The 60,948-nt window shown below is 45.4% G+C and overlaps 1 protein-coding gene across 4 annotated transcripts; it reads left to right on the top strand.

Moving 5' to 3' along the window:
• The first annotated feature begins 1,853 nt into the window (after nucleotides 1-1,853).
• On the top strand, nucleotides 1,854-31,352 carry ZNF365 (zinc finger protein 365). Of its 4 annotated transcripts, none has more exons than XM_082222472.1 (6): nucleotides 1,854-1,872; nucleotides 14,515-14,564; nucleotides 17,494-18,237; nucleotides 26,643-26,823; nucleotides 29,136-29,173; nucleotides 29,296-31,352. In XM_082222472.1, the coding sequence occupies exons 3-6, from the start codon at nucleotides 17,507-17,509 to the stop codon at nucleotides 29,546-29,548; spliced, it is 1,203 nt and encodes a 400-aa protein (XP_082078598.1). In that variant the 5' UTR covers nucleotides 1,854-1,872; nucleotides 14,515-14,564; nucleotides 17,494-17,506; the 3' UTR covers nucleotides 29,549-31,352. The 4 variants fall into 4 exon arrangements, with proteins under 4 accessions (XP_082078598.1, XP_082078600.1, XP_082078599.1 ...); XM_082222474.1 differs by having other exon boundaries at nucleotides 1,855-1,872; nucleotides 29,136-29,177; nucleotides 29,296-29,439; XM_082222473.1 differs by lacking the exon at nucleotides 1,854-1,872 and having other exon boundaries at nucleotides 29,299-31,352.
• Nucleotides 31,353-60,948: the final 29,596 nt, after the last annotated feature.

Below are 60,948 nucleotides of genomic sequence, written 5' to 3'. Positions count from 1 at the left end.
GACCTACACCACTTTTAGTACAGTAGATGGCCACATTCTGCTTTTGATGAATCAGAGGAGCAGAACTGTGAAGCTGAGGGGCAATCACCAAAGATAATTGAAATATACTCGGAGTCGAGTGTGAATTTTATGCTCTTTATTCAGCTCATAGTAGCAATGAATAAAACTTTCCCCAAAACATCTAGCTATATATACATTATTTACACAATGGGCCCTGCATGATTGGCTAATTCTGGGCTGCTCCTGCAGGCCAATCAGGTTGCTGATTCACTTCCACCTGGAGCTGGATTGGGTGGCTCCTGCAGACCAATCAGACTGCTGCATTCTGGATCCTATTGTTCTAAGATTCAGCTCAGTACATAACAATACAGTGGTACCTCTGGTTGCGAATAGGATCCATTCCGGAGCCCCTTTCGCATCCAGAAGCGAACGCAACCCGCGTCCATGGGTCACAATTTCCCGCTTCTGCGCATGCGCGTGACGTCATTTTGACCGTCTTCGCATGCGCCAGCAGCAAAACCCGGAAGTAACTCCAACTGTGTTGCTTGGCTGTGTTGCTCACCCAATAAGGAGTCTAAGAACAACTAGGGGTGGAGCTTGCATGCCTTGTGCCAATCAAATCAGCCGTGTTGCCTGGGGAGTCACCTTTGCTCAGCGCTTCCCAGCGGAGAGGTGACGGTGGTTTGTACTGTTGTACTGTTTTATTGTTGTTAGTCGCCCTGAGCCTGGCTTCGACTGGGGAGGGCGGGATATAAATAAAATTTATTATTATCATTATTATTTCCTTGCTGCATCCCCTTTGCTGGGTTGCTGCGCTGTGGGAACCACCGCTTGAGGCTTTGTTTGGCTGCTAGCCGGGGTTTCTGCCTTTGGCTCGAAGGGGCTCAGAAGTTGAACATACCTGTGCCCCTTGGAAAATCCCTTATTTTGGCTACTGATTCCTTATTTTCGAGGCTGCTGGTCCCTTATTTTCAAATCTGTAAGTTGACAGCTATGGTTTGTGGCTGCGGCGGTTAATCATCCATTATGAAGACGCAGCTATGAGAGCAAAGCACATTTTGATGCAATCTTTCCATTTTGTTTTTCTCCCCCTTGGTTCTCAAGGGAGCCTAGATTACAGCAAAGGCAACAAGCTTTGAGTTGTAAGGAAATACAGGAGGAAATAGTGCCAAACCAGCAGACCATTGGGTATATGGAGTTCTTAATCTCCTAAGTCGCATGAGTAGCCAGATGTGGCTAATCAAACGTGTCTTCCTTTGAATTTCTGTGTCCCCCCTTTTTTTTACTCCCCCCCAGCACACTGCAAAATACACAAAAGCTAGCTGCCCAAACATCTCTGTTTATTGTGGAAATGAATCTGGCAACATACGGACTTGATTGCGGAGCAGAAAATTCTGTGCTCCAGTATCCTCACTAGAGAGCAAGGGACAGAGAAGAAGCAAAATGACCGTCCCTGATCAGAACAAAGATTTCTTCAGAAATTCCTGTTCAATTAACTGGCTGAAATGTGGAGTTCACTTGAATTCAAGTCAGATTTTTGTGTTGGGGGGGGGAATCGCCTCCTGCTTTTAGTGGGTGTTTTTTAATGGTATTTGAAGTCTTTAATATTTAATTGCATCACTACGCCTTTCTAAGCAGGAATGCATTTCCAGCTCTTTGAACCTTTTTTTGGAAAGGAATTTGCTCTGCGCAGTAAAAGGAGAGATGCCGGTTGACAGCATCTGCTGATGTTTTCCCAGGACATATTTTCACATGAAACTGTAAGAGTGAATCAGATCAAACGGCAGCAAAGCAGATGCCAGAAAAAGGAATGCTAACGAAAACCACCACTTCAGGATGCGTTTACGTTGCACTGTGAGGGCAAACGCTTGGGTACGTCTATAGTACTCGTATATTTTTTCCACTAAACTTGTACGGTGCTGCTTTCATATATCAATTGCTTTCAGTGCTTATGGATGATTATTTTATTGATCTTTCCATTGCAACTGCCTAAAGGGACCCAGTTGATTGCAATGCAAATACCTAAAAGTGTAGAAGCAAAAATATTTGGCATAATTGGTCAGAGGCGTTTTATCAGAAGACATTTGTCAATGGAAGTCAATAAATAAAGAGGAACGAGTCTGAAAAACTGGAGGTGGCTAACAGTGCAACATTAAACTCCTAAAATCCACATTGCTGGAGGGAATTAGGATGAGGCAGAAGTGTTATCCGGCTCTGTTGGTGGGGTGCTTCTGCCAGTAGTGGCCAGCGTATGAACCCAAAATGAGGCAAGGGGAAGCCATTTGCCTCAGGCAGCAGGTTTGACCCCCTCTCCACCTTGGTGCTACCACCACTGCCACAGCACCATTGCCCTCACTGTTATGTACTGAAGTTCTCACCCTGGGCCAGCTGGGGGATACTGTAGATAGTTTTCACTCAGGTCCACATATGCAAATAAGGAATTGAAAGTGACGTACAGTGATTGGATAGTTACAGAAAGTTGTTACTGTTGCTTTGTAGTTGAGCTCTATATAAGCAGGTTGGCTGAACCCTTCAGCCCAGTTCTGTTCAGGCCTGTGAATAAACAAGAGCTGTTTGAAGAATTGCTATGTCATCTGATATGTTCACCCACAACTTAACACTCACCACTGCGCCAGCTGCGCCCTTGTGGTGGAAGTGTAGCCACAGCTGCAGGTAAGCGTGCAGTTGTGGTGGCAGGGCTGGTGGCAGCAGAGGTGTGGCAGCAGGGGCAGGAAGGGGGACACATCTTGAGTACAGGGGTAGTATCAGAGTGTTTTGCCTACAGTGGCAAAGCATCTCAGGCTGGCTTTGAGGAGGAGGAACAAGGCTGACCATGAATGCACTGGATCCTCTTTTTAAAAAATTAAATTATATTAAAACTTTTTCATACTTGAATGAAATAAAAGAAACTCATCTAAATAAAAATAAAAGCAAAGGGATAAAGAGAAACAGTCACAGAAAAGAAACTATTCACTCTAAAACGACTCTCAACTCATCTACTTTCCATTAGGCAATATTTCCCCAATCTTCCAACTGAAATGGGTTAATTCAGTTTTCTTTTTACAGAAAAAGTCCAAAGGGAGGTTTCTTCTTCTTCTTCTTCTTCTTCTTCTTCTTCTTCTTCTTCTTCTTCTTCTTCTTAAATGTCAGCAATAGTTATCCTCTCATCGAACATATCAGCTTCGTCTCCAGTTTCTTCAGCAACCATTCCTCCATATTAAACCATAACAAGACTTTCCACTAGATCCTGAGTTGATCCTTTTCCTGGTAAGGGGTGAGACCTGGGCTCCTCTGCTGTGCCAGCCTCCCATGCCTCCCTGGGCCCTCTTTGCATTGCTTTGCCAGGCTGAAATCCTGCACTCACTTAGTCAGGAATAATTCCCACTGACCTGAAGGGGGTTGCTTTTGAGTGGACACATAGAATTTTGGTCTCCAGTTGGTGAGTCCAGACCCACTGGCAGGTAGTGCCTTAGATTTCTTTCACTCACCATACAAATACATGGTTAGAAAAAGAGAAAAGAAGCGAGTCCCTCAGCTCATGCTTGGGTTAAAGGTAGCTCCTGGTTCTGAATATGTTGAAGGCTCCTGGTGTAGAGATTGCACTGTAAGAGATCAATCCTGCATTGCATTTATCCGCAAGTAACTTCTCAGCAACACAGAATTTTGTTGTCATCTTGAGGTTTTGGGGTTGCAGTGCTATAAATCTTACACTAGCAATCCTGTTGGAATCAGAGAACTGCCTGAAGACTGCAAGTTTGCGTGCAGGGCGTGTATGGCAGGGGGAGATACAGGAACAGGCTGTCAAAAAGAAATATTGCTCAGTGGGTAATTGGGTGAAATGTATGCCAGGGCAGAGAATCAATGCAAGGCTCACACACCACTTTTTAGAACTGCTTTAAGCTTTTCGGAGGCTTAAGTTGGATATATATTGTATGTGTGGACCTCTAATTGACCCCTGCCTAGACAGAAGTAAATTCCACCCTCCTGCCCTTCAGTTGTTTTGATTCTGTCTGCCATGATCTTTATGCATCATAAATACGGTAATGGTCCTGATTTCACTGGAAATAATGGAAGTTTTTATTCGCTGCAGAGGAAGCTTTCTGTTCCCTTGGCCTAACTTTTTTCCTCGGTTGCATGTACTCTTAAATGTTGAGCACTAATGCCAGTCTCAGCCAGCTCCGCAGCATTAAAAAGTTAAGAGCTGTTTGACAGTGCAATGGACTCCCTTGGGAGGTGGCAGAGGTTGGATGGCCATCTGTCATGGATGCTTTAGTTGAGATTCCTTCATTGCAAGGGGTTGGACTAGATGACCCTCAGAGTCCTTTCCAATTCTATGATCCTATGATGTGTGTGTGTGTTTTAGGGTATCGCGTTGTATGTCCATCTCATTGCCTGTGATCTGAAAGCGGTCCCCTCCCCACTGACCTACAACCTAACATAATTAATATAAAACTTAAATCAAATCAAATTTAAATTGATATGCTTTGAGGCAAAATGAATAGCCTTTCATATCAAAAGGCAGGGTTTCTTCTTTTTTTATATTCTTTATGGAAATATAAAAAGTACAAAATTACAAGTGAACTGAGTAAGGTAAGACACAAAAAAGAAAAGAAAAGAAATGGTACCCATGTAGAAAACAAAACAGAACAGCAAAAAAAAAAGTATGCATTACAAAAAAAATATGTTATTGTAGTTCACCAGTCCTTAACCTAATATTGTATTTATAAAAACGCAAGCCTTCTGAGGAAAGAGATAGAGAAAATGGGAGAAAATTGTGTGTGGCACCTGTGACTTTTCTGAAGCTGATACATTGTAGTCCCTCTGTTCTTCTCACCTGAAAGTAGTTTCTGTAATTTCTGGGTGAACTGAATGGTGGAACTTGGTGAAGTTTTTAAAATTTGATTCCATTTTAGTTATAATTTATATATGCATTCAGGGGTTTCATCACACTCAACTCTGTGTTTGATTGTGGCCATTGCATTTATTGTTTTTAGCTATCTGGAACGTAAAGCTGCTGTTTAAGCTTAAATAATGGTATGGGTCTTAAATTAGACTTACTAGTCAAAGAAATAGGCAAAATCGTAACATGATCAAAGGAAAGAATAAGATTAATGGATCTGTCAGGTTGTGAGCTTTATCTCTTGGCTGGTACGAGGGAAATAGAACAAAGGAAAGGTTCTGTGGATGGCCAAAGTTTTACGCAAGCTACAGTGTGGTACAAAAAACAGTAATACTGTACTGGTAGGACTTCTCTGCTTTTTTATTGTTGTATGACATGCATAAATTAGTAGGTGAAGCATTTTGTGGTATGCAGATACAGCGGTGAAGAAAACTCCTGTGCTGAATTTCCTGCTGCTTTGCAGCCATTAAGTTAACAGTACAGGTGCCTTTCTAGGAAAAAAGTTGACAATCCCAACTGCTAGTACTAATGACAACATGCCACATTTATCACAGGATATTAGAACCTCATATCCAGAATGAGGGCTATGTAAAAATGAATTCCAAGCAGCCAAATTATTTCTGGACCTAAATTGTCAGAATATATGAAACTTCTGGAGTCAGACCATTGACCCATCCAGCTCTGTATTGTCTACACTGACTGGCAGCCACTCTCAAGGATTTCAGACCTGGGTTTCTCCCAGCCTGACCTGGAGATGATGAGCACTGAACCTGTAATCAAAAGCAGGATAAAGCTGCAACAGTGCAACCACATCCATGTCTACTCAGATGTAGTCCCTACTGAGTTCAATGGGACTTAATCTTAGGTAAGTGTGTATATGATCACAGGCTAAAGGGCCTGATTATACCAGGAAACATGGCGGGCTTAGAGGACACAACAGCCAGGAACCTTAACAAGAACTTTACCATCCCTCTTAGACAAGAGCAGAAGAGAAGAAACAGCTAACTCTACCCAAAGTCCATGGCCACCTCAGGTCCAGCCCATATAATGACAGTACAGTGGGACCTTGGATTAAGAACTTAATTTGTTCTGGAGGTCCGTTCTTAACCTGAAACTGTTCTTAACCTGAGATACCACTTTAGCTAATGGGCCCTCCCGCTGCCGCTGTGTGATTTCTGTTCTCATCCTGAAGCAAAGTTCTTAACCCAAGGTACTATTTCTGGGTTAGTGGAGTCTGTAACCTGAAGTGTCTGTAACCTGAAGCGTCTGTAACCTGAAGTACCACTGTATCCAAATAATATTCCAGAGGGGGCCTCATTGCAGTAAGATCTGCAAGAGAGGCCCTGCATTTAAATGTTATCTCACATGGAGGCCAGATTTGCCTCTGTGAGAAGCAGGGCCTTTTCCTCATGGCCCCAAGCTTTAGAATGTCAGCAGAAGAGGAGTTTGTTTTCATAGCCTGGTCAAGGCTTCTGCTTTCCAAATGACCTTTGGACTAAGAGGTCAACTATCCTCGAACATTTGAAGGGCAGCTGCATAGATGACAGACCAATTTTATTTTCTATTGCTCAAGAGGACAGGGTGCAAACCACCGAGGTCAAACGACAAGGGGCGGGGGGGGGGAAGGACTGGACATTGAGAAGAGTTTCTTGAAGGTTGATTGACAGTGGAACAGATTGTTTGACAGTAATGGGTAGGGGTTGTTCTGCGGAGAACAGCCTGGCGGGTTGTCTAGCCAACACCGCCATGGTGCAATTTGTCCCGATCTCCATTGACTTTGATGGGTCTGCTCCCAGTATGACTTCGCTAGATACAACTCTTTACAAACACCACACATTATATCGAGCTGGGTGATGCTAGTCAGACAGATCAGGATGTAGTACAGTGATACCTCGGGTTACATACGCTTCAGGTTACATAGGCTTCAGGTTACAGACTCCGCTAACCCAGAAATAGTACCTCAGGTTAAGAACTTTGCTTCAGGATGAGAACAGAAATCGTGCTCCGGCGACGCAGCGGCAGCAGTGGGAGACCCCATTAGCTAAAGTGGTGCTTCAGGTTAAGAACAGTTTCAGGTTAAGAACGGACCTCCGGAACGAATTAAGTACTTAGCCCAAGGTACCACTGTATGTGGAACCATCTAGTGGAGGAAAACTGTTTGTTTAAACTTGCAGCTCCGTTCTCAAGGTTAACCCGATCAGCTGAGATCTCTCCGGATTCAGCTGGGGGTAGGTGGGTTGAAAATTACCGTATTTTTTGCACCATAACACTCACTTTTTTCCTCCTAAAAAGTAAGGGGAAATGTCTGTGCGTGTTATGGAGGGAATGCCTACGGGTGGCATGCCTACGGATTTTCCTCCTCTAAAAACTACGTGCGTGTTATGGTCAGGTGCGTGTTATAGAGCGAAAAATACGGTACTTTTAAATGGTTGAGAATGCGAGCAAAAGGGGAGTGTTGAGGGGTGGGTAACTACTCTGCATTGCCAGTTCTGTTTTGAGGGTGTTCTGTGCTCTTTACTCAGCCACAGCCTCCATCAACCGTAGCAAGCTTTTCTATATCCCAACTCTAGTACAGCTTGGTAAATATGCCAAAGAAGTAACGAAACATTTAAACAAGGCCTTCATAAATGGTTTGTTCTTGGCACCCCCTCCCCCCTCCCCCGTTACTATTTTGTTGTTGTTGTTGTTGTTAAAAAGGATATTAAATGTCTGTAACAAAGCAGTTTTACTGTGGCAAACAGTTACGTATGAGAAGTCATTGTTATTCCTAGACGGCGAAGAAAGTCTGAATGCTGCTGATGTACTTGAACCGACATAACGCCACTAGATTAATAATGCTCTTTCCGTGTGCTACATTTTTGTTGTCTTGACAACAGAAATAATTCAGAAAAGAAGGCTGCTTCTTCCTCTGCTCCCCCCATCCCCATCCCCATTTAGTAAATTGGCTTGAAAATTGAGACGTACTATATGAGCTTTTATAGGTATATAAACAATTAATGCAAATCCACAACAGTTCCCTCTCCTTTGATATATATAAAAAACGGGCCACGTTTAGCCAAACAGCTCTGAATGACAGGAGGGATCCAAACACATACAAGTATATTCCCACCTGTAGTTATTCAAGTTGATTCTCACCTTCATTCGAACTATTTTGAGAGGGAAAGTATTGTGGAAAAAATGAAAGCATAAGAGCAGCAATTCTGAAACTTTGTTTCCTTCTAGTTGGTTTACCTGTTGTGGACCATCACATTTTCTCCTTGCGGCTATCACATGGGAAGGTGATTGAAGGCTTAAAAAAAATTAGACAGCTGCCTCTCCCCCACTTTCTGCTGTGGGAGAGAACTGTCCATTACAGTGGTACCTCGGGTTAAGGACTTAATTCGTTCCGGAGGTCCGTTCTTAACCTGAAACTGTTCTTAACCTGAAGCACCACTTTAGCTAATGGGGCCTCCCGCTGCTGCTGCGCCGCTGCTGCACGATTTCTGTCCTCATCCTGAAGCAAAGTTCTTAACCTGAGGTTCTATTTCTGGGTTAGCGGAGTGTGTAACCTGAAGCATATGCAACCTGAAGCGTATGTAACCCGAGGTACCACTGTATGGCAATTTGTGCTGCTGAAAAGTCAAGCTGGTATTCAGTTGAACTTCCAAATACAAAACTGTCAAGTGGATAGCCTCTTCAGCATGCAATGGAAACATCAAGTAAACATTTGACTCTCCAGCAATCCTCACTATTGTCTTCACCATGGTCTCTAGAATCACCTGGAGCCCCAGAAAACCACTCAGACCATGCTAAGAATGACTGCAAGAGATATTCCTTGCACAGGAAAGGGTGTATCAGCAAGCATCTAATCATACACAATCCAAATTTAACAGATAGAGCTCAGGAAGGTGTTTTAAACTTATACAACTGTTAACGGAAAAATCCGAGGGCTCTCTTGGACAAAACAAAGACACCAACCAGGATAACTTGGAGCAAAACAGCAGCCTGTAGGCTTGGCCTTTATTGAACTGTTGCAACAGGGTATTCCCTTCACTTGCAAGAGAGAGGAAAGACCCAGAACAATGGGCTGCAAGACCTTATAAAAACTTTTGAAATTCCCCTCCTCTAGCTCAGTGTTTCCCAACCGGTGTTCCGCGGCACACGAGTGTGCCGTGAGACGTTGCCTCGTGTGCCGCGAGATGCCTGGAGGGAGGCGGGCGAGTCGGGCGGCGAGAGGCGGGGCGGCGGCGGCGAGGAGAGGCCGCGCCTCCTGCTGCTGCCTGGCGCTCCTCCTCGCAGCCGGCAGCGCTGCCTGGGCGCCTCCGCGCGACTCTGCCTCGCTGGGTTTGGTCTCCCAGCAGAGACGGGTCACACGCGCACCTCCCTCCCTCCCTCAGCCTGCGCGGAGGGAGAGCCAGAGAGAGGCATCGCTCCTGCGCGGCGGGAGAGGGAGCAGCCGGAGCGATGCCCCAAACGAAGGCATGGGACCGGAGGGGAAATCCTCTCCGAGGAGGATTGAGCGCAGCTGAGAGAAGCCTTTCGAGGAGCTGCCGTGTCCCCTGGAAACCCCCTTCCCAGCTCTGCCTGCCTGCCTGCCCAAAGCTTGGAGGTTCCCCGGCAAGGGGGAGGGGAAAAACTTTCACTTTTGTGCGTCCCTCCCGGCGTGACGCTGCGCGCTGACGTCACGGGGCGGGGCTTTAATGGTGGTGTGCCGCGAGATTTTTTTTCAGTACACAGGTGTGCCGTTGCCCAAAAACGTTTGGGAAACACTGCTCTAGCTCAAGCCCACCCCCAGAAACATCATGCATACATTTCAGAAAGGAGGGGTTGACATCATGCATACGTTACAGAAAGGGTTGACATCATGCATACATTACAGAAAGGAGGGGTTGAGGGAGGAGTTGTGGTGGTAACCTGAGTGTCCTGTCACCCAGCTGGTTCCTCCTTTCCCCCTCCCCATTAGTACTTTCCAGGTGACAATGGGGAGTTTGCAGTTTCCTGCCCCCAGAGGGAAGATCTGATCATTGTCCTTTGTTTCAGCCTGTGGTGAATCCACTGTTCTTTGTGATTTTGATTGTCTTCTGTCTGGGATTATCAGGGTTGACATAGCAACTGGGCAGGGCTCCTGTGGATGTGCTGGGATGGTGAAGGGATTATGGCTGACCAGAAACCAAGCCACCCCCCTTTGATAGTCCTTGTCACATGGAGTAAAAAAATGGAACAGTGCAAATCCGATGTATGGTTGATTTTCTATGAATTTATAACAGAAATGTGGCGTATGTAGTGTGTGAGTGTGTGTGTGAAGTTTGTGCAAACAGAATGATTGGGGTGGGGGGGTTCCTGCTACAACAACCAATTGTATAGATGCATCAGAGTTTTTCTCTATGCTTTGTGACCTCCAACACTTCGTGATTCCCAGCGGGTTTTGCCTCCATCTTCGCACAGGCCTGGCCTAGGACATTTGCCCATTGGCAGCAGCTGAATTTAGCCACCACTAGCTTGCTTTCTGTAATTGATTCACATGAAAGCAGCTGGATAAAAGCTCCACCCCCACCCCGTGAGAGATTTGAACCCTGGTTTCTCCCAGGTGCTAATCTGACACTCAAACCACAATACAGCACACCGGCTATTTTGATCTTCTTCTTTTTATTTTATTTTACAGAGATGTGCATAAAGAGTTAATCAGTACCTTATTAGATGTCCAACCTATTATTTATTTCTTTGCCTTATCAGCAGTACACTGAGGTGATTCATCTGAAAGATGGCTCATAGCTCCCTACACTTGAGAGATTAGAGTAAATTCTAAGATGAAGTCCAAACCTCTTCCTTTGATGTGGCTTTCTGGTGAATCATTTATTGGAGGTAGCCTTAATCACATCAAAGGCCCCTTTATCAGCATCTTCCTGTTTTTCAGCCAAGGTATGCGGCCTATATATGTTACTCACCTGATATACTGCACCACTCTTTAAAAAACTTTTCAATAGTTCTCTCTCCCGTTGTCTGATGTAAAGTAGCGTGCAATTTTGGAGCAACTGCTCCTAGCTATTCACTTTGTTTGGTGCCACTCCACTACCACAATGTTACATTAAGTTGCAGTTCTGGAGTTATCCCGTGGACCCAGTTTATGGATTTGACTACTGAGGCCATCCCCAGAGAGATGAGGATTTGGCAAAGCTCTCCCCCGCTTTTCCAGGCTTGATTGCTGATGAGCTCCATGGGGGACCTTACCTATGGCAAGTAGAAAAAACACCCCCCCAAAAAAAACCCCATAATCTTGCAATTCACACGAGCTACCAGAGTCACACTGCACTGAGCTGCAAGTACAACACTGCCTGCTGGATTCCATTTAAGGTGTGCAAGTACAACACTGCCTGCTGGATTCCATTTAAGGTGATGGTTGGTTGGTTGGTTGGTTGGTTTTTAACTTTTTAAGCCATACACAGTCTGGGATCAGCCAACATTAGGAAGCATCTCCTTCCCCATAGCCCTGAATGACTGTTAAGATCAAGCATAGAAGGCCTGCTATGTATTCCCTTCCTATGATACATTTCATCTGCACAACAGGACTTTTTCTTCTGTTATGATGCCTGTTTAGTCTTGGAGAAGGCAGAGCCCTTTGATAGCCAGGAAGGTGGACACACCAGCAGTCTGGGGTGAATGGTGAGCACAAGAAAACATTTTTTTTTAACATACAGCCATAAATACATTGTGTGTGTGTGTGTGTTATATGTGCTTTTACAATATACAAAAAAATAAATTTAACTCACATAAAATCATTCTCTCATTCAGACACCCCTCCTCCTCTTTCTGTGGTTCCTTGTTTATATTTTAATTTACTGCATATCCAAACTACACCAATTTGTTATTTACCCTCTATGTTACTTCTATGTTGTTGGTGGTCGTGGTGGTTCTTCTTACTGCAGGTTGTTTACATTAACCCTGCTAACATCTTAATTTGTTTACAATAACTATGGAAATATACTATAAATGAGTTCCATTCCTTCTTAAAAACTTGATCTTCTTGATTTCTGTGATGGGATGATGAGCTGCTTGTGCGTAAAATCGTAGTCCCTTAGAGTTTGTGCAAATCCACAAACCTCTGTCTGTGACGGAGCTCCTCAGACATGTCTGCTCTAGTCACTTGCAGATTCCGACAGTGGTTGCTTTCGGAATCGTTTCCAGCATAAAAGCTCCTTAACGGAAACACGTCTTCTGGACTCGCGGCGTGACAGCTTCCGGCGAGGAATGGGTCTCCCTATGGGAGCTTCAGACACCTCCCCACTGTTCTCGCTGGACGTGTCCCTGAGCCCTCCCTCTTGCTCGCTTTCCCTCAGAGATCCACCTCTTTCCCTGCTGGTTCCTGCTTTAGCTGCTGAGTCTCTCTCAGCCTCCGTGAGACTTTCCACCAGAGACCCACCTCTCCCCCTGCTGGTCCCTGCTTCAGCTGCTGAGTCCCTCCCAGCCTCCGTGAGCCCTTTCCCCACCTGTTCCTCCGATGGCAGTTCCCTGACAATTTCTTATTCTTCTTTTGAGTTTCGCCATTTCTGCATAGTCCATTAATTTCTTTAACCATTCTTCTTTTGTCAGGACATTTTCTTCTTTCCATCTTTGGGCGTATAACATTCTAGCAGCAGGGGTCACATACATAAGTACATTTTTATATTGCTTAGGTAACTCTAATCCAATTATTCCTAAAACCATAAATACAAAATAGGTAAATAAACAATTACTACATAATAATACAATGGAGTGTAAAAGAGTTCACAACCAGATATACTTGAGCACTTTTCAGTTACCAGACCGAAATACAAATCAGCTTGTGAATATTGTAATATCACACAGTGGTTTTGAAGGAGAGAGGGAGAAAACTGGTCTTGCAGCCAGTTGACAATAACTACCAAAGTCAGTTACCACAAACACCTTAATGCCAGCTAATACTTTGATTACTTGTTATGGCTGGGTACTCCACTGAGTGGCACAACTAAAAACCCAAAGTGACTGCTTCAGAACATACCTGGGCACGTTTCTGTCAAAGCACATGTTCCTTAAATTAAAATGACAAAATTGATTATCATCTACTTTATTAAATAATAAAAAGCTCCGCTTTAAAAGAAATTTCCTTGAGGATATTTTGCTCAGGTAGAACTACCCCTGAGTCCAAGGATCTTGGGCTCTAAATCAGGCTTCCCCAACCTGGAGCCTTCTAGATATTTTAGACTACATCTCCCACCAGCAAAACATCTGGAGGAGGGCACCAGGTTGAGGAAGACTGCTCTAAAAGCTCCCAGCTCCCAGCTGTTTTGGGTCCCACACCTTGGCAGGTGACAGCAGCCACTCGGGTCTGGGACCAGCTTTCCTCTCCTCCGTGTCTGAATCCTGACTGCTGTTAATTTCCACAACAGCATCCACTCTGCTTTATTGGCAAGAATGCTTTTCCATTAAAAGACCAAGGTGACATCCTAGGAAGTTCAAGAAAGCGATGATCGAAAATGTTTAGAACAATAAAAAAATTCTCTTAAAAAAACAAAAAAATGAGCAGCTATAAAGCAACAATATAAATAATGGACCTGCATTAAAAGCAGCAAATGAGCTTTCAAGAACTAAAAATACTTTGTATTATTATTATTTTTAAAAATATCATAATCTAGTGGATTCATGCGCTGGTAGACTTTGCAGTGAGGCAAATTCTTACGCCAGGTGGTGCCACAGCAGAAAGGTTATTGTTCCTTAGGCTGACACAGAGAATAGCTGAGTCGTATGATCATGTTAAATATATTCTGTGGCAAGTTTTATAGACCCTTTCTCACATTTTTAAAGTTTTATAGACCCTTGCTCACATTTCAGAATTTCATCACACCAGCCATAAGACTGTCAAGAATTACTGTTTTAACCCTTAAGTGTACAAAGTGTTTTAAAATTCCTATCCGCATGATAACCCTGAGCGTGTACCCGAGCAGCCACTGAGTGAACTGCACTGGGAGAAGAGACAGAAATGTTCCAGCCCCAGGCCTTAATTTGGAAGAGGGCCCATCCCTGGGTTTTGGGTTTCAGTGCCAAGGCTCAAACCTTGGGAATTACAAAGCAAGAAGAGATGAAAGGGCCACTGAGCATGAGCAGAGTGCAGTAAGCCATTTAGGCTGCTAATTAATGTGTGCGTGTGCACGCACAGAGGGGGTCTTGTTTTCCATTTGGTGCTATGTTATGTAATGGCATAGAAATTTAGTAGGATAAAACAAACAAAAAACAACAAAAATAATCCTAAACTCATTACTGAGCACTAAGCCCCTCTGAGCACAGCAGGACTTATAAGTGACATGCATAAGCTTCTCCTGCGATCCTAGTCCCTTTTACTCCGCCTTTGGAGGGGAAAATAAGCAAGGCAGACAATCTGCTCTCATCGGCGTCTGTCCCCCCCCCCTTTGCTTTCCTCTCCCTTCCTCCTCCAGTGGGATATTTCAGGATCCCTCCCTTCCTCTCTCCCCGTGGATCTCTGCGCTGCTCTCCAGCCTCTACCCAGTCAGGCCTCTCTCCTCGCCATCCTCCTCCTCGGTGGGTGTGAATGAGTGGGCGAGGGGTGTGACCGCGCCGGCTTCGGCGTGATTTACGGCTTTGCTGAAAACGGCTTTTCCCCGCAGCATCAGCACCGCTGGCAGCCGCCGCCGCCGCCGCCACAGCAACAAGTCAGGTAAGCGCTGCGCTCTGCGCCATAGCCTGGAGCCCGGGGAGAGCCGGGGGCGCACGGGGGGGGGGGAGGGAAGGAGGGCGCAAGGGGGCCGGGAAGGATCCCGATGCAGGTGGCTCAAGATGCATTGGAGACCTGGGCCAGAGAGAGGCAGGCAGGCAGGCATCCCCGGCCAGGCGCCCTGCCAGGCTGCAAACCCCCCTAAATCGTGCAGGAACCTCTGGCTGTGGCTTTCAGCAAACCCGCTTCGCTGCAGACATCTTTCTGCATAGTGGCCAGCGCTTCTCCGTCCTCCACAGATGCGGGTCCCCTTCTTCCCACCCGCTCCTCTGTATCAGGCTGCATCTCTGCCGTCCTCTCTCCCCTGTTCCCAATGCCAGCATCCCTTTTGATCTTCACTGTAAAGCACACGCGCGCACATCCAGACTTCCCACATCCCTCTCTCTCTCTCCATCCCCCTATCTGCAGATTGCCGGAGCTCAGCTTCCTTTCACCTTGCTGTGTGCTCTGTGCTGTGGTGTGCGGTGTTGATTTGCCAAAGATAAGGAGGAGGTGGAATGGAATATTTCGCTGTCTGTTGCCCAACTTGACTAATATAAAAAGCCTCGTCGTTTGACCCAGATATATCAATATCACAATGCTTACGAAAGGACACATCCAGTAGAAAGCAAGCTTGCGTGGAAGATTTGTAAATCTAGGATTTTATCTTTTTCCAAAATTCTCCAGCATCCCTCGCAGGCCCTAGTTTTCTAGGTACTCGATAATTATGAGTATGTCATGAACAGGGTTTGTGGTTTTGATGTAGAGGAGGCCTCAAAATGACTTGCAAATCAGATATTCGATGACTTTGTGCTGCCGGGCTGAAATCTGAAGGCGACCAGTTTAATTTCCCAAACCTATTTTGACACCGAGCTTGATTTGCATGTCTCACACAAGGCTTGGTTTGTGTTTGCAGAAATGCACAAGTAAGTAAATGGCACCATCCAAAGTTAAGCACCTTTCAGTCCCATTTATTTCTATGGGTATGTCAGGATATCCAAATCTGCCTTATATTGAATCAGACAATCAGTCCATCTAACTTGCTGTTGTCTACTTTGACTGGGAGCAGTTCTTCATGGTTTCATAGAGGAGACACCAGGGATCGAACCTGCGACCTTCTGAATCCAAGACAGTTGTTCTGTCCCACTGAGCTAAGGCCCTTCCTCCTCACCTATGACAAATCAGCACAGTACACCAGTAAAGAGCACAGCAAAGTGGAAGCATTAAGCAGATGCTTAACTCTCCCACCAAAATCAATGAGGCTTGAAAAGTGCTTAACTTTAAGTGAGTCATGCCCACATCCCGGAAACGCACTGACAGCTGAAGGTCTATGAATGCACACTGCCATGTGACCAAGTTGCCTAGCATGAAATTGCTTCTGTTATGTTCATCCAAGGCTCAGGGTGGCTGACACTAAAAAAAACACCAAATCATTCAGGTCCCATAATAAAAACAAAACCCCATAAAACCATCCTGAAATGTGGTAACATATTATTCAGGATCTTGAAAGGTTGTCATCCTTATTGCACTCATTTCCTGCTAGTCTTTTGGGAAGCTCAGAGACCTTACCCTGGGCTCCTATTTCCCTTTAAAAAAAAATTAAGGGTACCATGTCTTTTAATGGAGAAAGGCTCCAAAATGCAGGAAGGTGCTGCAAGGAATTTCCAGGAGTCTCAGAAGTGTCCTTTCCTCCCTAACATTTCTTGAGCTCCTTCAGGGTGCTTATCTCTATAAAGAACCTACTCTCTCTTGAGAGAACATGCAACTCTCCTTCCAGTCCATTAGAGATCTTGAAAAGCGCCTTACGCTGAGTTATGCAATTGCAGCTCAAACCTATCCACGTTTACTCAGAAGTAAGTCCAAATGAGCTTGATGAAGCTTACTGTAAGTAAGTGTACATTGGACTGGGCCTGAGTCCATCTGGTTCAATCTTCTCTCCTTTGAGGAGCAGATGCCTCTTAGGTGTTGCTCCAGTGCTACTTCCTGAGATGCTTGTAACCAGCAGTTGAGCCTGGGACCTTCTGCATGCCCAGCAGATGTGCTCCCACTGTGCTGTGCTGATTCCACCACTACCATTGTCTCTTCCTGCACTCCTTTCTCTTTCTCAAGCCTCATTCTAGCCCCCAAATCCTGAAAATAAGCTCAAATCTTAGTGCTGACTTCAGCTAGGGAGAGAAAATAAATGTATGCAAATATCATGGATCTGCATAACTGATTCCCTCTAGCTCAGTTGCAGAGCATGTGCTTTGCATGCAGAAGGAGGCATGCTCAATCCCTGTTTGAATGGAGGGCTGGGAAAGAGTTCTGCCCAAAACTGCTGCTGGTTGGTGTAGTCTGTACTGAGCTGGAATGGTAGAAGGCAGCTTCTTCAGTTTCCTCCCCTGAAATGGGAGTTTTCCAGATGCAGAATTCAGAATTGTTCCATGCAGAGTTCCAAACCCTTTTAACTTACAGCTATATTGGGATGCAGACCTATATTTATACCCCGCCCATCTGGCTGGGTTTCTCCAGCCACTCTGGGTGACTCCCAACAGAATATTAAAAACACGGTAAAGCATCAAGCATTAAAAACTTCCCTAAACAGGGCTGCCTTCAGATGTCTTCTAAAAGTCAGATAGTTGTTTATTTCCTTGACATCTGATGGGAGGGCGTTCCACAGGGTGGGCACCACTACCAAGAAGGCCCTCTGCCTGGTTCCCTGTAACCTCACTTCTCGCAGCGAGGGAACCTCCAGAAGGCCCTCAGAGCTGGACCTCAGTGTCTGGGCAGAACGATGGGAGTTGAGACTAAGAAACCTGGTACGATGCAGAGGGATGGACTAGATGATGCTCAGGGTCCCTTCCAGATTCTACGATTCTATGATTCTACGATTCTCTGATTCTCTTTCTTTTAGGATCTGGAAAGTAATGCAACAGAACACTTTTGAAGAAAGCAGATACCCCTGGCAGGAGTCGTTTGAAAATGTCAGCGTCTGCATGCCGTTCCGTTGCCCACGATGCGGGGACCGCACCAGATTCAGGACCCTGTCATCCTTGAGAGCCCATCTGGAATACAGCCACAGTTACGAAGATCGGAGCCTTCTGACAAAATGCAACCTCTTTTCTTCCCTCAGAGACGCAGACCTGATCTCTTCTTCCGAGCCCCTGACGCCAGGGATGCTTGGCGATGGCACCGGTGTCATGAAACCAAAGACGTCCTATCTCAACTTCTGCGACACGGCCCGGGAGAACACCAGGAACAGGAAGCCGCTGGAGGCGGAAGCGGAAAGGCCTGCGTCTCTGGGCTCAAATTACACGTCAGGGGAATCCGTCGACGAGCCGATTTCTAAGCCAGGGTTGGCGACAAGTGACTCGAAAGCCTCGTTCGAGGCCCACGTGAGAGAGAAGTTCAACCGGATGGTGGAGGCGGTGGACAAAACGATCGAGAAGAGGATCGACAAGCTTACCAAAGAGCTGTCTCAAAAGACGGCTGAGCTCTTGGAGGTTCGGGCAGCTTTTGTGCAGCTTTCTCAGAAGAAGCAGGAAGTCCAGAGGCGGGAGAGGGCCCTCAACAGGCAAGTGGACGTGGCGGTGGAGATGATCGCGGTGCTGAAGCAGCGGCTGACGGAGTCAGAGGAGGAGCTCCACAGAAAGGAAGAGTAAGTGGGAGGATGGGGAGAAGGACGACGGGGAGGGGGAACCGCAGGCCTAGGAGGTCAAATGTGGCCTTACTAGCTGGCCCTCAGAATCCTCCTCAAGCCACACACCCTCCTGAGCCACACCCTTCACTGGCCACGGTTTGCAAACTCCTCCAGTGTTTTCGTTTGACTAGATTGGGTCCTTGAACTCTGATAATGCTTCTTGTGTGTCTGGATTGAGGATAGGGAGGGCTGTGTGAATGTGTGTGGAAAGTAACCCAGACCCTCCAAGTGCCCCTATTTTACAGGAACAGCCCCGGATTTAGAGAAGCCACCCCGGTTTCTGATTTGATCTCAGAATGCCCTGCTTTTCCTTAGGATTCCCTAGTTTCATTGGAGAAATGTTGGAGGGTATGGAGTTATTGGACCACAGAGCCATCTGAAGGCAGCCCTGTATAGGGACGTTTTTTAATGCTTCATGTTTTGTTATATTTTTATATATGTTGGAAGCCACCCAGGGTGTCTGGGGCAATCCCGTCAGATGGGTGGGGGTATAAATAGTAAAAGATGATTAATAATAGGGTTGTCCTATTATTATTATTATTAAATAGGACATCCCTATTTTCATGGGAGGAATGTTGGAGGGTATGGCCACCTATTGTACAGTGGTAGAATATGCATTTATTGCTTTGCCCACTTTTGCTCTGGGCGCCGCAGTGTGGCCCCTGACCTCTGAAGTAGCATAATGCATGTCTTTCCTTTCTGTCACAGGAGTTTGGGGTGAGGTTGTTGTAGGAAGACATGCAAGGCAAGGTATGGGAGAGGAAGGCCAGTATTCACTGGTGTCTGTTCCATTAGGGTGAGTGAGGCATTGGCCCACGGACCTCCATCTGCCCTCAGACAGCTCCCACTTCCCTGCCTTCTTACCAACAACCAAGAAATTCTACACACATAATCTTTTGCGACACAGATGAGAGCAAGAACCTTCCTGTGTAGGTTGTGCTTCACATATGCATGAGAGCCCTTAGGAGTGCAGATCACACCTGGACTTCTTTATGCACAGAATTTGGCTGTTTCCATATCTATCGGCTAATCCATGTATTCTTTCCGTCATGGATAGGGAACCTGTGGCTCTCCTGAAATTGCTGGCATTTCCAACTCTTCGTTATCCCCGACCATTGGCCATTCGGGCTGGGGCTGATGGGAACTGAAGTCCAAAAACTTCAGGAGGGCCACAGGTTTCCCACCAATGTTTCACTATATGTCTGCTCCCCATCTCTTTCACACCTGTGTCTTCTTTTCTCCACAACCCAGTGGGCACCTAGCTTCTTTAGAAAGCATACGATTTCTGCCTTGAAGCATAGACCCATTGATTTGAGATGTGAAGAAGGCACGCATCAGGGTATACTAATTCATGCTTCATTCAAGCAATCCAAATTTATTAGATGGATCTTTTAAACAAGCTGTGCAATAAGGGTAAAGACATTTATGCTCTCATGGCATCCAGTAAGATTACTTATACAGGAAGGTTGTTGTTGTTTAGTCGTTTAGTCGTGTCCGACTCTTCGTGACCCCATGGACCAGAGCACGCCAGGCACTTCTGTCCTCCACTGCCTCCTGCAGTTTGATCAAACTCATGCTAGTAGATTCAAGAACACCATCCAACCATCTCATTCTCTGTCGTCCCCTTCTCCTTGTGCCCTCCATCTTTCCCAACATCAGGGTCTTTTCCAGGGAGTCCTCTCTTCTCATGAGGTGGCCAAAGTATTGGAGCCTCAGCTTCACGATCTGTCCTTCCAGTGAGCACTCAGGGCTGATTTCCTTCAGAATGGAGAGGTTTGATCTTCTTGCAGTCCATGGGACTCTCAAGAGTCTCCTCCAGCACCATAATTCAAAAGCATCAATTCTTCGGCGATCAGCCTTCTTTATGGTCCAGCTCTCACTTCCATACATCACTACTGGGAAAACCATGGCTTTTACTATACGGACCTTTGTTGGCAAGGTGATGTCTCTGCTTTTTAAGATGTTGTCTAGGTTTGCCATCGCCTTTCTCCCAAGGAGCAGGCGTCTTTTAATTTCGTGACTGCTGTCACCATCTGCACTGATCATGGAGCCCAAGAAAGTAAAATCTCTCACTGCCTCCATTTCTTCCCCATCTATTTGCCAGGAGGTGATGGGCCCAGTGGCCATGATCTTCGTTTTTTTGATGTTGAGCTTCAGACCATATTTTGCGCTCTCCTCTTTCACCCTCATTAAAAGGTTCTTTAATTCCTCTTCACTTTCTGCCATCAAGGTTGTGTCATCTGCATATCTGAGGTTGTTGATATTTCTTCCGGCAATCTTAATTCCGGCTTGGGATTCATCCAGCCCAGCCTTTCGCATGATGAATTCTGCATATAAGTTAAATAAGCAGGGAGACAATATACAGCCTTGCCGTACTCCTTTCCCAATTTGGAACCAATCAGTTGTTCCATATCCAGTTCTAACTGTAGCTTCTTGTCCCACATAGAGATTTCGCAGGAGACAGATGAGGTGATCAGGCACTCCCATTTCTTTAAGAACTTGCCATAGTTTGCTGTGGTCAACACAGTCAAAGGCTTTTGCATAGTCAATGAAGCAGAAGTAGATGTCTTTATGGAACTCTCTGGCTTTCTCCATAATCCAGCGCATGTTTGCAATTTGGTCTCTGGTTCCTCTGCCTCTTCTAAATCCAGCTTGCACTTCTGGGAGTTCTCGGTCCACATACTGCTTGAGCCTTCCTTGTAGAATTTTAAGCATAACCTTGCTAGCATGTGAAATGAGTGAAATTGTGCGGTAGTTGGAGCATTCTTTGGCACTGCCTTTCTTTGGGATTGGAATGTAGACTGATCTTCTCCAATCCTCTGGCCACTGCTGAGTTTTCCAAACTTGCTGGCATATTGAGTGTAGCACCTTAACAGCATCATCTTTTAAAATTTTAAACAGTTCAGCTGGAATACCATCACTTCCACTGGCCTTGTTATTTGCAGTGCTTTCTAAGGCCCATTTGACTTCACTCTCCAGGATGTCTGGCTCAAGGTCAGCAACCACACTACCTGGGGTGTACGAGACATCCATATATTTCTGGTATAATTCCTCTGTGTATTCTTGCCACCTCTTCTTGATGTCTTCTGCTTCAGTTAGATCTTTACCACTTTTGTCCTTTATTATGGTAATCTTTGTACGAAATGTTCCTTTCATATTTCCGATTTTCTTGAACAGATCTCTGGTTCTTCCCATTCTGTTGCTTTCCTCTATTTCTTTGCATTGCTCGTTTAAGAAGGCCTTCTTGTCTCTCCTTGCTGTTCTTTGGAAATCTGCATTCAATTTCCTGTATCTTTCACTATCTCCCTCGCATTTTGCTTGCCTTCTCTCCTCCGCTATTTGTAAGGCCTCGTTGGACAGCCACTTTGCTTTCTTGCATTTCTTTTTCATTGGGATGGTTTTAGTTGCTGCCTCCTGTATAATGTTGCGAGCCTCCATCCATAGTTCTTCAGGCACTCTGTCCAGCAAATCTAAATCCTTAAACCTGTTCCTCACTTCCACTGTGTATTCATAAGGGATTTGGTTTAGATTGTATCTTACCTGTCCAGTGGTTTTTCCTACTTTCTTCAGTTTAAGCTTGAATTTTGCTATAAGGAGCTGATGATCTGAGCCACAGTCAGCTCCAGGTCTTGTTTTTGCTGACTGTATAGAGCTTCTCCATCTTTGGCTGCAGAGAATATAATCAATCTGATTTCGATGTTGCCCATCTGGGGATGTCCATGTGTAGAGTCGTCTCTTGTGTTGTTGGAAAAGCGTGTTTGTGATGACCAGCTTGTTCTCTTGACAGAACTCTATTAGCCTTTGCCCTGCTTCGTTTTGATCTCCAAGGCCAAACTTGCCAGTTGTTCCTTTTATCTCTTGATTCCCTACTTTAGCATTCCAATCCCCTATAATGAGCAGAACATCCTTCTTTGGTGTCACTTCGATAAGGTTTTGTAAGTCTTCATAGAACTGGTCAATTTCAGTTTCTTCAGCACCAGTAGTTGGTGCATAAACTTGGATTACTGTGATGTTAAAAGGTCTGCCTTGGATTCGTATCGAGATCATTCTATCATTTTTGAGACTGCATCCCAGTACAGCTCTCGCCACTCTTTTGTTGACTATGAGGGCCACTCCATTTCTCTTACGGGTTTCTTGCCCACAGTAGTAGATATGGTAGTCATCCGAACTGAATTCGCCCATTCCCGTCCATTTTAGCTCACTGATGCCCAGGATGTCAATATTTATTCTTGCCATCTCATTTTTGACCACATCCAACTTACCCAGGTTCATGGTTCTTACATTCCAGGTTCCTATGCAATATTTTTCTTTACAGCATTGGACTTTCCTTTCGCTTCCATGCATATCCACAACTGAGCGTCCTTTCGGCTTTGGCCCAGCCGCTTCATCAGCTCTGGATCTACTTGTACTTGTCCTCCGCTCTTCCCCAGTAGCATATTGGACACCTTCCGACCTGAGGGGCTCATCTTCCAGTGTCATAACTTTTATATGCCTGTTGTCTTTGTCCATGGAGTTTTCTTGGCAGGGATACTGGAGTGGCTTGCCGATTCCTACTCCAGGTGGATCACGTTTGGTCAAAACTCTCCACTATGACCTGTTCATCTTGTGTGCCCTGCTCGGCGTAGTTCATAGCTTCCCTGAGTTCTTCAAGCCCCTTCGCCACGGCAAGGCAGTGATCCATGAAGGGGATACAGGAAGGTGCTACTCTTTACCTCCAGTTCTGAAGCTAAAGCACGTACCCTTATTTATAGAGTATACAGGAAGGTGCTACTCTATAAATAAGGGTACGTGCTTTAGCTTCAGAACTGGAGGTAAAGACATAAATGTTTTGTTTTCAAGTACCCCCTTCCCACCCTCAGTTCATTGGAAAGTAAGTGGTGCAAACAGCATTAGATGGGATCGTCTCTTGGAAGGAGTCATAATCTGGTTTCCTGCTGGCTTTCATAGCAGATACCGAAGATATTTTGGCAGTTCCAGCTCTTCTAAAAATACTTTCATGTTGCATTCATTAAAAATGTAGTAATTGCCAATACATTATTTATATGTGAACTACTTAAGACTGCGGTCCTCAGATTGCCCACTCTCTGATGTTCCTCATCAACAGCAGTAGAAGGAATATGGAGCAAATGGTTGAAAGACTGCGGTCTCGGTTAGCACTCTTAGACACCCTTCAAGCAATTCGAAATACCTGAATATTTTCAAATTAAATGTACGGTGCTGCTGTTGTTAAAATTCGCTAGCCCTATAGCTCAGACATTTAAGGCAGCGATCCTAAATGTGCCAACTAGTAGGTTAGGCTGCAGTTCTATATGCAATACTAGGGACGTTCACGGTCTCCAAGATACCTGTGCTATTTTAAAAATCCCAATATACTTCCAAGTCACACTGTACTCTCTGTGCTTTGATTTATTCTTCATGCTCTGAGCCATTCTGTAAAACGAAGCTGTATGTGCCCCATTCACTATAATGGGGGAATCTAAAAATGTCCATAAATTCCCCCTCTTTTGGCCAAAGTGGATGGAATCCACCGGTTTCTCTTCAGAGTGGATAAGCCTGACAAATTGCAGAAAAATAGGTTAGGGAGCTTTTTGCTGGGAAAGTAAAAGGATTCACATTTCTAATACTTATTATGCCAATTAAAGCTCAAAAATCTGTATTGGTTTCCTTTTTTTTAAGGGGGTGTTCTTTATTCATTTTAAAAATTCCTAGCTTGCCCTCCATTAGTACCAATACCAGCACAGGGTACGACATAAGATATCTTATATAGCATCATGAAAAATTCTTAGAAACAGCTAGCAACCAACCAACCAGAATGAGTTTCCACGCACACCTAGAGCCAACCTGATTTTTTAATCTTATATTGGAGTTCTCCATCCTCTTCCCAGTTTGCCTCAACTGAAGATGTGGGCCTTCAGATGTTGCTGGACTCCAATTCCCATCAGGCCTAGTCAGCATGGCCAACTGTCAGGGATGATGGAAATTGTAGTCCAAGAACATCAGGAGGGCCAGAGGTTCCCCACACTTAACGTGTTAAAGAATGGCCTTGTTTTTCATACAAAGTCCTGCAGGGGACAAGAGAAGAAGAAGTCATTATGTTTCTCTTCTCAGGGAATGCTGCAGACTCATGAAGCTGAGCAAACTCTGTACCATGAAGGTTATTTATTCCCTTTTGGACTTTGGTTGCTTGCCTTGTGCTTGCACTGCGCTGGTGTTTTGGGACTGCCCTCTGTGAGGAAACCCATGGAGAATCCAAAGCCCATGCAGCTCCACTCCTAACAGCTTGTTGTGTGGATACGACATCCCAGAATGCATTGCATAAGGCTGGAGCCACATTCATCTTTTGTCACAGGCCTTGAAAAGAGCAAGAGGGAGTTGAAACCAACAGCCTAAGATAGATAGAGTGCAGCTGAGATAAGAAGAAAGAACGGCAACAAATGGGAATGCTAGCGAAGCCCTTTATATTGTGGCAGCAACATGTGTGGGCCTTTGGACAGATAAATAATAATAATTATCACTGTTATTGTATTTACATGCCATTTCCCTGCCACTCGCTCAGCCACTCTCAAAGCAGCTTACAGTCAGCAAAATACATTCCCAACCTTTGGAGAGATTACGGTTCAACACAGGACAGGAGGGAGAAAGGCAGAAAAAAAGAGTTGCACATTCAGTTGTGTATTCATGGCTTGGCTGTCTCTGTACAACTGGCATATTTACTGGCATATTTGCCCAGTGAGGGTACAGAGAAGTCAGTTCTGCTCCAAGCAAATTGGTCTCTTGGGTGTCTGTGCGTGCATTCTGGGATTGCTACAAAACAATTCACTTTTTCTTCCATATATCACTGCAAAGATCAGTATTAACACACACACAAACACATCAATCAATCAATCAATCAATCACCAGCCCCCTTTTTAAAAGGAAAACAGTCTTTCAGAGGCATCTCTTCTACCATACTGAGGCCACATTCCCACAACACATTTAAAGCACTGTGATACCACTTTAAGCAGCCTTCCCCACAAAGAATTTTGGGAACTGTAGTATGTTAAAGGTGCTGAGAGTTGTTAGGAACCCCTGTTCCCTTCCCAGAACTACAGTTCCCAGAGTTCCCTAGGAAGAGGGATCGATTGTTAAACCACTCATGAGAATTACAACTCTAGGGGCTGAATAGGAGTCTCCTAACAGCTCTCAGTATCTATAACAGCCTACAGCTCCCAGAATTCTTTGGGGGAATCATCCATGAGTGCTTCAAGTGGTATCTCAGTGCTTTAAATGTATAGTGCAAATGTGGCTTGAGTATATTCTTGGTTATGTTCTTCAAGACATAATGGGGTTTTTGTTCAGTTTTGCATTCTAGTGGGAATGCTTATTAACTTCAGCTGGATTTTGTTGCTGAACCTCCTGCTAATTCTCTAGAAGAGGAATCAAGATATTGCTGAACACTTGGAATGGATTTTGTTGATTAATTGGGTTCTCATTGTTGCACCTCTTACTTGGTTCAGCTTTTGCTAATGATGCTCACACTCTAAACAGCTGCATAATGTCATCATAAAATTCTTTGAAACCATCTCTCACTTCAAGAAAGGCCCCATTCTAGAGGAATGCCTGATCCCATTTAGGAGGCTTTCCGTGCACATTTAAGCATTCAGATTCCACAAAATTCAGCAGGAAAAGCAAAGAGTAGCTCCTCTAGAATGGGAAAACTCTAATTGCAGGCTTAAGATGCCTCTCAGGTGCCAGAGGTTGTATTTCCCATTTTCAAACAGGGGGCAAATTATTGTGGCACAAAATAAATAAGCTTCTTATTGTCTGAAAAGGCCCTTCAATTTATTGTTATTTCTAGAAGCATTAAGGTGATCACTTATTCATCGCCCCCCTGCCAAAGGAAATGCCTCTCACACTCAAAAGAACAGATATTTGCATATTATTTGCATATGTCACTATATCTGTATGGATGCGTATTTAGAAACAATGACTTTAACTGAAATAAAAACATGGTAGGTTTCACCATCCTGCAGAAGACTGAGACCAGATGAGCTTGTGTGTCTGCTCGGTCTGTGGCCTAGTTGCTTACTGTTGATGGCAACTTCAAGGCCTTTATCTTTAAACCAGACAGCCCTTCAAACAGAAGGCTGTCCTCTCTAAAGGATGCTCCCCAGCACCAGTGATGTCCATTTATTTGGCTGTGTGCAGGTGCTTCTGAGAAGGTCAGCAGTGCACCTGGGACTGAATATATTCACAGCACAGGCAAGAGTGTACCTAAATTAAAAAGTAGCACCCGTCCGTTCTTTCCGTCTGCTCTCTAGCAAAAAGGAGGAAACGCCAGTGTTCTTCCAAATTCCAGCAGAGCTGCACTTTTGTCGTTTCAGAGAAGTCGTTACGTTTAATCACTTCCTGGAGGAAGCTGCTGAGAAGGAGCTTCGCGGCAAAGCCAGGCTCCAGCGTTTCATTGAGAATCTCCTGCAGCGGGTGGATCTGGCAGAAAAGCAACTGGAGTACTACCAGAATCAGCAGATCGTGGGCAGCTACAGCGATGTCCATGAATATGTGGTAGGGAAAAAATGAGGGGGGTGTTCTTTCATTAGACCTGAACAGGAAGTGGAACTGATGGGAATTATAGTCCACAGCATCTAGGGTGCACCGGGGTGGGGTGGGAAGGCTGATCCAAGCTCTATTTCTAGTGGAGCAGGGGTTGCAGTGGCAATTTCTGCTCTATTGTTTGTTCAGTTTGGCATCTGTCTCGAGAGACAATGGAGTGTGCTTCTGGGGGTCAGACCTCTGCCCAGTGGACAAGACCCCCCTCTCAGCTTTGCTGATGTGGTCCAAAGGAAAACGAAGCTATACTTTGGGCACCAGTTTGGCTGCAAGAGTTGCTGGAAAGAGGCATACAAGGCGCCATCTTAGGGACTCCACTGCAGATCTGTGTAGGGTTTACTCCTTAGCCTTTGAAAGTACATCTTTCATCCTTGGGTTGCAATTCAAAATAGAGCTATTGTTGCCTATGTGTATACGTTCATCCCCCCCCCCCATCTCATAAGAAGCATCCTGCTGGATCAGACCAAATGCCTAAGTAGCTTAGAGTCTTGTTTTCCACATTCATGTTTTCCACATTAGGAAAAGTGGTGCCTCAGGCAGCAGGTGTTGAGGGATTGACAGCAGCAATGAGGTGTTGGTGTGCCCTGAAACCTTAAGCTAAGTCAGGTGTATTCAGGTGCAGTGGAGGATGCTGTCCTGGTGATGAAGTAAGATTAGACTACCAGGCGAATTAGCTTTGGTACATGGAATGCAGGGAGGCACCATCTTGTCTTTCAGGCGGCAAAATGCCTTGGTCTACCCCTGCCCACAGTGGCCATCCAGATGCCCCTGGGAAGCCCACAAACAGGGCATGAGGGCAGTAGCCCTTCCCAGTTCATTATCTGTAGCAACTGGTATTCAGGGGCATGTGCTGTAAAACTGAAGGGGGCATATAGCCATCATGACTTGCAGACGTTGATAGCTTTATCCTCCATGAATTTGTCCAGCCGTCTTAGAAAGCCATCTAAGCTCCCATCATGGTTTCTGGTTAAAAAAAGGTAATGCTTCAAATATGAGAAAAGTCTGTTTAATCAGAGACAACTGTGGGACTGCATGTGTACCTGCAGGCAATGATAACTCTTATCATACCTCCATTGAGTCTCTGAAAAAATGTCAGTTCACAGCTTGAATTTCTTCTTGAGCATCAGACACACACACCCTTTTTTATTAAAAAAAGGTAGCAGTAAACAAGCATAAACAAGGAAACGTGATAATTGAGGGTGCACATGCGTTCTACTGGTATAGTCACATGGCTGCAAATGAGCCGTGACTGCTAATTTGTTCAGGAGACGCAAAATAGCAAATGAAAAGCTTGTCAGAGGTAAATGCCCTGAAAGCTGTTATTGAAATAAGAAAAGTGATATCTTTTATTGGACTAGTTGTACAACACATCTAAAAGGTATGCCTGAAAATTAAAATTCATGACCTTGTGGCAGGCAAAGGGCTGGACTGAACAGAGACTATGGGTTAAAACTGTTTGTAGCTTCCTTCTGGCCATTCCCTCCCCCCCCCTCTTTGTAACATATAAGCTTTGAGTACAGGCAGGTTGTGTGTGTGTGTTTGTTTGTTTGTGTGTGTGAGAGAGAGAGAGAGAGAGAGGGAGAGAGAAAGAGAGGGAGAATTTCTTGGAAGGACAGAAAATAGTCAGTCCCCACCATTGTGAGAACCCCAGTTTTTATTTTTTATTTTTTAAAGAGTTTCTAGTTCTTATGGTTTCAAATATAAGTTTGGACAAACATGGGTTATGCCTGCCCAGAAGTAGCTGAGAGAGAGTTCCAGAAATCAAGAGTTTTCAGCTTCAGACCCCATATAACTTTTTGATTCTGCCACATGAATAAGAAGACCTGGATAGATTATGCAAAATAGGAAACATCACAGGTGCAAAATAACTAATGTTTGCTCATAGTTTGGGATGAAATGCAGTGCTTTCATTCCTGGAAGCAAGCCCCATTGAACTTTAAGTAAAGATTCAGGTTGCAAGACAAAAGCTGCAGAGTTCAGCCAGTCAGTGCAAAATCTGAATAGCAGAATATAAATTTATTATTATTATTTTAACACAAAGCTGCACACATTCCTGATTATAGGCCTCTATATGATGATGTGCACAGGTTGGGGGGCTGCCAGACCCAGAACCAAAGAGACCTGGGTTGTCTTTGCTGTTAGGAAGATCTTGTTTGTTTTTTGCATTTGTCTATGTATGTAACTTTGGTAAGTCAGCAAATAAATGAATAAAAACGAGCTATTTCCATATGTCACATCAATCTGAATAACAAGCGTGTATGTTTTAGTTTACAGATATATCATCCAGCAAGAAACCCAGATGCCTGTATGTATGTTATTTCATACTCTTAATACAAAATATTTCGTACAAATGTGTTGCTGTTAAAATTGTGCATCTCTTGTTCCTGGGCTCTCTCTGTTAAATCTGACCCCTTTTCTTTGCCTCAGCAGCAGCCGAGGAAACCAACACGGCTACTATAACACCCCTGATGTGAAACCTCACTCTCTTCAGAAAGGACGGATGCACTTGAAGAAAGCCAAGGAGGACAAATCCTGCGCCCACCCAGTTAAATTGTTTTATGAACCTGTTGACTGCGCGAGGGACGTTTGGAGACCTCAGAAGAAAGGGGACGCCGTCGGTGCCTCCCGCAAGGTTAACGCGAAATCAAAGATCAGTAAAAAAAGCAAACAGCTCTACTAAGAGCCCATATACGATATAGAGATATATGTATGTATCTAACCTAATCTATTTATAAATGCATAATGCAAGATCTGGCAGCTTTGGGCTACTACAGATAGAGATTAATAGCACAATCATTCGCCTGTCTGCTCAAAATTCAGTCCCCTGAGTTTGACAGGACTTGCTCCCAGGTCAGTGGGCCTAGGGTTGCAGGCTTAATTCTGTCGAACTTGGAGGGGTTTCCTTCTGAACAGACAAGCCTAGGATTGCGCCGTTGGTCCCACCCATCGCTTAAATCACAATATATTTCCCTATTCATTTGGGCAAGGATATATTTAATAGATGATATAAATACGTAAATATATAGAATAATTTAACTGCCTCATTTCCAGGACTTTGATTGTAGATGTGGCACTTTATTTTTCCCAAGAGCATCTTTTCAATTGAGTCCGGCATTTCACTCATCCTAAGTCTGTTTTGCTTGCTTACGTTTGGAAGAATTCCTTCTGCCTGGCACCTTAATAAATCCCTTTATCTAGTGAGAGTGAAGGGTCGGGAATAGAATTAGAAAACGGTTTGTGGAAGCCCTAAATGCACTGAGCCGAGTGTTCTTCCTTTGACGCCAGGGCACAAACTTCACCATGCCACTTCTGCAAGGACTAAGCAGCTGGGAGGAATCTGATTGGATGACTACCTCCCTCTCCTGCCTACAACCACCTAGAACAGGAAGTAGGGAGGAGCGATCTGGAGGTCTCTGTAAGCTGCGTTCTGCTGGTGGCCTAGACAGGCAGCTGTTGGGATTGATTCCTGCACTTGCCTTCTGGGAGAAGACAGTGCAGATGCCCTCCAGCTGTGGGGGTGGGGGGAGGAATGGGAGGTTATCAGCACTGCCTTTTCTGGGTAGCTAAGGCAGGATGGAGGCTCAGGGCTCACCCCTCGACTTCCTATTCCATGCAGCTGACTGGCTACTTTAGAGGTGCAGAAAGCGCTCCGGCAAGGCACCACAGTGACTTAGTTTTGTGCCTTGAAGGTCAGCACATCTGCAGCCATTTACCTATATTGTATCTGCACCTCACTTTTCCTTCAAGGAGCTCCGGACAGCATACGGGAGGGTTGTTCTGTTTTGCCCTCCTGGTTCGGGCTGAGGGAGAGTGATTCATGCCACGAGCTTTACACACGAGTGAGGGGTTCAAACTCATGTCTGTCTGGTCCAGGCCTCAGGGGAGTAGTGGGGGGCCAGGGAAACCGTGGCCACCGCTAGGCCCATAACACTCCTAGTGGCTTTTCTTACCCTTCAGCAATAATACAATACAGCAATTGAGCCCCTGCATGACATAGAGTGGCTTGTTTTGCCGTACTTGATCCAAGCTCAAACGCTTGCTTCACGTAACTTGCTCTTTCCTGAAGCAGCCCCGTGTGTGGTCAAGTTGCCCACCATCTTGCCCAGGAGAAAAGCCTGAGGCCGCATGATGCCATTACACTGTTAAGGCAAAGCAGCGGGTCTCAGTCTGGACAGTGGCTGGAGCCATAGGTAAGCTGCTCTTAGCTTTCTTAAGGAAGGCCGGGCTAAGGAAGGGTGATAATAAGCTGCCATACTTCTTCCATAGAGTAACAGCCCTCCCTTAATGGTAGCACTCACAGGACTTCCAAATAAGTGGGGTGGGTTGTGTTTGGCCAAAATAGTCAGTTAATTCATCCACTGGAACAGGTGTGGGCAACATAAGACTCACAAGCCAAAAATGGCCTGTAATTCTGTTTTGCAGAATCTGACATGAGTTGCAGTTGGCCCAAAGTTTGTTTTGGGGGCCTAATCCGGCCCCTGTGGCAGTTTATTTCCCGGAGTAAAATCCTAAAAAAAACCTTGACACCTTAAAAAAAGCTCAACAAGTGTGGTTGGCCCTTTGGGCAGCCCTCACAGCCCTTTATTTCATCACATCTGGCCCTTTTTGAAAAAAGTTTGGACACCACTGGTAGTGGAAGGCTTAGAGCAGGCATAGGCAAACTTGGCCCGACAGATGTTGAGACTACAACTCCCATCATCCCTAGCTAACAGGACCAGTGGTCAGGGACGATGGGAGTCATAGTCTCAACATCTTGAGGGCCGAGTTTCCCTATGCATGGCTTAAGAGACACATCAGCCCCTGAAGCTAGGCGGGGCGGGGGGGGGCATTGTTATCTCTCTTCAAGGAGAACAGAGCAACAGCAGGAAACTCCTGACTTTACTAAGTCCACTGCCACCTAGTGACTTGACCATATAATGGCACCATCCACATGCTTCGCTTGCAACATTTGATGGCGTTCCTTGCTCATTCTGAGTGCTGTGGGGCCTCAGGGTCTTCACGACTTTGTGCGCGGCTCAGTGAATGAAGTTCGCTAACAGCAGAATCCAAAGGTGACAGCAGCCTTCCTCAACTTGGGGAACTTGGCACTTTCCAGATGTGTTGGGAAAGTCATGTGGGATGGGCATTGCTGTCTGAAACTTCTGGAGAGCATCAGCTTGCGGAAGCCTTGACTACACAGTTGTTAGTGTGGCCTAGTTCTCCCTGAGGTGGTAGACTTATGCCCAGGCTGTACCATTTTATAACTGCAGGTGGGAGCTCATGTGATGGAATGGTCCTCTACAGATTAAAAGAAAAGAAAAGATTTCTCACATAGAAAACTGGCATGTTGGAGACAAAGCAAGGCTAGATCCCTTCTTCCTGAGGAGGGAGTTTTTGTTTGGGGTAGAATGTAATCAGTCTGGAGTGGTACAGTCCAAGCACAGGTTAACCACCCTATGCCTATGTTTCATTTACCCCCCTGCGGTATCTGCAGTTGCTGTTGGCTGCTATTCTATGAACTCTCATTAAATGGAATACCAAAACCCGGTGGAGATTTTAAAAAGTTTGTATATGACCCTCTTCAGCCACAAACGGTTCCGATTTCTCCCCAGAAGAGTTGGCAAAACATGAAATCATAGCATAGCAACCCCAAATACGGTGCTTAAATTTGTACAGTGGTACCTCGGGTTAAGTACTTAATTCGTTCCAGAGGTCCGTTCTTAACCTGAAACTGTTCTTAACCTGAAGCACCACTTTAGCTAATGGGGCTTCCTGCTGCCGCCGGGCCGCCGGAGCATGATTTCTGTTCTCATCCTGAAGCAAAGTTCTTAACCTGAAGCACTATTTCTGGGTTAGCGGAGTCTATAACCTGAAGCGTATGTAACCTGAAGCGTATGTAACCCGAGGTACCACTGTAGTTCGAAACTATACTTTTAAATAGCAAACTACAGAAAGAGGCAATCCATAATAAATTGGGCTGTCAACTGATAGAGGATACAATAGGCATAGGCAAACTCGGCCCTCCAGATGTTTTGAGACTTCAATTCACATCATTCCTGACCACTGGTCCTGTTAGCTAGGAATGATGGGAGTTGTAGTCCCAAAACATCAGGAGGGCTGAGTTTGCCTATGCCTGGGATACAACCTGGGGTTGTTTCCAAACCAGCTCCTGGAGAGGGGCACTTCTATTTCCTCTCCTCTCTGCATGCGGCCCCTGCCCTAGTCTTCTCCAGATTGTCCCCAAACCTCCAGAGCTGATTCTGAGGGTGCACATGGAGGAAGGCCTGCAGGGGAGAGGAAGGAAAAGTTCAGTTCCACAAACACAAGCCTCTGCCTTTTAATCCATTAGTGGATTAAATGTAAATAAATGTGCATATTACCAAAGCTTCACTATAGGTGTCTTGCTTGAAGGAAGTGAGGAATCATAAACGATGAGGAAAGCTTACAATTTATTAAAGCCAACCTAACATATTTTGTGCTCCTCGCAATTCCTATGTCAATAGTTAACACACCAGAACCAAAATACCCTCAAAAAATAAATTTGCCCATAATTCTCAGATTAATTAAAAATTGCCGTCTCCTATTACAACTGACCCGCCCCGCCGCCACCACTACTAAATCAATTTAGGGAACAATCCTAATTCCCTTCTGGGGGTGCCGGGTGGCACAAACCCCACCACATCCCAAGCCCTGCTTCTCATGTTGGCCAAAGAGGAAGCAGAAGGGTGGTTTCATCCCGTGTTTTGTGGCGCCAGCTCCAGTCTGGGATAGCAGAAAGGCCCAGATTAGACCCATTGCCAGTAGGGAAGTTTAGGAGGGGAGGGGCTTGATGTGGTCTCTGAGCTGCCAATTGGCCACCCCTTGCATCCTTTCATATACAAAGCCCGCAGAGCTCAGTACAGCACACCCAACGGGGATATTATTGGCAAAGGAGGTTAGGCACGATATTCCACTAGGTTCTGCCAAGTAGAAGGATTCTGCTTCCATTGCAATGTTCTTCTCCATCACTTCTTGTGGACATGTTTTGGTGCCGCTAACCTTCACGCCTCATTTGCAGGAATCTTCGCGTCCTAGCGATGTTGAGAGGCAAAACTAGTTTTCTCCAGAGAAAGGAAGAAAATAGCTCAGCCGTGTCTACATGTAATTTATTTAAAATGCTCCTTATAAGAGATGTACAATGTATTTCCGTGAAGTGGGTTTACAGTAAGTGTGTTAAGACTTGTGGACGATGTTTCGCTTTTTATTTTATTTATTTTTTAAAACCACAGTGAATATTTGATTTGAAAAACACACGTATGATTGTGGCAATAAAAACAGGGTTTACAATATATTTAACTGAGGTGAAATACAGGTAAGAATATTTGCTGTTGTATAAATAGCTCCAGATGGAAGTTGGTGATTAATCCATCTGTTAAATTATTGTTTTATTTATATAATGTATATGGAACTGGTTTTTGTATATGTCCAACTTTCCCAATGCTGTTTGAGTTGTTAGTCCTATGCTTCAAGGCTGGTTCATCCAACCTTATTTATTTCAACTGATAACTGCAACATCAAGTGATGACTTCCATGGGTGGGTAGGTTATCACAGATCTAACACTATAGACCAGAGCTTTCAAATCACCTCAAATCTGCTCTGGGCTAATGCTCTTCAGTGAAATAAATTCATACAGATTACAAGGGATGTGGGTCTGCCTCCAGAATATGGTGCAGCCAACGTGGCACCCGCAAAATGTTTTGGACTGCAATTCCCATCAGCCCCATCCAGCATGGCCTATGCTCAGGGATGATGGGTATTGTAGTCCACCATATCTAGAGGGCACCCATTCTCTCCCCCCAACTATATCCTAGGCTGTTTCTTGACATTATTATAGGATGTGTGTCTCCTACCTTGCACCCCATATCATTAGTTGACTCTGGCAGGAACAGAGGAGTGTTTAGCACAATGATGTCAGGACATGGGGCACATTTACTTGATTGAAATATTTCTTTCCTGCCTGACAACAGGACTCCATGGCAGCACAACCAAGGAAAATGAGGACCACACAACATAGGGGTTGTATCCAATTTAGTCATAATCAGAGTGCCCCCCCCTGTAATCGACTTACTTAAGTTTAGTTGCAATTAACTTAAGTCCATTGATTTTCGCACATCTATTTGGTGTATGGCTTGCTTTTTTAAAAATATTGGATTTCTTACCTGCTATTCAGCAGAAGACTCCAAGGCAGGCTGCAATAATAGTTGGATACAGCCCAATGGGTGGTATTCACCTAAGTTTACTCAGAGTAAACCCACAGAAATGAATGAACATAACTAAGGCTGCAGAACATGGCAGTTTATTCCGTTTCCCCAACATGTCCTTAAATGCTTAAATTCCACATTATAGTTGAGCTTCCACATGTCGCATAAACCACCTCCAGGAACATAGTGCCTGCTTAGTGCTCATTTCCATGTTCTTTGCTTCTGTTTGCAGATAACATGGGAATGAGCAACCAAACCTGTGCGACGCTCTACTGCATGTCCATTTTATGTCGTGTGAAAGCGCAAATATCAAGTGGAAATCAACAGCTTAGGGGAATGTCAGGAAAATGAAACAGACTGCTGTGGGGGGGCAGCCTAAACTAGGTCCAGGCACTTCTGTGGGTCTCCTCTAAGTAAAACTTGAATACCCATCTAGTCCAGCAACCTGTTACCACCCTGAGTGACCAGATGCCTGTGGGAAGCCTTCAAGCAGGCCCTGAGCGCAGTACACACCCAGCATGCTTTGGGGCCCTGTTCACTTTCCCTTGGGCTGTTTGTGACTCCTGGCTCTTCCTAGCAGCTGTGGTGAAAGGAGCAGGAAGTGATGTCAGCTACCCAGTCCCCAGCAGATGTTCCTGTTTGTTGCTCTAGCTGTGTACACAGCATCTGGGAAGACCTGTCCCGTGGATCCTTCTTTCAACAGCAGCTCTGTGTTCCTGATAATGCATCCATCTGCCCTCATCCATTTCAAGGGATTCGCACAGGGGCCATCACACGGCTGAGCCACAGCCCTCAGTTGCCATTAGATTGTACTATCTGTTTAGGTACCTCATTTTGTGCAGGATGCTTTGCCAGAGCACACGCTATCGTGCTGACGAAGAGAGGTGTTTTGGTGTTCTTATTTTGTCAGGTGCTGTGTGGCGAGAGATATTTCCTTTGCCATCCTAACAGCCTCAAACTCTCGACGAGTGTTTCTTTGGCTTTGTGCGCCGCTCACATTCTTGAAAGGTGTGTGGGAAATTATCACCTGAAATGGTCAAAGAAAACGACAATGCCACCACCGGATGAGGGGTGTTTGTTTGTGTGTGTGGGGATATTCTATCATTGATACAATAATAGGGTGTTAGTGGTGCTTTCATACTGGAATGCCCACATATTGTTCCATGCTTTTTCAATATTTATGGCATTCTTGCTGTCCGGAGGGGTGTTATAGTGCAACAGAAGTGAGACAACCCCCTGCCCTGAAACATTTGCGGCATGTAAAGTTACAGGACTGCAGCAGGAAGCGAGGAGACATGTGATTATTGGAAACAAAACAGGGTGTTCTCAGGCAGAGGGGAAAACTTCCTGATAACCATCATGAGCACAAATAATCATGAATGCACATGAAAAAGGATGTCTGGAGGGGCCCTAAGGGTGTGGCACAGGGATGCTGTAGAAATAGTTCCCCCTTCCCCAATTGTGACTTCTAGATGAACTTGGAGTGTGTCCTGACATCCTTACAATCTCTTGTTTCTGTGCCCCTGCTTTGCATCACTGGTTGGCAAGGGAGGAAAATATACATCGTAATGACATCAGGACACAGGACGAGTTGAAGCAGATGTTTCAAATAGTAATTGGGAGCTTGAAAAGGAGCTGCTGACCTGTGCTTTTGACAATGTGCCCTCGGTACAGTTCCCTGCCTCTTTCCTGAGCTGAGACTGTAGCAGCTTCCTCTTTCTTAACTACTTCAGCTACACTTTACTTAATGGCCGTCAGTCACTGAGGAGAAGCAGAAAAAGAGGGTTGGCGTTATGGATAGGATTCGTTCCCATCTCATTTTAAGTTGTTTTTCATTAAAGAAAATAAAATTTTAAAAAAAGAAAAGCACTTGTAGGCTGCATGTTTTCATTTCTCCCTGATCCTGAATTGGCCAAGTCATCATATGCTGAATTAATCAGTTACAAAGCAGTTGGAATGCAATGTAACTCCGGAAACAAAAGACATTTTAGTCTACTGTTAAAAAAAGAGAAATCTAATAAAGAGTATATTTCTGAATCGTTGTATTGGTGAACTATGTAATGGTTGAATGTAGTCTTTTTAAGCAGCATGGCTCCTGTGTGCTATTTGCATGGCAGTTACATTTACTGCAGTCACAGTGCAATGAGAGAGGCAGATGGGGATGAATCTCTCTGGGTGGTTGTCACCCCACTTGCCCCTCTTGCTGCTCAGAGATGGGGGGCTCCTGCTACGGCTGCCTCTTGTAACCTAGCCAGCTCCACAATTAGAATTACAGCTTCATCTAGGGACTCAGCTACGTTAGTTTAAAAAAGATGAAGTTATGAATGTGTTTAAAACTGTGACACCAGATGTCGCTGTAGAGCTGAAATCTGAACTCTGAGATTCCCCCCCCCCAGCTTTTTTTATAGCTGTATAAAGATAAAGGGACCCCTGTCCATTAGGTCCAGTCGTGACTGACTCTGGGGTTGCAGCGGTCATCTCTCTTTATTGGCCGAGGGAGCCAGAGTACAGCTTCTGGGTCATGTGGTCAGCATGACTAAGCCGCTTCTGGTGAACCAGAGCAGTGCATGGAAACGCCGTTTACCTTCCCACCAGAGTGGTACCTATTTATCTACTTGCACTTTGACGTGCTTTCGAACTGCTAGGTTGGCAGGAGCTGGGACCGAGCAATGGGAGCTCACCCCGTTGCGGGGATTCGAACCGCCGACCTTTTGATCAGCAAGTCCTAGGCTCTGTGGTTTAACCCACAGCGCCACCCACGTCCCTTATAGCTGTATAGATACAGCCTAATGCAAGTGTCCTGTGTGGTATAGACATGATCCCTGGGTGTACCCAAAAGGAAGTGGTGCCAATGGGTACTGCTAAGCAAGCAAGAGAGGTGAGGAGATGAATAAGCTTCCCTTTCACTCAGTCACCTTCCCTTCCTTGCCAGCTTCCCAGCCTCTACACACAAACAATCTGCCCCACGTGGACAGAGGGGCTGAGGCAAGGAAAAGAAGAAACTTTGGGTGAGAGGTATCACAAGTAACTGCATCCAGGTGGGGCCACTGAGCCTACCTGGACATCACACACAAGCTCCAAAGAAGCCCAACCTAAAAAAGGTTCCAACAGGATGGTGGCCCTGCATTTATTTCAAGGATTATATCAGGACGTTTCTCCATACCTTAGGACTGGAAAGTAGCCAATGTAACACCAATTTTTAAAGAGGGATTCTGGAAATTAAAGGCCCATTAGCTTAAGGTCTGTACTTGCAAAACTGGTGGAAAGTATTGTTAAAGATGAAATAAGCATATAGAACAGAGTTTCCCATCATTCTTGGCCACTGATCCTGCTAGCTAGGGATAATGGGAGTTGTAGTCCAAAAACCGCTGGAGACCCAAGTTTGGGAAACACTGATATAGAAGACCAAATAGAGCCAGCATGCTGAAGTTGAGCCAGGATGACTTCTACAAGGGCAAGTCCCGTCTCACGAACCTATTGGAGTTCTTTGAGAGTGTTCACAAGCACAAAGACAGAAGTGATCCAATTGACATCATGCACTTGGGCTTTCAAAAAGCTTTCAACGAGGTACCTCACCAAACACTTCGTAGTAAACTTTGCAGTCATGGAATAAGAGCAGAATGCTCTTATGGGTCAGGAATTGGTTAAGTAGCTGGAAGCAGAGAGTAGGAATAAATGGATGGTGCTCCAGACCGAGAGCTATAGAAAGTGAAGTCGTCGCAACGATTAGCCTGTGGGTTTTTAAAAACTTTCCCACAAATGATCCAGAGTTGAGGGTGAGCAGTGAGGTGGCCAAGTTTGTTGACGGTACTAAATTCTTCAGGGTTAAAACAAAGAGAGACCGTGGAGAGCTCCAAAAGGACCTCTCCAAACTGAGTAAATGGGCAGTAACAAAATGGCAAATACAATTCAATGTAAGCCAGTGCAGATGGATGTGCCAAAAATATTCTCCATATACACCCCTGGGCACAGCCACCCCACTGGCTCATATAGAGTCACTCTGCAACTGCTATGTGTGAAAATTTGCACTACGGCCTTCGAAATGGAACTTGGAGGAGCATTTTCTTCAGTAAGTTACTGTTAAATCCAGCAGGACCAAGCTTTGAATGGCTTGTCTTGCCATAAAAGGGAAGGAGCCAGCACTGGTGCGTCTGCAACACATCCGCCATAGCTGTCAATGTTTCCCTTTTTTAAAGGGAAATTTTCTTATTCTGAATAGGATTCCTCGCAAGAAAAGGGGAAAGTTGACAGCTATGACATCGACTTAAGCATCCTTCTTGCTCTTGCCCATTTGTCCAATCAGGAGTTAGGGTTTCTTTAGGGGTACAATGAAATCTGCCAATAACTAAAGGTGTGTGTGTTTGTGTGTGTGTGTGTGAGAGAGAGAAAGCGCACATTCCACAGGATTGTGGCCTAGATTGAAAAGCAGCAATTACAAATGCCTTCACGATGACATTCAGAATGATTTGTGGAAGTTCATCTCGCACGCAGCAAATTGGAACATTAACGTACAATGTTATGTCAGCAACTAAACCCAGATATTTCAAGTAAAGGAAATGGGTCACAATAAGAGCCCTTACTATCTTCTAACAAACAAATTGCCAATTTGGCTGCTATAATCACCCACTTCATAGCAGTGAACTCCTTGAGTCTACTCAAGCCAGAGCCCTTCTCATTTCTGTCTTTGCATCACCAAATATTGACTGCCATTTGTTCTTGCATCAGTCTAACGCTGATTATTTCTGAACTTCCTGTCTCAAATGCCTGGATTAGTATTTATTTTAGACCGTACATATGTGGTGGCAGCAGCTTTAAAAATAAAGGCTCAGAAATTACCTTGTATAAAGACAATCAGGCTCTTATTTTACAAGCTATTATGATATGAACACTATGTTCACATTTCATTGCTGTTCAATGTCCTCTGTCCCCTACACTCCCAGTTGCCTTAGTTGGTTCCTCCCTTTTAAATAAAGTTATTAGAAATGTGCAGCTATAGAAATATGCAAATCACACAGACTATCTTCCTATAGACATAAAAATGTAAGGCTGCCATCGCACGGACCTCACTGGAGGATTTCTACTGCCTCATCACAATCCTGGATTTGAAAGAAACAAGGGTGGAATAGAGGAGCGAGTGAAGGCAGGTTGCACAACACCAGTGGCCCTGGGAGGAGAAAGGAGGCACACCAACAGGTGGAAAGTGAAGGTTTAATACAATGGGGGAGGTGTGAGTAAGCAGGGATGGAGGGAACAATGAGGAAAAATGTGGCTTTAATCAATAGCAGAAGTAGAGTACCTCCATGCAATGGAATATCTGAGGGCTCTGCATGCATCCTTCTATCTCTTTCACACAAGGCAGCTAAGGAATGGAAGAGGGAGATGTTTGAGTACAGTGAAAAGGAAGAGGCACTTAAAGGGGCGAAGTGCCTATTTTAAACAATGGTAGAAGTTTAAGTGGTTGAGGAAGGACACTGAGAGGGAAAAAGTAGTTTTAAACAACAGTAGAACTTAGAATAAAGCAGGGATGAGAGGAGAAAAGTGGCAGAAATGTGAATAGAATGAGCAGGGTGCAGGAACACAGCCAGAGTACAGCAGGAATCGGGAAAGGCTTTGTTGTGGTAGCTGTACAGTGTCAGCTTCTGTGTTGTACTCATCTCTGCTATTTGTCCTTGTTAAAACTGGTTTGCTTTTTAAAAACAGCCCCTCCATCCCTGCTTTACACAAATGTCTGCCGTAGTTTTAAACAAACAATAAATCATCTCAGTGTCTCTCCATTCTTGCTTTGCTCAAACATCTACCTTTTTTCAGTACAGTGAGAAGCGATAGACACTGAAAGGAAAAAGAAACGGGCTGTTTTAAACTCCCCCCTCTTCCATTCCTCAGCTGCCTCATGCGTGAAAGATAAAGGACGGGGAACCATCAAATATTTCATAGTACCTTTCTGCAATATATTTCACTCCTGGTACCATATGTTGTCTTCAACATAAAGGAGAACGGACGGGGGGGGGGTTTGTACTGCACGTGTAGCTCTTGGCGCTAATAGGACGAGTGCACTGGATATCACCCTATGTGACTAAATTCACCCACATTGAACTTCATACTAATCACCACTTAGAACTTTGTGTTTTCCTATTCTATCTCTAATATTGGTGGAGCCAGGAAGAAAGAATAAACAAAGCTTTTGTATATTAGTAAAAATGGCATTCGAAAATGCGAATGTTGGGGGAAACGTTGCCTAAAATGCCGACAGATTCTCATGAGGATGAGGAGGAGGGAGAAGAAGAAGAAGAAGAAGAAGAAGAAGAAGAAGAAGAAGAAGAAGAAGAAGAAGCAGCAGCAGCAGCGACGGCAAACTGATGGGGAGATGAACTTAAGATTGGAAAAAGGAGAAAGTGAAATGGACAGATTTATCCATCCTTAATCCTTTGGGCTTCACTATCACCTGCACCTTCCCAATGTACCTGACACTCTCTGTGAATGTGCATTGTAAAGGAAGATCAGTAACTGATAAAATCTAGCCATCTTTCAGTTCCCTCACTGAGGAGCTCCACAATTCACAAGCACAGCACAGCTTGAAAACCACTTCCCTCAAAAGTAGTACAAATTAAAAGAGTAATTAAAATAAATGTAATGCATTTGAATTTAGGTTAGAAAGGTAAAGCTATCCAGTTTTTAGATCAGTTCTGCATCTGTTTTATCCCTATGGTCAGCCTCTGCTTAATGCCTATTTGTAAGAGTAATCAGGACTGGTGAACCAAGTTGTAATTAAAAGCACATAACGGGTCTCTGAAAGGCCATACCAAATCCACATCAGCTTCACTGATATGAAATGGGAGGTATACCTTTCTCAGATCATTTCCACTCACAATCAGATGCAAAGCAACTACCATGAATAGAGTCAATATCAAGCGACCCTTGCTAACAATCAATAATCCAACACATTATGAACAGTTGTAAAGATTATCTTACTGGAAATTCTGGGATTCCCCCACCCCGCCATACTAATACAAAATTAATTGTAATACAAGGTAGCAGCAGCGTATTTGTTTAGCTCTTTCTCTCTTTCCCCCACTAGGGGATGATAAAACATAATGAACTGTTACAAAATTTAGATCAGCCTTCTGCTTCCTTTTGGTACATTCTCTGGGGGCTTTTCTTGCGACTGTTAACGGCGTGATTTTATTGAGATCACCTTTAAAATATGCTCCACATCCTCAGCAAAAATTCAGTTGCATATTAATTCAGTTTATATTCAATCAGGGCAATTATTTTAATTTTGCAAATGTGATGGTGGGGGGGGGGGGAGAGATCCAACTTTGTGAGTGATTTTATAATATGATCTTGTTTGCAGATATGAATGCTTTCAAATACTGCTGTACCAAAGTTTAGATTCTGCCCCCTTGCTTACTTGTTCTTCCATCTGCAATATGGGAGACGATATTGTTTTTTAATGTATTACAATTATATTCCATCTTTCCTCCAAAGAGCTCCATACACCATACCTGGTTCTCTTCCCTCCTGCCATTTTACCTTCAAAACAACCCTTTGAGGTAGGGTAGGATGAAGGATATTGACTGAGACACAGCTATGAAGTGAGCATCTTGGCTAGGGTTGGACTAAGGAGTTTCTGCTCCTACCCTGAGGTTCTCACCACCACATGGCTTATCTACAGACATGATTCGAACTGCCATACTGACTTTGCTTAGTTTAAATGCTGTCTGTCATGTCAAAACGTTGCTGGAACAAAGGGTTGCCAGATTTATGAAAGCAAAGCAACTTTCTCCAGCATTAGAGGAAACAAACAGAACCCGAATCCCTCGAACTTGCCAGTTAAGAACCACATTTACAAAATTAGCCTAGTTGCCTGGAGATCGACGTTGATGGCAGAAAGGAAGGCCTGGAGTGGTGGTTCAAAGAGTGAGGTTTGACATCTACACGAGCTCCATATTTTGAGGTGTATCTTAAGAGCAAACTATGGACTCAGCTAGACTGGTAAAGAAAAAGGGATTTATATGCGTTGTATCTGCGATATAACATTGTGCCCCCAGATGGCGATGTGGAGTCCTGTTTTTCTCTACCTGTTTTCCCTGTTCAGATTTACAGCACTTTAAACTGAAACGCTTCTTTGATGTGTCTAGATCCAGCCATTGAGTATAGAATCCACAAGTGCTTGACCTTTCGAAATCCTTCCTTAAAGGCTATTTTTGCAAGCAAGACGGCAACACAATTAATCTACTGTGGAGGCATATTTCAGTCCCTCCTACATTGATGTTCTTGTACTTGACAATCTCTTATCTTGCTCCTTCCACTACAACCCTGTGGGACGGGCACTGATGCCGCTGCTAGTACGTTTTCTTTCTGACTGCATTGATTTATTTGGATATTTTGATTCCATTTGTCTCTGATAAAATGAAACGCAAGGTGGCTTGCGATGAAAATATAAACCCCAAGAAAACCAAGAGCACCCAAGACATTTGTTCCCTGGTCATGGCAACTGAACCATCTGACTCATTTTCCGTAAGCTGAGCTTTTGATTGCACATATCACCAAGGCGGGTTTAGAGACTGCTAAGCGGCAGATGGGGGACGCGGGTGGCGCTGTGGGTAAAAACCTCAGCGCCTAGGGCTTGCCGATCGAAAGGTCGGCGGTTCGAATCCCCGCGGCGGGGTGCGCTCCCGCTGCTCGGTCCCAGCGCCTGCCAACCTAGCAGTTCGAAAGCACCCCCGGGTGCAAGTAGATAAATAGGTACCGCTTACCAGCGGGAAGGTAAACGGCGTTCCGTGTGCTGCGCTGGCTCGCCAGATGCAGCTTTGTCACGCTGGCCACGTGACCCGGAAGTGTCTCCGGACAGCGCTGGCCCCCGGCCTCTTGAGTGAGATGGGCGCACAAACCCCAGAGTCTGTCAAGACTGGCCCGTTCGGGCAGGGGTACCTTTACCTTTACCTTTAAGCGGCAGATGAGGTGGTTGATCAGCAGCAGTTGGTGCCCATTTGGGCTGGTAAGGTGGAAAGCAGGAAGCCCAGAGTGTCTGCAGAAGCAGAGCCTATGACAGACAGAGCCAACTAATTCTAATTTTGTCTCCACTTCTCTGTTGAGTTCTTCATGGGCAACACTGAGACTAAGGAAGAGGAGGAAGCTGATACTCAGTGCTACCTGAGTGACTAAGATGTGACTAAGGCAGGTAAGCGGGGGCTGGCAGACTGAGTTTGGGGGGAAAGTGTCCCATTTGCCCTAACACACTGCCCTCCACTACAGCCGATCTCTAAATCACATAACCCAGCTCTTCAAACTGAGCGTTGACATTCCTCAGCCAACGTTCCATCCACAGAACCATTCACACTTTCTAAAATGCTCCTCAGCTCCATCGCAACATCTGATAAAATCCTACCTATAAACCTTTTTAGTAAATTGGTGTCAGCTTGGCTGAACAATAGAGGAAGCAGCAATCATTGCAAAACAAGTCACAGCAACGAAAAACATATATGTGTTTAAATAGTTGACTTACAAGGAAGGAAAGGTGGATTACTGCAACACGTTATACGTGGGGCTGCCTCTGAAGACGGTTCGGAAACCTCAGCTGCTGCAGAGTTTGGCGGCCACGTCACTCACCAGTTTCAAGATGGTTTGAGCATATAATGCCAATCCTAGCCCTGTAGGCTGAGCCTAATCCATGCCAGGGAATCGTTGGCCCGCGTCCTCAGATCCAGAGAGAGAGCAAAAGAAAACACCAGGAAAGATCCTTCTTTGGAGGAAAGCAGTTTATTCTCTGAGCTCAGAGACAGCCAGCAGAATAATTTCTGGAAGACTGGCTGCCCAGAAATGCGCCTCTGCAGACTTTCTTATACCTTGAGAAAGCTCTCTCCCTCCTCCCCCAAACGCCCTCCAGAAACTTCCCCAATCAACTGGAAAGTTTTCAACTTATTTTTAAAATAGCATGGCATGTCTATTTGTTAGCCCTCTAAGCAGTCCTCCCTATTTTTCCTATACGTGTCTTTCTAAGCGTCCTGCATCCCCTCCTCCCATCTCCTCCGTATGTGTCTTTTTTATCTTGCATTCCTAAAGTAAGAAAGCGAGGGGCCTTTTTGCAGGTCTGGCTATTTCTAGCTTACAGTCTCTGTCTTATCTTGCATTCCTCCAAGGGGCCTCTTTTACAGGTCTGGTTATTTCTAGCTCAGAAATTGACTTAGATCCAAGGTACAGAAAATATAGAAGATCCTTCGTACAAGGTATAGAAAGCAACCCTCCCCTCTCCCTTCACTCCCTCCTCTTCTTATGAACAACCTAATACTTAGGTTCGTTCTGGGGTAGGGGTCTATAATCTCTCATGAAAGCAATCACGCGAGGTCCCATCATGCGAGACATCATCTTCTCCATCATATTTTGCATACATTGCATCAAGCAGGGCATACAGAAGCAGAAAAGCAATAGAAGCATTATTGGACCTATCACCATAGTAAATATTCTCCCCATCCATCCACCTGGGAAGATGCCGTCCAACCAAGACATATCCCAGCCCTCCCAGGTTTGTACAGGGACATGTGCTACCTTTTCAATTCTTGCTGCCAGATCACGGATAGCCTCGCCATGGTCTGAAATGTTGAAGCAACATGCTCCACCTGTCAGGTTCAGGGCAGCACAAAAACCTCCTTGCTTAGCTAAAATGAAGTCCATTCCCAAACGCAATTGGAGAATAGCCGTTCGGGTTTCATCTAGCTGGGTGGCAACAAGGCGGAGGGCGGTGGCTGTGGCATTGGCCACAATTTCTACCACTGCCTGGAGCCTGATGATTCGATTGAGATTGTAAGGGCCCACTGATACTCGTATTCAACTATTTCCTGGGCCTCAGGGGTAACTTTCCACTTCTCTGCTGAGGCACCTACTATACGGAGCAATTTCCCTACAATCCCTTGTGGGTGGACTGGGCTCTCGTGTTGTCTCTTCAAGATATTATACCCAAAAGGGGCTTCTCCCTCTTCATATATCAGCATGCACCCACAGGAATATGTCCACCCCTGCAATGGCCTGACACTTGGGGCGACTATATCAAGGGGTTCCGGACCCAATACCAAAAGTCCGATTGGTGCCTCTGAATTTGCTGGAGAGCAAGTTTCTACGTTGGGGACGCTGCCCGCGGGCGCCCCTCCCATCCAATTCTTCAGCCGTGCGTGGAGATATCAGCCTCCGGAGTGATATCAGCAGGGCGGTTGTCTACCGGGCGTCTGGAGATGGTCAGCCGAAGGGAATTCTCTGGATCTGGTGTTACTGTCCAGTCTGAAATGGCTTTCTTCACTCGAGTATGGTGGACCCACGGGGTGATGCCGGCAACCTTCACAGCAGTAGGGGTAGAGAGTAGCACAGTGTAGGGTCCCCTCCAGCAGGGCTGTAGGGGGGCTCGCTGCCAGTCTTTCACCCACACTTCGTCACCTGGCTCGAACTGATGGAACGGTTCAGTTAACACACATGGGGTGCGAGCCTGGGTCCACCTGTTGAGATAAGAAAGAACTCGGGAGAGTGACTGTACATAATTATTCAATTGCACATCTTGGCTAATATGGAGTTAACATTCTAACATATGGAACTGGTCTCCCAAACATAACTTCAAAAGGTGACAAATGGGTCCGTTTTGACGGGAGACTGCGGACCCTGAGTAATGCCAAGGGCAACATGGTCACCCAATTAGACCCGGTCTCTTGTGTCAGCTTGGACAGCTGATTCTTTAGAGTTCTGTTCATTCTCTCTACTTTTCCAGAACTCTGGGGTCTATAAGCAGTATGCAGCTTCCAGTTGATCTGGAGCGCTTTAGCCAGTCCCTGTAGGACTGCATGAACAAATGCTGGTCCATTGTCAGATCCTATGGACCTTGGCAGTCCATAGCGAGGGATGATTTCCCTAAGCAGGCACCTGGTTGCTTCAAGTGCTTTTTCAGTCTTTGTGGGCCATGCTTCAACCCATCCGGTGTAGGTGCACACTGCTACCAGCAGGTAGCGGTGCAGTCCACAACGGGGTAATTCAGTAAAGTCCACGACAAGATCTTCCATAGGTGCGGTTCCACTGTGCTGAATCCCTGGGGGAGCCAGTGGTCCGGCTCTGGGATTATTCTTCTGACACAGCAGGCATTTCCTGGAGATCTGGGCTGCCAGTTGGTAAAGGTGGGCTATATAGAAGCATTTTTCCAGCTGCTTGGTTGTAGCATCTGGTCCTATGTGGGTTGAATCATGGTATCTCTGAGTAACCTGCCGAGAAAGGGACTCTGGAATCCATATCCTGTCATCAGGGGTAAGGTACCATCCTTCGTTGGACAACGTCAACCCCTGAGCGTCTGCAGTGTCCCTTTCCTGCTTCGTATAAGCTGGCTTGTCAGTAGTGCTTAAAATCTCTTCTGGGACCAGTGCTCCAATAACCGAGGCGGGGGCCAGTTCTCGGGCTGCTTCCTTGGCTACTCTGTCTGCCAATCGGTTTCCTCTGGCCACTTCCCCTGGTCCAGTCTTGTGTCCATAACAATGGATAACTGCCACTGCCTCGGGCTCCCATACAGCATCCAGAAGGTTCAATAAGGCTTGTGGGTGGGCCACCTGGCTTCCTCTGGAGGTAAGCAAACCTCTTTCTTTCCATAAGGCTCCATGGGCATGTAAAGTCGGTCTTCTGGAATAATCCCCTCCTCTTCTTCTACCATCATTAAGCGCCAGTGTTCCCTCAAGGGTACCTCTAAGGAGAACTCTCCTGCTTGCCCTGTAGTCATTGTCACTTCTCCTGTCGGTTGGAAGGAAATCTGGGCTTGCAATTTTGATAGCAGGTCTCGGCCCAATAATGGGATGGGACACTCTGGTATATACAAAAACTTGTGTTGGACCACTTGGCCGCCCAGGCGACAGGCAACAGATTGCAAGAAGGGGGCTCTTTGTGATTTGCCTGTAGCTCCTATTATGTTAATTGTTTGCTTGGTGGGCTTGGACACTGGTACTGGCAAAACAGAGTGGGCGGCTCCTGTGTCAACCATGAAGGGGATGGTTCGGTTCCCTGTTTGTATTTTGACCATGGGCTCACGGGAACCTAAATCAGCTGGGCCCGGTCTGTCCTAGTATTCTTCCTCCTCCTCTCTCAGGCTCATCGCGGCGGGCTGTCTTTGGGCTGGAGGGTGCCAGGGAGGTCCCTGTCCACGTCCTCTACCCCTGCCTGTATTTGCAGATGTCCAAGGTCTCAGTTCTTGTCCAGGTCCCACGGGGATTGGGCCTGGGATTCGCTCTCCTCGTCCTCCTCCACCTGAGTGAGCCTGTGGGCATTCTCTTTTCCAGTGCCCTTCCTGCCGGCAGATGGCGCACTGGTTCCTCCCCAGACGGCCTTGCCCTCCTCCCCGGGCACTTCCTCTTTCCTGAGGAGAGGGTGCAGTAGCCTGTAGCGCCATCAACTTCTTTGCTTGATACTTCTCCTTTTTCTTTTGTGCCTCTTCCTCCCTCTGATTACAAGTGGTTTGAGCCAGTTCTATCATCCACTCAAGGGTGTGGCCCATGAACCCCTCGTGTTTTTGAATCTTTCGGCGGACATCGGGCGCCGCTTGGGCCACAAAGGCAGCTTTTATGATAGGGGCATTGGCAGCCTCATCTGGGTCCACAGGAGTATACTGGCGGTAGGCTTCCTTCAGGCGTTCTAAATATGCTCCTGGGACCTCTTCATTCCCCTGCACTACCTCTCTAACCTTCACAAAGTTGGTGGGTTTCCTAGCTGCCCTTCTCATACCATTTAACACATTCTGGCGGTAGGTAGTGAGGATGTTCTGGCCATCAACAATCTGATAATTCCAATTCGGGGTGTTTTCTGGATATCCTGCTGCTAGAGCTGGATCCTGCACTCCCTGCGCTCTCAGGTGTGCTCGGGCTTCAGCATGGATTCGCCTAGTTTCTTCTGTGGTTAGCAGCGCATCCATCAAATACTGCACATCATCAAAGGTGGGATTATAAGTTTTAAAAATCCCTTCAAACAGCTTTATGATCTTCGCTGGGTTTTCCTCAAAGGATGGGTTTTGATTTCTCCAGTTACAGACATCTGCACTTGAAAAGGGTATATGCTGGACCGTGTAGGTCCGTTCTGCTGCCGCTCCATTAGCCCCTGGAGGTCCTGGTGGGTCATAAACCCTTCGGAGGGGCATTACTCCGACCCCACCCTTTTTCTGTGCCTCATGGGACTTATGGAAGGCTGCCCTGGTTGCTGCTTCTATCCATTCCCTCTGCCATTTCTTCCTTTGTGTTGAGGAGCATCCTGCTGCAGCCAACACGTGGGGGCTAACATCCACTTCTTCTGCATAGGGTTGTATATACTGTTGCAATCTCAAAGACTGATACTGAGTCCACTCTCTTCCCTTCTTTGCTAACTCAACCAATCCCTTCACAAATTCCTCATCATCCTCTTCTTCCTCTTCTGATTCATTAGCCTTGGGGGGTTCAGGCTGGGGGCTAGCTCCTCCCGGTGCCTGGGGGCCTGGGTCCAGGGGAGGGGCAGTTGGTGGAGCATAGGGTGGAGGTGGTTTAATGACTTCCCCCTCCTCTTCTTCTGGGTCTGATATCACTGGGGGCTTTTCTGACTTCCCTGTCGGTCGAACTGCACAAACTGTACTTTGTGGGGCGTCGCCTCGGCAGGCTTTCAACCACGATGGGTTCTTTTCTACATTGGTTTTCCAAGTAGAAATGTAGGGGATCTGGTCTGGGTGGACGTTCAAGATATTTTGATACAGTGGGTTGATTAGTTGCAAATCAAAGCTCCCCTCCGAGGGCCAGTTAGTTTGTTGCAAGGGCCAGTCAACCTCACATAATGTTCTCATCTTCTGTTGCCTTAATTTGATTCCCCAAACATCATGCTTTGTGGCTGCTTTCCAGTTGTTTAAAAAACATTCCAGAGGACTACATTGGCTTGCCCCAGACCCCATTTTCAGGTACTCTGCTGCTAACAGGTTGTAAATTCTTTCACTCTCCACACACTACAGCCCTACAATCGCTCGGCCAAAGGGGACACTAAGCCCTGGCCCACACTTGACAATTCAGTCACTAGAGTATCTGACATGCAACATACAACATACAAAACACATCAATATAATTTCAACATGTAACACACTAAACACACCAAAATAATTTCAGCATGCAATACCCAAAACACACCAAAATAATTTCCCCCTCTGTTCCCCTTTTTACCAAACCTTACCGGTGGCACACCACTGCCACGCCCTTTTTTTTCTTCCCTTCCTGGCTGCACTCTACTGCATGACCAGGTGAGGCTGATCAGGCCTCCCTCTTTTCCCTTGGGCCCACGCCCTTTCCCTTGGGCTTACCATTTTTCTGCTGCAGATTCCCTTCCCTGGCCAGTCCTCTTTCCTCCCTCGACCTGGGTCCTTGCTCCGGAGCGGTGTGGCTGGTTCCCCCCACAAATTGGTAGGGTGCGCGTGGAGCCTGCAACCGCCGATCCGAGCTGTCCACCAAGGTTGAGCCTGGCTCTCTCCAGCCCTCTGAGGTGGGGCAGATTCCCGGTCAGGGAACCAAGATGTAGGCTGAGCCTAATCCATGCCAGGGAATCGTTGGCCCGCGTCCTCAGATCCAGAGAGAGAGCAAAAGAAAACACCAGGAAAGATCCTTCTTTGGAGGAAAGCAGTTTATTCTCTGAGCTCAGAGACAGCCAGCAGAATAATTTCTGGAAGACTGGCTGCCCAGAAATGCGCCTCTGCAGACTTTCTTATACCTTGAGAAAGCTCTCTCCCTCCTCCCCCAAGCGCCCTCCAGAAACTTCCCCAATCAACTGGAAAGTTTTCAACTTATTTTTAAAATAGCATGGCATGTCTATTTGTTAGCCCTCTAAGCAGTCCTCCCTATTTTCCCTATACGTGTCTTTCTAAGCGTCCTGCATCCCCTCCTCCCGTCTCCTCCGTATGTGTCTTTTTTATCTTGCATTCCTAAAGTAAGAAAGCGAGGGGCCTTTTTGCAGGTCTGGCTATTTCTAGCTTACAGTCTCTGTCTTATCTTGCATTCCTTCGAGGGGCCTCTTTTACAGGTCTGGTTATTTCTAGCTCAGAAATTGACTTAGATCCAAGGTACAGAAAATATAGAAGATCCTTCGTACAAGGTATAGAAAGCAACCCTCCCCTCTCCCTTCAGCCCGACTCCACTGACGATTTCTGGGCCCAGTTCAAAGTGCTGGCTTTGACCTATTAAGCCTTAAATGGCTCAGGTCTGTAACACCTCAAGGACTGCGTCTTCCCATATGAACTGACTCAGACCCTGTGATAGACATCTGAGGCCCTTCTTCATGTACTTCCTCCATGAGAGGTCTGGAAGCTGGCAACACGAGGACGGGCCTTTTCTGTGGTGGCTCCCCATTTGTGGCATGCTCTCCCCAGGGAGGCTCGCCTGGTACCTTTGTTGCATATCTTTAGGTGTGAGGCAAATGCATTCCTCTTCCACCAGGCCTTTATTATTCGTTGTCCTTTGAAAATACATTTGTGGAAGGAGAGGTTATGGGTTTGTTTCGTTCTTGTTTTTATTGTGTACTTTGTATTTTGATGCTGTGAACTGCCCTGAGATCTTCAGAAGAAGGGTGGTATCCAAATTTAACAAACAAACAAACAATAAATTTCAATGCATAATTCTGCCAGTGACTAAATGGCCGCCGAGACCATATAACACCGGTCTTGAAAGACCTACATTGGCTCCCGGTACGTTTCCGAGCACAATTCAAAGTGTTGGTGCTGACCTTTAAAGCCCTAAACGGCCTCGGTCCTGTATACCTGAAGGAGCGTCTCCACCCCCATCGTTCTGCCCGGACGCTGAGGTCCAGCACCGAGGGCCTTCTGGCGGTTCCCTCATTGCGAGAAGCAAAGCTACAGGGAACCAGGCAGAGGGCCTTATCAGTAGTGGCGCCCGCCCTGTGGAATGCCCTTCCAGCAGATGTCAAAGCGATAAACAATTACCTGACATTCAGAAGACATCTTAAGGCAGCCCTGTTCAGGGAAGTTTTTAACGTGTGATATTTTATTGTATTTTTGGTTTCTATGGAAGTCGCCCAGAGTGGCTGGGGAGGCCCAGCCAGATGGGCGGGGTATAAATAATATATTATTATTATTATTATTATTATTATTATTATTATTATTATTATTAAAATGTCCCTCACTTTCCCTGTTTATATAGCTTTTCCTTTAACCACGCATTGAAGGAAATGATGTTGACACTCCCCACTACAGCCAATATAGCAGTGTCCGGAGAACTTTGCTGTGTGTGGAGTATACTTCTCACTTGGCTGGGGGAATCTTTAAATAGGAAAGAACATCAGCTCAAAGCTTCTTGAAGTACTTCAGCCTTGATTCCCCATGACAACAGCGACCTTGCTTATGTACCATCAGCATGGGAGAGAACTATTAAAATGGTACATGGAGAATCTGCAGTCAATTCAGAACTGCCAGAAGACTCTTATGAATGCCAGACTAATTAGATGGCTTGCATTTACAAATCCCCGAGGAGCAGGACCCATACCAGATGTATGTTAAGTGGCTGCAACATGTTTCATAACTTGTGCTTTGGTACTGGGCTAGCATGGACTAAGAACCTGGATCGCCTGAATGATACATTCCTACATCAGAAAGAAAATGGGGTGGGGAGCTGTTTCATGATATAAATATAGTGGATAATTGCTTCTAATCTTTCTCTTATAAATATGCCATCCTTCTGTGAATCTGTTTGTCCACCTTCTCCTCCTGAATCTGCCAGTGCAGCTTGCCTTCTGATCAAGACTGATATGAGAAATGACTAGAGATAGAAGGACCGCTCAATTTAGGTTCTCTCAGTTCCTCATTTTTCCAGTTTTGGATTTGATTCTTCACATTTCTGCAGCAATTTGTGACTAGAAAACTAAAAAACAAAAAACAACCTCATGAAAATCCTTCAGCATTTTAGTGAAAATTTCTTTTAATAAACACACTTCTGTACACAGCTCTCTCTCTCTCTCTCTCTCTCTCTCTCTCTCACACACACACACACACACACACACACTGCAAGCAATTTCTCCTAACATGATATATTTGCCTTTAAATGAGAACGGAATCGAATTCCTCCTCATCCCCTAAAAATTACATCTTTTGCTTTCCAAAGGTATTTGTGCATCACTAGTTGTGTCAAAATATTGATGGAAATGCAAGTTTTAAATAATGCAGTGCAGAAAGGCAGCATCCACACTTTTGTGTATATCTGATTTACGCCCGTGTATGTTCCTGATCCAGCAAGATTGCCTTAGCTGGAGCAGGAACTAGGCATTTAAGATCCTCATCCCAGTCATAAATCAAGTGTGACTCTTGAATGGTCAAGTGTTTCCCAGTGTTTTTTCTCAATATGTTTTTTGCTATAGGCTTTAGCAGCAAATGAAGAAGTGTGCCATGAATTTCCCCAGTGAAAGAGCGAGTACAGATCACTGCGATGGAACATTCATGCAGGACTGGATGGGTTTGTAACAGACACATCAGGGAGGCAGTCTGGTCCACTGGTGAGATGAGAGCTGAAGTCACTCTCACAACAGTCCTGTGGCATTTAACACAAGCCTTCTACCACATCTGCTATGCAACTAACATATTGATAAAATATCACCCCATCCCTGTTTTGCCAAATGCAAAGGTTCTTCTTGGATTTAATGGCCGCAACACAAATGGAGGACAAGTTCCCTCCTGTTCATGGAGTCTGGCTATAGAGTTCAAAGTTCATTTATGGTACTGAATTCTAAACAGCAAATATCCACAGCATGAATATTACATACTAAACGCCATACTAATTAGTTTGTTACTGTTAAATGTACCAAATAGCATTAATCTATATTTTGGGCATAATTTTGCAAAGCAAAACAATTTACAGCTTATTAACTGCAGTGGTTATTCCATGTCTGCAGAGCATTCCATGTCAAGATGGAGGGCAAGTGGGCACCCTATTAAATGACAGGGCAGGAGCTACACAGAGCAGGGTCTTTTCACTGGTGGTGCCCATTGTATGGCTCGTTCTTCCCAGACCTGCTCTATTTGGCCTGTATTTTGGAGCTTTATAAATGAGGAAGACTTTGGAAGAACTGGTTGACAAGTCTTATCAGTCGCTGACGTATGAGCAGATTTAATTTACTGCTATTCTGGGCTTCTGCTGCACCAGGGTTTACACCAGTGTAATAGAGTTATATCCAAATGCAGACAGTAACAGCTGTCGGGACATAGCAGCACCAACAGCCACTCCCGTAGCACCCTTCAAAATTCTGCCATTACCTACCAACTACAATGAGGCACATTGATGAAGGCACATTTGCCAGGCAGGGAAGGCGCCAACCAACAACTACTGCAACCATGATGAAGTGGCCTTGCAGGGTTCACACCCCTTGACACATAATTTGCCAGCCTGCTGCCAGGGCCTGCCCACAAGGTCTCCCCTTAGGAGGCTGTGTGCAGCTAAACAGCTTCTTCTTTTCTGATCACTCATAGCTGAGTAAGATTGTCTTCCATGAACACGGTCTTAACAGTGAGTCCATAAGTGACTGTGGAGGCCAATTCTGGATCCACACATCCTTCCACAGTGGGGTCATAGGTTTCCCAACAGGTGTTTATGGGGGGGTTTGGATGCTTCACACATATGCAAAATTTTCAGCGTCCACATGACATTGTTGGCTTCAAAATGCCAGCCTATGTGTGTCCCCTGCCCCCTGGTTGTCTGGAGAGGTCATTTCATGGTTCGTATAGAGAAGCCGTTTTCAACAGAGCCCAGAGACAGAAGCACACTGCTGTATTGAGGCAGCACCGGGTATTGAAATTTTGCGCCCCTAACAACTATGCACCCAGGTTAACTGCCCCTGTAGGGCCCCCACATTACACTGCTGAAATTCAGTACATATCTAAATGAGAAGTCAACCCTACTGAGTTTAATGGGATTCACTGCCAGGTAAATGTGCATAGACAGCATCTTAAAAAGCAGAGAGATCACCTTGCCAAAAAAGGTCCGTATAGTAAAAGCTATGGTTTTCCCAGTAGTGATGTATGGAAGTGGGAGCTGGACCATAAAGAGCTGGCCAAAGAATTCATGCTTTTGAATTATGGTGCTGGAGGAGACTCTTGAGAGTCCCATGGACTGCAAGAAGATCAAACCTATCCATTCTTAAGGAAATCAGCCCTGAGTGCTCACTGGAAGGACAGATCTTGAAGCTGAGGCTCCAATACTTTGGCCACCTCATGAGAAGAGAAGACTCCCTGGAAAAGACCCTGATGTTGGGAAAGATGGAGGGCACAAAGAGAAGGGGACGACAGAGGATGAGATGGTTGGATAGTGTTCTCGAAGCTACCAGCATGAGTTTGCCCAAACTATGGGAGGCAGTGGAAGACAGGAGTGCCTGGCATGCTCTGGTCCATGGGGTCACGAAGAGTCAGACACGACTAAACGACTAAACAACAACAACAAATGTGCATAGGATTGCAGCCTTAATGTATTTCTACCAGCACATGTGCAGCAGTTACTGGACACAATAGTTTGTGCCCAACACACCTTGGGGTTATTGATTTAAGGCCTCCATTGCTGGCAATGATTCGTGAGGTTTTATTGCTTGACTTCTAGCTTTCTGAACCTTGTTTGTTTGCCCCCCCCTCCTATCCTGCTCCCCACCCCATCCCCGCTATTTCAAGCCCTAAAACCCTTCTGCTATCATGAGCTGAAATAGAGCGTGCCACATTACAGCTGAATCCAGCCACATCAGTATGTCTAAACTCGAATATTGATATGCTATAGCAAGTCACTACATCACAATTCACATCAAATTAATTGAGCCCTTCATGCATCGATATTTAGTGCTTTGTTTATTGCTTCTTTGTTATACAGGGCAATTAACAAATTGGCAATGTGCAGCACTTTAGAAAGCCTGGAAGTCCTCGGGTCAAAGAACCGTGCAAATGATTAACGAAGAAGTCTGAACAAAGAAAGCTTTTTCTCTCTCGTTAAAGTTTATTTTTAAAGAAAGCTTTGGGAACCAGACGATGAATTTTCTCTGATTTTTTTCTGGATTATTTTTCTCAGTCTTGCTGAGAAGCAAGTTGCTCGTACCTGTATTATTCTAGTGACATTTTTTATTGTGGTTGTTCAATAAGTATGTCAATAGGTGGACTGAGTGTGCATGGAGGATCCCACCTCAGGGGAAGGTGCCAGCTACAGGAACTTCATGGCATCTTTCTCCTTCTAGCTAATGATTCTGGGGTATGTAAACATGTACATTTAGAATATCTCCCAAACCACTTTAGTCTGCAGAATGGGCAGTTTTTACAAGCACCATGCTGTGTCCATCCCTCACTTGGAAAGAACCAATATTTCCGTGTGGCATCACGTCCACTCTGAAGCTCCATCCCCATTGATATTAGGTAGACACTTTTAGACATGCCTACTGAGATATGTAAACCTGACACGCATCTTAATAGGTAATTTTCTGGTTTTATTGGGAAGAGATTTTAGGTCAGCTTGTTCACTTCAGACTTTTGTTGATCAGTTCAATGTACCACATTTTTCTGTGTATAGAGCGCCCCCGTGCATAAGACAACCCCTACTTTTGTAGACTCCAATTGAATAAAATGGGGGGAGATGGCTCAGAGTTGTTGAGCTTTTTTGGGGGGGATTGCCAAAAGTTCTTGAGCTTTTTTTGTAGGGGAGTGCCAAAAATCACTCACCCACCCCTTACAAATGCTGCTAATCGTAAGCGTCACCAAAGCCACAAAGTGTCTGCCCGCTCGCCCCCAGCAGCCGGCAATCACATGCCCAATTGCCGCAGCAGCAGCCAATCCAAAAGCAGCCCTTGCCACAGCCACCAATCATCCACCAAAGCTCCTGCTCACGGCTGCAATCGCCAGTCCCCCAAATGTACTATCCATCTATAAGATGACCCCCAATTTTAAATATTATTTTATAGTAAAAAAACCTCGTCTTATACACGGAAAAGCACGGTATATTTTATGTAAACCACTTAGAGGTTTTGACAATTAAATGTGATACACGTTTTATTAAATAAAAGAATGTTCAAAGATGTGTCCATGCAACGGTCACTGATCTGATCCTCACACCAAAAACCTTTGGCACTCAAGTCAGTGTCTGACTTGCTGGTCAGCCCATGTGGCTTGCAGGACCCACATTCAACAACAGAACTCACTGAAGCAACTTCGTAATTGAAAGTGTTATTTGCATTTCATTAGCATTGCCAACATTTATTTTAATACAATTAAAACCAGAATAGCATTTAATTTGGTTTTAATAAGATAGTTAATGTGTGATAACAGAATGCCAATGGATTGTTAAGGGGAAAATTAGCAATCAATTGAAATCAATACATCAGATATAAATCTTGTTGCCGTGCCATTAACGCAAAATTGCACAAATAATAAATGTCTAAGCAGATTCTCTGTAATGAAGAGCTGTACGTATTTATTAAGAGTTATCTGGGTGCTTGTCACTTCTAGTAGAGCATTAATAGACTGTTGTTATTGTTTAGTCGTGTCTGACTCTTCGTGACCCCATAGACCAGAGCACGCCAGACACTCCTGTCTTCCACTGCCTCCCGCAGTTTGGTCAGACTCATGCTGGTAGCTTCGACAACACTGTCCAACCATCTCATCCTCTGTCGTCCCCTTCTCCTTGTGCCCTCCATCTTTCCCAACAGACTATCATGACCAAATCTGACCAGGCCTCTTCTTCTTAGATGCTCTAGTTCTCTTATTTATTAAGGCACAAACACACATAGATCTGGTCCCATGACCTTAAAATACTCAGGACTGGATTCAACTAAGTGCAACAGGACTTCCCTCTCCCCTCCCCCACCCACCATGCATCTTTGCTCCCCCCCCCCCAAATAGTGGCTCTGGGGGGTTGGGGACCCCCTGAGCAGCATGTTGGGAGAGAGGAGAGGTGAGCTTGTTCTGTGAGCAAGGAGAAAGACTTGCTCTGACTGAACATTTGTGTTAGCTCCACACTGAGTTCGCCCCTCTGATTTCTCACATGTATGGAGAGGCTGAGTGACATTACTACAAATGGGTGTGAGGGTCAGTAATAAAAATAAATCCCCCTGGATTGGCCAGTGTTGGGTTACCCAGCTCTGGAGCTGCGACTAAAAGGTTACTCAAAGGTTTCTTGCTGGAAGATGATCTGCCTTAGAAACTGGACCTTTTTGATGCTTTCAGCCGATGGGCGCCTACAGATTATTTTCTTCTGCTAAGAAAACACACGTGTAAATAAGAAATGAAAAGCGCGGTAGGCAATGGAAATGGTTATCATAACGTTATGCTCACCCCACTTCTTCAAGAGATGAGACTTTCAGGGGTGCAGCCCTTACCCAGCTCTGCATTGCTTTGTAGGCAGCTCCCCGGAGGCTTATCAGTGCTTGCCTTTCTTGACCACGAGACCTTCTGTCTGCAAAGCATGTTATCTCCCACCTACCAAGGGGTTCTTGTCATAAAGAAAGACGTTTTGGAGAGTGCGATTCAACCAATATTAAGTAAATGTGGGTTTCATCTAGAGTGATGGGAGAATCATAGAATAGTAGAGCTGGAAGGAACCATGACAATCGTCTCATCCAACCCTCTGCAATGCTGGAATTTTTTGCTCGACGTTTGGCTCAAACCCACAACCCTGAGATCAAGAGACTCATTCTCTACCGAGCTACCCTGTGGGCTGAAGCATGCCTCCTAGTGCATGGGATGTTTACTCAGAAGTAAGTCCTGCTGAGTTTCATGTGCTTAACTTTAGCCGGGATGTGTCCTGGTTGTTCTCAGTCCTGAAAAGTTACTGAAAATGGTAAAGAATTAGGGGGAAAGGTTAGCAACTATTACCCTTCTCCCTCCACACCTCTCTCTCCCCCCTCCCCCCCTCTCTCCACGCCCTCACTCCCAAGTGTGCACCCAGCACACAGAGGCAGAAGAGGGACTGCACCTGCTTGCCCTGCCCTCAACATGTGTGCATTTAGTGCAATATTTGAAAGAGGTTCTCCCCCCCCTCTTATGCTTCCTGGGCTCTCTGTTGCTTGGAGAGCATATACACAACTTCCTCATCTTTATCCGAAATGCTCACTTCTAGAGTCTTCCCACATTTCAACTCTTTCTGGGAATTTAAAACTGTGCTCCTATTCACATAGTAAATGCAGCCCATCTGGAAATGGGCTGATGTTCCAGTGTATCTGATAACTATCAGAAGCAATGAGAGTTGGTTTAGACCAGAGTTTCCCAAACTTGGGTCTCCAGCTGTTTTTGGACTACACCTCCCATCATTCCTAGCTAACAGGACCAGTGGTCAGGGATGATGGAAACTGTAGTCCCAAAACAGCTAGAGACCCAAGTTTGGGAAACCCTGTTTTAGGCGGTAGCTTCATCAGGACATAAATTTCTGTGTTATGCCCAACGTTTTCAGGAGTTTAAGAGAAATGTCAAATGAGGGACTTTGACGTATTCTAGTGTTCCAACTGGCACAATTTAATAGTTCACATTGAGGCAATGAATAACCATTTTGTTTCATGAATGAACCCAGCTTAGTGCAAGCATATTTTGCCGAGGTAAAATCCGACATATGAATTATTCACTGAGGAATGGGATGAATGGATCCACGCTGGCTAAAGTTGCTTGATGAGACGGGGCCCAGTAGATGCTGACAAAGGACAATGGCTAGTTTGTGAGAGTGGTACAGGGCTCCGCCACCCTAGTTAAGATCCTTAGAGAGTCCATGGGACTTTTTGTCATGTACGTCACATTAAGATGGATTCTGAGTACCAAAGAACAGTGGTGCATATCATCCCCCTTTAAAAGCATTTTCCCGTAGAAACAGGGCAGTGGTGAGGAGAGCCTGTCTTGTTTGGTTGAAGCATAGCTCTAAAGAAAATGTATCTAAGATCAGTTCAAGAATAAACGGAGGACTCAAAGTCTACGTATCGCTCGACAGCCTTGTAGAGGATGTGACAGCCAGAAACAACATTAGCAAATCCTTCACACAAAAAGATCTGGCAGCCTCTCATGCCACAATGGTAGAATTCAGGCAAGAATCAAGAATCAAAGAGGGAAGAATTAGATACAACTTAGAGAATTTATCACAATCCAAATGACTCATTCCACAAGACTACACATGCACCCATGTGCATTAAGGGCAAAAGACCTATCTAGTCCAGCATCCTGTTCTCACAGTGGCCAACCAGAGGCCTACAGGAAGCCTTCAAGAGAATGCAACAGCATTCTCCCAGCTTGTGATGCTTGGCAACATACTGCACCACTAGGAGGAGAATATAACCTGGTCCTCTATGAATTGGTCTATGAATTCCCTTGTTAAAGTCGTCCAGGCTGCAGGAGTGAAATCCCAAAGCAGCTTCACCAGATCCAGGGACCATGAGCCACTAATGGGCTTGTACAAAGTGTCGGACAGAGCGCTGATCAGTCTATCTCAGTGATTGGTCAGTCTAGCCCAATCTAGCTCAGGCTTGTCTGCAACGATGGCCAGGTTCTCACACAATATGAAGATCTGGAGATACCAGGCCCTGAGACAGCTTCAAAACACACGGGTTTTTAAAATGCAAAAGGTTTGCCCTCTGCTGAAAGCATGAGTGGCAGAGCCAAGCATATATCCCAGGAAGGAAGTCCCAAATTGGTAGCACCACATAGAAAATCTAGCAGCCAGTATAGCTGAGCAGACAGAGGTATTAATATACTTCTATATTCTGTACCTGTTGTATTCCACTGGCGAGCTCCTAAATAATGTTCAACTTAGAGCATATTGCATTACTTCATTCGAGGTGATACTGAGGCTTAAATGACAGGGGCAAGAGATACAGTGTGTTGGCCAGTGTTTGCTGTCACTGGTATAAATGCAG

This window comes from Podarcis vaucheri (genome assembly GCF_965113315.1).
Source record: "Podarcis vaucheri genome assembly, chromosome: 5".
Classification (NCBI taxonomy): Eukaryota; Metazoa; Chordata; class Lepidosauria; order Squamata; family Lacertidae; genus Podarcis; species Podarcis vaucheri.
The sequence above is the reverse complement of the archived record's forward strand: the minus strand, read 5'-3'. Positions and strand labels throughout refer to the sequence as shown.

Excerpts from the sequence above, each read along its gene's own strand:
- ZNF365 (XM_082222472.1), top strand. The coding sequence starts at position 17,507 with ATGCAACAGAACACTTTTGAAGAAAGCAGATACCCCTGGCAGGAGTCG. Across the intron at positions 18,238-26,642 it reads GAGCTCCACAGAAAGGAAGA|AGAAGTCGTTACGTTTAATC; the intron begins GTAAGTGGGAGG and ends TTGTCGTTTCAG. Across the intron at positions 26,824-29,135 it reads GCGATGTCCATGAATATGTG|TTTACAGATATATCATCCAG; the intron begins GTAGGGAAAAAA and ends TGTATGTTTTAG.